Source organism: Pelophylax lessonae (assembly GCF_965119305.1).
Source record: "Pelophylax lessonae genome assembly, chromosome: 2".
Lineage (NCBI taxonomy): Eukaryota > Metazoa > Chordata > Amphibia > Anura > Ranidae > Pelophylax > Pelophylax lessonae.
This window is the reverse complement of record NC_138769.1, coordinates 731,953,723-732,025,811: the sequence shown is the minus strand read 5'-3', so window position 1 is coordinate 732,025,811 and position 72,089 is coordinate 731,953,723. Positions and strand designations below refer to the sequence as shown.

General features: G+C 46.8%; 3 protein-coding genes across 3 annotated transcripts; 2 read left to right on the top strand and 1 right to left on the bottom strand.

Annotated features, from left to right (window-relative positions):
- Positions 1-10,539: 10,539 nt before the first annotated feature.
- Positions 10,540-10,950, top strand: LOC309547600 (histone H3.2; the record flags this gene model as incomplete). Its single annotated transcript, XM_082247473.1, has 1 exon — positions 10,540-10,950. The coding sequence occupies one exon, from the start codon at positions 10,540-10,542 to the stop codon at positions 10,948-10,950; it is 411 nt and encodes a 136-aa protein (XP_082103599.1).
- Positions 10,951-59,640: 48,690 nt separating this feature from the next.
- On the bottom strand, positions 59,641-60,021 carry LOC309548328 (histone H2B 1.1; the record flags this gene model as incomplete). Its single annotated transcript, XM_082248267.1, has 1 exon — positions 59,641-60,021. The coding sequence occupies one exon, from the start codon at positions 60,019-60,021 to the stop codon at positions 59,641-59,643; it is 381 nt and encodes a 126-aa protein (XP_082104393.1).
- Positions 60,022-60,349: 328 nt separating this feature from the next.
- On the top strand, positions 60,350-60,742 carry LOC309548327 (histone H2A type 1-like; the record flags this gene model as incomplete). The annotated part of the gene is made up of 1 exon (XM_082248266.1): positions 60,350-60,742. One exon carries the CDS (start codon positions 60,350-60,352, stop codon positions 60,740-60,742), a length of 393 nt encoding a protein of 130 aa, XP_082104392.1.
- Between the last annotated feature and the right edge of the window lie 11,347 nt (positions 60,743-72,089).

The following is a 72,089-nucleotide window of genomic DNA, read 5'->3' as shown; positions in this document are numbered from 1 at the left end:
AGTCGACGAAATTAACACTGCAGCCCAGGCAGCAGCAGAAGAAGCTGGCAGCGGCGGCAGGTGACACAGGCCAGAGAGGAGAGAGCCAGTGGTGACAGACGCTGCAGGAGGAAAACCTAGGAGGACCTGGAGGAGAAAACCTAGCCTGCTGTGATCGGGTTGGGACAGCCGGTGAAAAAAAAGGTAGGAGTCACGAGGAGTCAGGAGTCAGGACTGACTGGAGTAGTACTGGGCTCAGTGGGCTGGCTGTGTAGTGCTAGTAGTGACTAGACTGACTGACTGAGTGTGTGTGTGAGAAGAAGAACACTGAATAGTATATGTGGACTGTGGACATAAAAGGCACAGAAGAATGTATTTAAATGGAGCCATATGATTATGTGTAGCGCTACTCATAGAGGATCCTCAGAGAGGGGATCTATGTTATGGGGAATCTGGCCTGCTGTAAGGGGGAGATCTAAATGGGGGATGGGACCTCACCTCACCCTCACCTGCATGATCCCCCATATAGATCCCCCCTTACAGTAGGCCAGGGTGAGGTGAGGTCCCCCATATAGATCCCCCTTACAGCAGGCCAGGGTGAGGTAAGGTCACTCTGGGGTCCCCCATATAGATCCCCCCTACAGCAGGCCAGGGTCCGGACCTCACCTCACCCTGGCCTGCTGTAAGGGGGGATCTATATGGAGGACCCCAGAGTGACCTCACCTCACCCTGGCCTGCTGTAAGGGGGAGATCTATATGGGGGACTGGACCTCACCTCACCCTGGCCTGCTGTAAGGGGGATCTATATGGGGGACCTGGGATCTATATGGGGGACCTCACCCTGGGCTGCTGTAAGGGGGGATCTATATGGGGGACCTCACCCTGGCCTGCTGTAAGGGGGGATCTATATGGGGGACCTCACCCTGGCCTGCTGTAAGAGGGGATCTATATGGGGGACCTCACCTCACCCTGGCCTGCTGTAAAGGAGGATCTATGGGGGACCTGCCCAGGCCTGCTCTAAAGGGGGATATATAGGGACCCTGCTCTAAAGGGGATCTATGCCATAGATTCCCCCCTTTAGAGCAGGATCCCCATAGATCCCCTTTAGAGCAGGCCGGGGCCCCCATAGATCCCCTTTAGAGCAGGCCAGGGTCCCCATAGATCCCCTTTTAAAGCAGGGTCCCCATAGATTCCCCGCTTTAGAGAAATATCCCCATAGATTATATGGGGACCATTCTCTAAAGGGGGATCTATGGGGACCCTGCTCTAAAAGGTGATCTATGGGTACCCTGGCCTGTTCTAAAGGGGATCTATGGGGGCCCTGGCCTGCTCTAAAGTGCTTAGGGGGTAAGGGTTTCTTTAACTAATCTAGTGGAAGAGACTCAAGTGCTAAAATCCCGCAGGTTAGGGGGCGCAAATTACTTGCCTTGCCCCGGGTGCTGACAACCCACGCTACGCCACTGGTCATAGGTGTGCGCACAGGGTGTGCCGGGTGTACCTGGGCACACCCTAATCACCTAGGGCACATTAGCATTATCGCTCTGTTTGCCAGTGAGGAGATGGGAAAGATCTCCCTCGGACCTGCTCTGCTCTATTTCACTTTGCCAGCAGGGAGAGTAATGTATCGGGCCATGTACATGTAGGCAAACACATGCATGTGTATTTCAACTTTGGGGTGCACACCCTAATGCAATAGGCTGCGCACACCTATGGGCGGTGTAGGTGGAAGCTGCGGTGGAGGAGGACCAGGGCCGGATTAAGAGCATCATGGGCTTGGTGCTGAGGATTTTGAAGGGCCTTAAGGGCCGTGCCTTGGCATGCACTCAGAGGAGGAAGGGTGCAGCCATGCATGCCTAATTCAACATGGGATGTTGTCTCTGAAGCCCATAAACACATCCATGCATCGGCAATTGTCCCTCCTTGTCCGGCCTTCATGCTGTGTGGGGAGGTTCTGAGGGAGCTGCCTGGGGAAGCGAGCATAGAAGCCAGACTTCTGTGTTTACAAGTGACAGAAGAGCGGTAACAGTGAATATGGCCAACCCGGGGCCTATATTAAGGTAGAGGCCTGGAGCTGCAGCTCCAATAGCCAATAAGTTAATCTGGCCCTGAGGAGGATGAGGTAGCCAACACTGCTTTTTTTCAGAAATTTTAAATGAGGGTATACCCCAAAAGAGTGAGAAAGAGCAAAAATAGAACAATGGCTGGGTAAGGTCGGTATCCATCGCTATTCTGCACAAGGTACGGAAAAGTCCAGTGGGATCCATGCCTGGTTCATTTTAATGAACGTGAGCTTGTCCACATTGTCTCTGAACAGGCTGCTGCGCTTGTCTGTGATAACGCCCCCAGCCGTGCTAAATACCCGTTCAGATAATACACTGGCTGCAGGGCACGCCAGCACCTCCAAGACGTAAAGGGCAAGCTCAGGCCATGTGCCCAACTTGGAGACCCAGAAGTTGAAGGGGGCAGACCCGTCATTCAGTACGTCTAGGCGTGTGCACACATACTGCTCCACCATGTTGGTGAAATGCTGCCTCCTGCTAAGACGTTCCATATGAGCTGCTGGTGCTGCTGTTTGTTGTGGCGTGCTGACAAAGCTTTTCCACATTTCGGCCATGCTAACCCTGCCTTCTGAGGTGCTGGCGGTGCCCTGGTTGCGTTGGCGACCTCCTCCTCCTCCTCCTCCTCCTCTGCCTTGGCCTTGTGCTTCCACTGTGGCCCCGCTGTCAGGTGGGAATGCCAGCAGCATCGCGTCTACCAGCGTGCGCTTGTACTCGCGCATCTTGCGATCGCGCTCCAGTGAGTGAATAAAGGACGGTATGTTGTCCTTGTAACAGGGATCCAGCAGCGTGGCCACCCAGTGCCATCTTAAGACCCTTATAGGCCCCTGGCCAATGCAGTGCACTGGGGCCCCCTGCCTACTCAATCACCCACGAGAATACACATTACAGGTAACACTATATACTACAAGAGAGTACAACTACTACCTGGAGTATATACCTTACTATATACATATTACAGGGACAAATATATACTAGAAGAGACAACTACCTGGAGTATATACCTTACTATATAAATATTACAGGAAACACTATATACTACAAGAGTCTCTTGTAGTATATAGTGTTCCCTGTAATATGTATATAGTAAGGTATATACTCCAGGTTGTTGTACTCTCTTGTAGTATATATTGGTCCCTGTAATATGTATATAGTAAGGTACATACTCCAGGCACTAGTTGTACTCTCTTGTAGTATATAGACTATATACACATTACAGGGAACACTATACAAGAGAGTACTGTACAACTACTACCTGGAGGATATATACCTTACTATATACATACTACAGGGACCAATATATAGTAAGGTATATCCTCCAGGACAGTTAAGAGAGGTACAAAAAGAATATCAAGCAGCCTGGCAGCTGGGCTGGCTGCCTTACCTTTTTCACAACGGCTGCAGTACACATGGGAGGAGGTGGGTGGAGCAGGCGGAGGCGGAGCCAGTCTTCTAGGCGTGGAGACCGACGGAGAGGAGAGGAGGAAGAGCCGAGGATCCTCCTCCGAGTCCTCCGCTGCGGCGCTGTGCATCATGGGTCTGCTCTGCTAACGTCACTGTTTGCTAGATGCCAATCGGGCTGGCCTTAGCAACCAGTGTCTGTGCAGTGCAGACTCGAGCCACCACGGCCACCGCCGGCGGACAACAAGGGGGGATCGGGCCGGCAGACAACGGGGGGCCCTAGACCACCAAGGACAGTAATTGCCAGTTTGCCACCATCCATGTGGGGCCCCTTGGCAAGTGGGGCCGCCGGGCAACCGCCGGGCATGCCCATTGGAAAAGACGGCCCTGTGGCCACCCAGTAATCAGCACAAGTTAGAATGTGGGCAACTCGGCGGTCGTTGTGGAGACACTGCAGCATGTAATCGCTCATGTGTGCCAGGCTGCCCAGAGGCAACGAAAGGCTGTCCTCTGTGGGAGGTGTATCGTCTGTGTCTTCTGTATCCCCCCAGCCACGCACCAGTGATGGCCATGAGCTGGCCTGGGTGCCACCCTGCTGTGAACATGGTTCCATCTCCTCCTCCAGCTCCTCCTCCTCATCCTCCAGAACTGTGCCCCTGCTGGACAATTGTGTCCCTGGCGTTTGTGTGTGCAGGAACCCACCCTCGGAGCCCCTTGTGAATGACTGCCCTGAAAGCCTTGGAAATGTTACCTCTTCATCCTCCTCCTCCTCATCCTGTGCCACATCCTCTTCCATCATCGCCCGAATTGTTTTTTCAAGGAGGCATAGAAGTGGGATAGTTAAGCTGACAACGTCGTCATCGGCACTGGCCATGTTGGTGGAGTACTCAAAACAGCGCAACAAGGCACACAGGTCTCGCATGGAGGCCCAGTTATTGGTGGTGAAGTGGTGCTGTTCCGCAGAGCGACTCACGCGTGCGTGCTGCAGCTGAAACTCCACTATGGCCTGCTGCTGCTCGCACAGTCTTTCCAGCATGTGCAAGGTGGAGTTCCACCTTGTGGGCACGTCACATATGAGGCGGTGAGCGGGAAGGCCGAAGTTACGCTGCAGCGCTGACAGGCGAGCAGCAGCAGGGTGAGAACGCCGAAAGTGCGCACAGACGGCCCGCACTTTCTGCAGCAGCTCTGACATATCGGGGTAGTTTTTAAGGAACCTCTGCACCACCAAATTCAGCACATGCGCCAGGCAAGGGATGTGCGTCAAACCGGCTAGGCCCAGAGCTGCTATGAGATTTTGCCCGTTATCGCACACCACCAGGCCGGGCTTGAGGCTCGCTGGCAGCAACCACTCATTTGTCTGCTGTTCCATGCTCCTCCACAACTCCTGCGCGGTGTGTGGTTTTTCCCCCAAACAGGCAAGTTTTAAAACTGCCTGCTGTCGTTTATCCCTGGCCGTGCTGAAGTTGGTGGTGAAGGTGTTACGCTGTCCGGATGAGGAGGCGGTAGAGGATGAGGAAGCGGAGTAGGAGGAGTTAGGAATAGGAGGCAAACTGAAGCGCCCTGCAATCCTCGGTGGTGGAAGGACATGCGCCAAATTGCTATCCGCCTAAGGCCCATCCGCCACTGCATTTACCCAGTGTGCCATTAGGGAGATATAACGCCCCTGACCGTGCTTACTGGTCCACGTATCGTTAGTTAGGTGGACCTTGCCAGAGATGGCGTTGCGCAGTGCACACCTGATTTTTTCCCCCACTTGGTTGTGCAGGGAAGGGATGGCTTGCCTGGAAAAGTAGTGGCGGCTGGGCACGACGTACTGTGGGACAGCCACCGACATAAGGTTTTTAAAACTGTGCGTCTCCACCAGACGGAATGACAGCATTTCAAAGGCCAATAATTTTTAAATGCTGGCATTCAGGGCCAGGGATCGCGGGTGGGTAGGGGGGTACTTCCTCTTCCTCTCAAGTGTTTGGGAGATGGAAAGCTGAACGCTTCCACGGGACATTGTGGAGATGGTTGGTGACCCAGGTGGTGGTGTTGCTGACAGATCCTCTGTTTGCGGGGTGGCAGGTGCCGGTATCACTACAGATGTGGCTGGAGCGGCCGAGACAGCAGCAGAAGAGGAAGCAGGATGAGCCAGAGACGTTTCTTGGTTTAGAAGGTGTCTACTCCACTGCAGCTCGTGCTTTGCACTTAGATGCCTGATCATGCAGGTTGTGCTCAGGTTGAGAAGGTTTATGCCTCGCTTCAGGCTCTGATTGCACAGGGTGCAAACCACTCGTGTCCTGTCATCAGCACATTTTCCAAAGAACTTCCACGCTAGAGAACTCCTTTGAGCTGACTTTGGTGCGCTCGTTCCCTTGCTGCGTTGGGCAGTAGCAGGCGTAATGTCTAGGGCACGGCCGCTCCGCTTCTGCACCCTGCTCCCTCTTCTGCTGTGCTGGTGGCTGTGTGCGACCACCGCCTCTTCCTCCAAACTACTCAGGTCACCTGCATGACCTTCATTCCATGTGGGGTCGAGGACCTCATCGTCCTCCACATCATCTTCCACCCAGTCTTCACCCCTGCCCTCCTTGTCGGTCTCCACAATTCTGAGCGCCGCAGCAGTTGGCACCTGCGTTTCGTCATCATCGGAGACGTGCTGTGATGGTCCTTCCATGTACTCATCTTAAGAAATAAGTGGTTGGGCATCTTGAGAAATAAGTGGTTGGGCATCGCTGCACTCAATCTCTTCCACTTCTGGGGCAGGGCTAGGTGGATGGCCCTGGGAAACCCTGCTGACAGAGTCATCAAAAAGAAGAGACTGCTGCATGACTTAGGGCTCAGACTGCTTGCCTGATTTGAAAGGGGGTGAGGTGAAAGACGGTTGGACCAGTGGCGGCCCGTGCATAGGGGGCGCCAGGGCACCGCCCCCTACCCCTAAAAAAAAGAAAAAGAAATACAAAACGTACAAATAAAGTTGTACAAAAAAAAAAATTGGGTTCGCCGGCCTCGCCTGTAGGAACTGGTGGCTAGGGGGGGGGGGGGTAGGGTTACGTCCCAGAAGAGGCTCCGATTGGCTGCCTTCTGAAGTTCTGGGGCGTCTAGGCCCAGACTAGGCCCCGATTACTATTTTTTGTACCCTAAAGGCAGGATGAGGAGTAGGAGGAGTTCGGAACAGGCAGGAGGCAAACTGAAGCACCCTGCAACCCTCGGTGGTGTAAGATGTGCCCCAAAAATTGGAAAGGTGTATCTCACACGTACCGATACAGACTATGCCGCAATTCAATTATTTTTACCCCAAGGGTGTAGATTGAATAGCGGAATAGAACATATGATATCAAAGGTGTATCTATCTCACACGTACAGACCCAGACTAGGCCCCGATTACTATTTTTTGTACCCTAAAGGCAGGATGAGGAGTAGGAGGAGTTCGGAACAGGCAGGAGGCAAACTGAAGCACCCTGCAATCCTCGGCGGTGTAAGATGCGCCCCAAAAATTGGAAAGGTGTAGCTCACACGTACCGATACATACTATGCCGCAATTTAATTCTTTTTACCCCAAGGGTGTAGATTGAATAGCGGAATAGAAAATATGATATCAAAAGGTACTGCACTGCACAGCAATACCAAAAAAAATGCAGCCCTTTAAATGACTTTTGTGGACATTAACAGAGCAATTTGTGTCACTGCTGACGATCTCTAACTGCCCCTACAGCACAGACTGGATACCTGCCCCAATACTAAAGAGACTGTAATAGACCCTATACCGACATTGCAGCACTTTAAATGACTTTTGTGGACATTAACAGAGCGATTTGTGTCACTGCAGATAACGATCTCTATCTGCCGCTACAGCATAGACTGGATAACCTGTCCCTATACTGAAGAAAGACTGGACCTTTTACCGATATACCAGCCCTGAAAAGGACTATTGTGGACAATAACATAGCGATCTGTGTGACTGCAGCCGATCTCTAACTGCCCCTAAAGCAACCACTGGATACCTGTCCCTTACCTGAAAAGAGATTGTAGAAGGCCTATACGGAAATACCAGCCCTGAAAAGGACTTTTGTGGATCTTCACAGCGCTATGTGTCTAGAAAACTCTCCCTGATGAGCATAGCAGACCTCTCCCTACACTGGCAAAAAGAGGAACGTGAAATGTCCGCCAGGTAAGGGCTATTTATAGGGTAGGGGGACTGTCCATGTGCTGAAATGTTTCAATTGGCTGTCCTGTTCCACCTGACGGCTGTGTCATGGGTCAAAGTTCTCCCCAATGTAAATGAATATGGCCGCCGCAAACTACGCCATGTGTTCGCAAATTTGGCAGGTAGCGAACAAGCAAAATTTGCTGCGAACCGACTGCCGGGCGAACCACAAGGCCATCTCTATTAAGTGGTTAATGCTAGCAGCAATATACTGTTTGAACCAATAATGTGTTATTTTATAGACATTATTTGAGCAGCAACACCACTTGTTAAAGATTTCATTGTTTGGTGGGTGAACCTGCTCTAAAGGTGCAAACTTGATCTTTGGACGTGTGTGTGTGTGTGTGTGTGTGTGTGTGTGTGTGTGTGTGTGTGTGTGTGTGTGTGTGTGTGTGTGTGTGTGTGTGTGTGTGTGTGTGTGTGTGTGTGTGTGTGTGTGTGTGTGTGTGTGTGTGTGTGTGTGTGTGTGTGTGTGTGTGTGTGTGTGTGTGTGTGTGTGTGTGTGTGTGTGTGTGTGTGTGTGTGTGTGTGTGTGTGTGTGTGTGTGTGTGTGTGTGTGTGTGTGTGTGTGTGTGTGTGTGTGTGTGTGTGTGTGTGTGTGTGTGTGTGTGTGTGTGTGTGTGTGTGTGTGTGTGTGTGTGTGTGTGTGTGCCACCCCAACATTTAGACAATTGTCTTATGAAGAATTATCAGTTTTCCAATATTTTCTAGAAACCCATTTCCTTCCCAATAATTATCACAATCGTTTAGCCGACTTTTTATTACATATTTTGACCAGAGAAGACTTCATAGACCATTAACGCTTCCTGCATATAAAGTTCTCCCCTCAATCCATCCTCCTGTTTATAACAGATGTTCCAACACCTTTCACTGGTGACCTTCCTATCCAGATTACTATATAAAGTCCCCACAATGAACGCTCGGCTCTGGGTTCCTTCAGTTCATAGATAGATTGGGACATCTAGAACCCTTTGCTGATCTCTCACAAGTCATGTTCCCCCCAGAGTCCTGGAACAGATGAGATGTCACACAATGTATTATGTCTCCAGAATCCCGGATCTCTCATCATCTTCTATTAGAATGGGATAGGACCCGGCACAGCTGCTGCACATAACCAGAGGGGTACACACCAATTCCATCCCTCAGTGCTCATACACCAACCAATCTCACCCCATCATTGCACTGTATCAGTTAATGTGTTATTCTGCAGCAATACACCCTGGATCAAACATGCCCTATTCTCAGCAATCACATCTTTTAGCCTACTTGTTTAGTTAGAGGTGTACCACCGTATAGACAAATGGATCATTCATTACAGATCGATCTTAGATCCACATAAGATGATAGATAGATTAGATAGATAGATTAGATAGATTAGATAGATAGATAGATATACCGAAAACCTATCTATCTATGTGTGAAAGGTGCAGTAGCGGCACACCTATTATAATGATTACACAGGGATTTGATTGAAAGGGGAATGGGAATTCAGCAATAGGTGTTAGGGTTTAATACTGATCCACATGGGACATCTAGAAATAATGATCGCACCGAGCGATCCCTCATCTGCCGACTTCTAAAGGTTTTATCTGACACAAAAAAAAACATGCAAAATAATCCGATAAATTTTGCAGTCTGGGTGCCATTTCCTCAGATCTTCAGCTATGAATTGTAATTCTGTTATCAAACTGCACACACTAATCCGTTTTATTCTGTTCCTATGGATTCGGAAAGGAAGCCATGAAATTACATTGTATCTCTTCACAGATCCCCGCACGGAAGTCATTCCTCTTTTTACCAGCAGGTGTCAGTGTTTCTCCTCCATAGAGAATACATTGGAGCAGTTTAGTTCAATTTCATTCAAATGGTTCTGATAGAAAACTTCCTGAGCGCTGATCCATCTGGAAACAATGACACCGACTGATCCCAGATCTGCCCGGAGCAGGGAGGGCAATGCTGGGGGGACGATTCATTGTCTGCTCAGCGATCTGTCCCTCCATGTTAGTACAGAATTGTGCTGGATGGAACAAGCTGTGCAAGTCAACTTTCTACTTGTTATTCAGAACGGAATAATCAGATCAGTGAGATCGGAGGAGGATTTTCTGTCATCTCTTTTACTGTATTATGGAGAAAAACTGTCCAATCTCAGATCTTCTAATTCTTACACCGATTAGGAATCTCCGATCTTTTTTATTTTATATCATATTTCTGATGAATATTTTCTCATTTGGCAGGAAGGAAAACTGATAGAAAGGATCCTCAGCCATTCAATACTCCGAAGAGAATTTCATTTACTTTGTAACTAGAAACAAGCAAAATGTTTACAATGTTTCTAAGAGGGGACAGATCTGCTTCTTCAGACATGAAATATTTGTGTTATTGATTCATTGTACATATCTGGCAGTGTCATGATTTCTACCAGTCCTTTCACTTTTTTCTTATTCTAGTTTTAATATGAGGAAATCTGTAACTGCTACATGTCTGATAGAGGTCAGTTCCATGATCCTACACAGATCTGATAATGAAACATGGAATCCTTTATTTCCCATCATATAGAAAGGTAGAGATCTACCGCCAGTCCATTCTCACAGTCTATAATTCCTAAATCTATAAGGAGTCTCTAATCTTTGAATATAAAGATATTTCTGATGAATGTTTTCTCTTTTTGGTAATAGAGAGCGCTTGTATGATGTAGAGGAACTCCCCTCCCCCATCCCACACAAAGAAGACATCTCTACTTACGAAGATAACGTGCAGATTTTGGCGGGCATTTTAAAAATGCCGCTTTTTTTAAGTAAACCAATCATGAAAAGGGCTGTGCTTTAATTGTCCAATCGGAAGGCAGTGAAGTGTATAAATCGCTCCGCAGAGCGGCAATGAGTCACATTCACTGTTTCAGCAGAGAGTTGAGTAAAGATGGCGAGAACCAAGCAGACCGCCCGGAAGTCCACCGGAGGGAAAGCTCCCCGCAAGCAGCTGGCCACCAAAGCCGCCCGCAAGAGCGCCCCGGCCACCGGCGGAGTCAAGAAGCCTCACCGCTACAGGCCCGGCACCGTGGCTCTCCGAGAGATCCGCCGCTACCAGAAATCCACCGAGCTGCTCATCCGCAAACTGCCCTTCCAGCGCCTCGTCCGAGAGATCGCCCAGGACTTCAAGACCGACCTGCGCTTCCAGAGCTCCGCCGTCATGGCTCTGCAAGAGGCTTCCGAGGCTTATCTCGTCGGACTCTTCGAGGACACCAACCTGTGCGCCATCCACGCCAAGAGGGTCACCATCATGCCCAAAGACATCCAGCTGGCACGCCGCATCCGCGGAGAGAGGGCATAGAGGGGGAGCGGAACCACCACCCCTACTACTACTCCCATCATCCCAACACAAAGGCTCTTTTCAGAGCCACCACATCCTCCTATATACAGAGCTCTATATATCTATTACCCCGACTACAGGGCGAATCCAAACCACTTGCATTACACTTTTATTTATATATATATATATAAAATTATTTTCAGATGAATGTATGGATCGGTTCCTCGTGCTGTAATAGAATTCTAGTGATGAGTTTTTGTACAATGATCACACCGAGCCAATTTACCCCGCCGGGGAGATCTCCGCTTCCCTCTCTTTTCTTCTCCCAACTCCAGTCTGCAAATTCTCATCTTATCCACTGAAGAGAGAAGCTTCGCTGCATTCCTTTCTCCTTTTATCTAGACCCTGTATTACTTTTATATCCGTTCAATGATAATAGTTTTCAACTGATAGAATTGTAGCCGATTTGTCGGAGACATATTTCTAGAAGCAAAATTCGCCTTTAAAAAGTACAAAAGTTCGATGGGGGGTTCGGTATTTATTCATTAGTGCAATTATTTCCATCATCAATCCATCACAAAGTAACAACTCATACCTTTTATGAACAATCTATACTTGGAGAATCTCCTCTGCTTTTCTCTAACCCAATACAATAATTCCCGGATAGAGAGGGGGAGGGGAACACAGCTACACACTGACTTCCCATCCACCATTTCTGTGTCTCATTTTTACACCTAACAATAATTTCATCAGTTTTTCTAGATACTTCTATCGGTTTTCTCTTGGCAAAGATAGAGATGTGGTGATTGATCAGCTGAAGAGAAAATATTGGGGGAATAAACCGGCGTCCACATGGGGGTGTCACTAGGGAAGGGGCAGTCATGTCCTCTACTAGCACTGTGTAATGAGAGGAGATCAGAGCCGGCCGGGGCTGCACACATGGAGAGACTGGAAGGAAGAATATATCCCATATTGTATAGAAAACAAATCATTGCTGGGGAGAATCCGGGGAACTCCCCTGGAACCCCTTTGTTCCCATTATTAGTTTATTTATTCCCAATCTCCCCTCTGGGAGGGAACTGTTACATTAATCAAAGCTGTGAGATTTTGGCGGCCAATTTGAAAATGCTCCGCTGCACCAATCGGTTGCTTGTGCTTCATTTGTCTACCAATGAGAGCTTTTAGAGAAAACTGCCGAATGATCGTTTTCTAGATGTGACACCGGGGATTGCATAACCGATATCGATGCACACACGATGCGTTCGGATCTCCCGCTGTATGAATGTATGATGGAATTGTTCTATAGAGGGGATTGTGTAGGGTTGCGATGTGTGAGGAGGAGGTAGGAGGGTGGCTGTGAGAAGATGAGGTGTAAGTAGTCAGTGTAGAATGTGATGAGGATGTGGAGGTAGGAGGTATAATGAGGCTCCTGGTCGGTGTTCGGTATGTAGAGCTCTGTTAGGAGGAGGTGGGTGGCTCTGAGAAGAGCCTTTGGGGGGTGTAGATGAAGGAGTTCTCCGGCTGCTGCTTGGATTTACTGAAGGAACCCAGAGCCGAGCGTTCATTGTGGGGACTTTATATCGTAATCTGGATAGGAAGGTCACCAGTGAAAGGTGTTGGAACATCTGTTATAAACAGGAGGATGGATTGAGGGGAGAACTTTATATGCAGGAAGCGTTAATGGTCTATGAAGTCTTCTCTGGTCAAAATATGTAATAAAAAGTCGGCTAAACGATTGTGATAATTATTGGGAAGGAAATGGATTTCTAGAAAATATTGGAAAACTGATAATTCTTCATAAGACAATTGTCTAAATGTTGGGGTGGCTAGAAGAATTTTAGTTTCCATATTGATGGAACAAAAAGGGGGAGGGCAGTTGTATGGACATTTGAGTGCGCTCACATCTCTGGTATTCTTCTTTCTTTTTTCCGGTTGGGGTCATTTATCTAGGAGATCTGCACTCTACTAAAAGCTGGGAGGTATTATGTCTCGTTTTGGGTGGGGTGGGGGTGTTACAAATGCTGCATTTTATGGTATTTTTGCGATTTCTATGTACTTCATAATATATTATTTTATATATTCTTTTTTTATATTAGGATACTATTATATTTTATTCACTGAATGTGAATATTCCGATGTCTGTGTATGTAGTGAGGACATTTATTTGGAGGATCCTGGGTGACGTCAGAGACATGACCTCACCAGTAATGATGATCAGGTAACATCCAATGGTCACCCAAAAGGAGTGAAATGTTGTTCTTTCTATTGAACAAAGAGCATCATCGAGCGGGAAATTCAAATCACGGAACTGCTGAAGATTGGATGATTGAGAGCACAGAGAGGCGGACTTATTGTAACATTTCCCTCTAATACAGAACTCTGCTCATCTATAGCTGAGTAGAAGGAGCCTGGAAGAAAAACATCAGCCGGTGACATGAGATCCTTGTGTGATGGGAGAGATTGTTATACATACAAATGTCTCAGCTGATTACACAATGTCATGTTTAATATACAATGTATCATTATCTGCTCACCATGATAAACATGTTTTTATACTCTGAGTATGTTTATTGTCCGATATTGCTGCAAATCTATACTGGCGGCTACTCATGTATAATGTTTGTTTTATATCCTTGTATCTAGAATATCATTTGTTAATTTGGCGTTTAAAGAGCCAATCCATCAACATTTGAATTCACAAAATATTATTTCAGTAATAAGAACTTTGCTGCAAATAATTTTTTTTTTTCCTTTCAAAAACTCCCTCCCACCCCTCCCTCTCAGGCCTTTACCTCCAGACACAAAGTCAGACCTTCACCCTCCCCTTCCCTCTGATCACCTGATTTGGGGGAAAAAAAATAAAAAATAAATCCATCATTAGGAATAATAGGTAAATTATAGATATATATTGAGTTTTGAGTAAAGAAGAGTATAATTGGACATGATGTTACTGCTCTCTGTGCCCAATTACAGACATTTACTTTCTCATCTTTGTTCCATTTATATCAGGTAGAGTGAAAGCAAGGGAATTCTCCAAATGTGGTCACCAGAATATGATCATATAGAGGTTAAGAAGTCACCCCGGTCAAGCTGTTCGCGAAGATTCTGGCTAACAGGCTACTCCCGCTCCTACCCAAAGGGATCCATAGAGACCAGGTTGGCTTTGTCCCGGGCCGCGAGGCTCGGGATAACACCATCAAAGCGCTTAATCTGCACCATGTCCTCTCTACCACTAACCAGAAGGGGTTCCTGCTCTCCCTGGACGCTGAGAAGGCATTCGACAGGGTGTCGTGGGATTTCATGGCGGCGACGCTCTCCGCCTGGGGACTAGGTCCCCGGTACCTTGGATATGTCATGGCAATGTATGCTAAGCCACAGGCACGGGTACGTGTTAACGACACTCTGTCGAGTGCCTTCCATATCTCCAATGGTACTAGACAAGGGTGCCCTTTGTCTCCCTTGATTTTTATCATGACACTGGAACCCCTTCTCCACAAGATTAGACAAACCGACACAGTCCACGGGGTTCGCTTCGCTGACGGAACATACAAGATCGCCGCTTATGCAGACGACCTACTGTTGTTTCTCACTGACCCCATCACGACTCTGCCTGCACTCCTCAAAGTGTTCGACAAGTACGCTTCTCTTTCCAACTTTCGGATTAATTTCTCCAAGTCCTTCGCGCTGAATGTCACCCTACCCCAATCGGAAGTCAAGCGCTGTCATTTGCGTGGAAATCGGACTCCATCACTTACCTGGGCATCAAAATTCCATCTAATCTCCAACACCTATTCGATCGTAACTTTCCACAGCTCATTGCACGAATATCGAAAGATCTCCGGTCCTGGTCCAAGCTGCAGCTGCCCTGGTTCGGCAGGGCGGCTGTCCTAAAGATGAATGTTCTACCCCGCCTCCTCTATGTCCTCCAAACGATCCCCATATTGCTCCCCCCATCCTTCTTCAAAACCTACCGTCGTATCAGCACTGCCTTTTTGTGGGGGGGACAAACAGCCCCGCATCTCTAATAAAATTCTCACGAGGCCAAAATCTAAAGGAGGTATTGGCCTTCCTGACCTGTATAACTATTACGCCGCCTGTCACCTTACTAGAATAGCAGATTGGAACATACATGAGCTTCATAAAGATTGGGTTTCCATAGAGAAGGGCTTTACTTCTCTGGATCTCCACTCATCTCCGTGGCTCCAAGACGCACACATCCCCCCTGCTCTTAAACTTCACCCCCTTATTGGTCCCTCTCTGAAAGTCTTCCGGTCAGTTACCGTGTCTCGCTCTATCTCCACGGTTCCTGGTCCTATGACTCCTGTACGCTTGAATCCCGACTTCCCTCCTGGCATGCAGCGTACTTACCTGACCTCGAACTGGGCTCAAGACCAATTGAGAGTCCACCATCTTTGGGACAACGACGCACCTCTCTCCATATCCTCCATCTCTGAAAAGTCCGGCATGCCCCCCTTACTTCCCTGGTCACACTTGCTCCTCCAGCAGTACCTCAAGTCTCTTTCTCGCATATGCCCCTCCTTGTCCTCCTTGACCCCGTTCGACTCCCTGTGCCAACGGGAAGGTCCGATCCGCAAACTCCTTTCCACCATCCACTCCTTCTTGCTAGATGAGCCCGAGCAGAGGAAGCTCAAGCGCTGCGAGGATTGGGAAGCGGAGCTGGCAGTTACTTTCACCCCAGAAGACTGGGACCTTATCCATACCAACAACCACAAATATTCACTTAATGTCACCACGCAGGAAAGCGGTTACAAACTCGTTAGCCGCTGGTACTACACCCCCACTAGATTACATAAGCTTTTCCCTTCCACCTCACAGATCTGCTGGAGGTGTAACGCTGAACCTGGTACGCTCCTCCACATCTTCTGGACCTGCCCTTGCCTCACTGCCTTCTGGGAGGAAGTTCATAGGATTGTGACGCAAGTGACCACAGCAGACGTCGCCTTCACTCCTGCCCAATACCTTTTGCACCACTCCTCTACTTCCAGCAGGACTTACTCTAAATCCCTGGCGATTCTCATGGTGAACGCCGCCAGGCAGTGCATCCCGGCACTTTGGAAGACCACGCACGTGCCTACCGTCAAGCAGTGGTTCCAGCGCCTCTCAAAGGTAGCGGAGATGGAAGAGCTTATTGCCATCGCAAGAGATGCTCCTTCCAAACATCACAAAAATGGGCATGCTGGATTTACTATACTTCTACACCTGAATACTCCCGACTCTGTCAGTAAAGACCCTGTGGTACTATTCTCGCTGACCCCTCCGGTACACCGTTCTTTATGCTTATCATTATTTCCGCCCCCCCCCTTTATTTATTTATTTTTTTCTTCCTTCCCCTCCCTCTCTTCCCCCCTTCCCCTGTCAACTCTTCCTCCACTCCTTCCTCCCCCCGCCCCCTTCCCCTCCTCGTCCTCCGCTGGAAGCTTCGTTGTCTCTGGGCGGGCCCGGACAACTAGCTCCCCCCCTTCTCTGCACGACTTAGTGGCTTTTTCGTCATTCCCCCTCCCGGACGACTCCCCTGTCTCCCGTCCCTGGGTTTTGATCACCCAGGCTATGGGCCTCGACACGGACCTGCCCGACTTGACTGCTTTGTTCTCCTGATGGTTCGCTTCCCCTTTTGTGTCTAGTTCTTTTACTTCTACTTTCACCACCCGTTTCTTTCCACTTCAGATCCCTGTTCGACTAGATGCGCTTCACAGGGTAGAGTTGTCCCAGTTCCCCTTGGTTGTTAATGATGTTTGTTCTATGCAATTATGTACTGTTACTTTTGCCAACATTGGCTGATTGTACGTTTGTAACTCTGCATTTTTGTGTACAATACTGTACTGTTTCTTTTGCCAACTTTGGCTGATTGTAAGTTTGTAACTTTATATTTTTATGAACCAATAAAATATTTGGAAAAAAAAAAAAAAAAGAAGTCACCCCGGAGGACCTCACCTCTTTGAAAATGTCATCTGCCCCCTCCATTCCAAATAGCACCTCTCTTCTAGTGTTAATGAATTCCACCTAATCCGGAAAATATACAGCGCTAAGAAAAAAAAAAAAAAAAAAACTATTGATGATCCTTATCACATCAAAAGTTCATGTATCTCATAATTCATCAAATCTCCAAATTTACAGTGAAAGGAAAATATATTCAAATAAGTCCTAACACAATAAATCTGAGCGATTAATCTTCTTCATCCGCCTGTGCATAAATATATCAGATTATTATTTTTCTTCTTCCCAAACAAGTGTAACAAACTCCAACTGTACCCCCCCCCCCCCTCCTGTGGACATACACTCACCGATATTTATCGGCATAGAGAAATCCCAGGGACGAGCTCAGCCCATCAGCTGTCAGATCCTCCTGGTGACTATGCTTTGGATGAAATGAAATCCTCCAGCAAGTATCCGAATTCTCCATAAACAGCTACATAGTGTGATTCCATCAAAGGAGGAAATGTATTATAAAGTAGCTATACTGCCATAAACAAATACAAAGTTTGATAAAGGTCCCCCTGACGACCGCCTTATGTGCTCTCCAAAGGAGGAAAGGATCGTCGCCAGAGGAAGCGTTATCCAAAAAATAGTTTTCCAAACATGGAGTTATCTCCTGTGTACAGGATTTTGCAGAAGTTTTGTGTTCATTCTCCAAGTAAAATATTTTTAAATACAACAAATTGTGCCAAATTGTTGAGAAGGGAGTCCCTGTCCCCAGGGGAGAAGGGGTCCCCGTCCCCAGGGGAGAAGGGGTCCCTGTCCCCAGAAAAGAAGGAGTCCCTGTTCCCAGAGGAGAAGGGTCCCTGTCCCCAGAAAAGAAGGGGTCCCTGTCCCAAGGGGAGAAGGGGTCCCTGTCCCCAGAAAATAAGGGGTCCCTGCTACCAGAGGAGAAGGGGTCCCTGTTCCCAGGAAAGAAGGGGTCACTGTCCCCAGAGGAGAAGGGGTCCCTGTTCCCAGGAAAGAAGGGGTCCCTGTCCCCAGGGGAGATAGAGTGGGGTGGGGGATGGGATGGTGTGTGGGGAATATGGGGTCATCTCACTCACCATTACCAAGCTGCAGCACACTCATCCTTGGTCACCTGGGCTCCCTCCAGCAGCAGCACGGATAGGTGATCCCTCAGCATATCTCAGACTCCGACCGAGGGCGACCTGTGTATGACAGGGGGGACAAGGGGGGCCGGCCTTGCAGACAAGCCTGCTGTGTCCTCCGGCTCTCATAGGACTCCTGTACAGCAGCACCTGTATGGATGTATCATTTGCGCGGGAGGCCGGGAGCCGACTCGGGGGTGGGGTCGGGACTCTGGATGGGGAGGAGACATTGCTGAGTGCGCTGAATGGAGAAGCCAGCTGAGCACAGGGGCGGGGAATTTCAAATTGCCGCCTGGATCTCCGGCTTGCACACTGGTTCTGCAAACTTGTTAAATGTTAGTAACAGGTTCCAAAGAACCGGTGCAAACCGGCTGAATCCCACCACTGATTATAGGTTATAAAATTAGGGGCAACTTACGGTTCCGGCGCCGAATGCTGTGACCGCATCCCTCCTCGGCTCCCGCGGTCGGACCACAAAAACGGCATATAAAACCCCCGCATCGCCTCGTACGGGCAGTCCGCTACTTCCCCGACCTCCGGGCACTACATTGGCTCCTATAAATCCATATAATGGACAAATTCCTGGAGAAAGGCGGCCCGCGCGCTCCGCCGGGTCCGCCGCAAATCGAGGCCCCGGCTTCGGCCTGTACCGCTGGAGCGGCGGATGCCGCTCAGATGGACACCCACGTCCCTCAGGCTTCCCCAGTGCCTTCTCTGGGGGACCCCCAGTCGGACCGCATAGCCCAAACGGTGGTGGCTCTCCTATCCCCCACCATATCCGCAGCAGTGCAGTCTGCAGTAGCAGCAGGCATGCAGGAGATTAAGCACAAGCTTACAGAGCATTCCCACAGGCTGCAGGAAGTGGAATCCCGGGTAGCCAGTGTGGAAGAGGAGATATACAGCTCTCACAGCTTTGAGGAGACTCAGGACAAGACTAACCGTTTTATATTACAAAAATTGGAGGACTTGGAAAATCGAGCGCGCAGGAGTAACCTCAGGTTCATAGGGATACCGGAATCGGTGCCACCATCTGCCATTCCTGACCTGTGCTCTAAGAGAATTCCAGAGGCACTGGGCCTACAAGGTACCTGCGTTGTTGAACGAGCCCACCGCATGGGGATTCATTCCTCTGAGCGATCGACACCGCGACCGATTATCGCCAAATATCTGAACTACGCCGATAAGTCAGCGATTCTTCAAAAGTTCAGACAGGCCAAGTCTTTCCAGATCGATGGCACTAAAATACTGATCTTTGCGGATTACTCGGTCGAAGTGGCCAGAAAGAGAAAAGCTTTCCAGACGGTGTGCGCCAAGCTGCATCAAGCCCAGATCAAATTTACGCTGGCATACCCAGCTATCCTTCGACTGCGATCGCCTTCAGGCGAACAACTGGCTTTCCAAGACCCATCGGAAGCGGATTCTTTCATCAGCTCTCTCAACAAAGATGGCTCTAGTAACATGGACGTCAGGCTTCCCCCGGTCCAGCGATCTCTGGTCCCGAGGAGTCCTCGCAAGGAGTCACCCAAAAGACAGAAATATTCCGAAGCGGCCAGTGGTCGCTCTCACCATCATCGCTGACCTACCACAGCCATGGATCACTCCACTCTCCTCTTACCGAGGTGCTGCGTTGAACAGTGAAGTATTCTTCTCTACGTACTTTTTAAGTTAGCACTTTGGTCTACCTATGAGGCAAGGCCTCAGACAAGTAACTAGAGCACTATTGCGCTATTATGCAATTTTTTTTTTTTCTTTCAGTAGTTATGTGACCGCTGGTTATGTTTTACAGTTCGGTTCGTATTATGTTTCATGTGTATTCCGGCGCTGACAATGCTGGCACTGTGGAGGACTTGGGTAAATCTGTCCTGGACCCTCGATAACCGCTCGCTTCCTGGCGCCCTCGGGGCGAGGCGGGGCGAGGTGTTTATAGACCTGTTTTGGGTCTGTACCAAGGACCTTGCCATCTACCACAGTTGCAGCATCCGGAAAAAAGTGAAGTTCACGATGTTTTTCCCTACTTTCACTGCATGTTTTGTTGTTTTGGTCTTTTCACTCCCCACCCTGGCTTATTCCCCCCCCCACGTTTCTAACTAACTCCAAGGTTGGAGCTGGATCCATCAGGCTCCTAGTACCATACACGTTCCTGCCACTGGTAGCACCCATATACTTGACACTACTTCTATTTGCTGCCCCTCAGTATGTCTTGCTTATACCTATTGCACCACACCTAAATCACCTGGACCCTCCATGAAAGTCATTTCATGGAATGTCAGGGGTTTACGTTCCCCCTTTAAACGGATGAAGGTCCTTAGACACCTCAAACGACTTAAGGCTGATATTGCACTGATTCAGGAATCCCACCTGCCCCTAGCAGATTTCCCCCGTATGAAAAAAATGTGGGTGGGCACGGTATACGGTTCGGCGGCGGCGGGTAGAAAAGCGGGCGTGCTGATTTTAATTCACAAAAATTTATCATGCGAACTTCTGTCCCTAGTTACGGATGATAGCGGTCGCTATGTCTCGGCGCACTTGAAACTGAACAACAGGGAAATTCTGCTGACCAACGTTTATGCCCCCAATGTACCCGATCAACCATTTTTAGGGCCCTATCAAACCATCTGCTTAAATTTCCCCACGTCCCGCACCTAATTGGCGGCGATTTTAACTTGATCATGGACCCTACCATAGATAGATCCACGGTGAAGTCTAAGTCCCATCAAACCAATGTCCCAACCCTGAACCCGTTAGCAAGTATCGTGGACTCCCTCCATCTGACAGATGTGTGGCGACTCCATCACCCCACCGACAGAGAGTACACATTCTACTCCCATCCCCATAATGTATTCACTAGAATAGATTATTTTTTCTCCTCTACTTCTGCCGCGCATAGGATCGAAGACCCTGAAATCCATGACATTGTCATCTCTGACCACGCCCCTATTTCCATTACGCTAGATCCCCCGGATAAAAACGCAGACTCCCACCTGTGGAGATTCCCGAGCTATTTACACAACAACTCAGACTTCCAGGTCTTCCTGACCCGGGCCTGGGAGGAATACTCGGCAGACAATGTATCCCACATCTCTCAGCCGACTCTGTTTTGGGAGGCTGGTAAAGCCTTCCTTCGCGGACGAATCATCTCCTACGCTTCTGCCTATAGGAAGAACGCCTCGGCGAGTTTTATCCGTGCGAGTGAGCGCCTTCGTTTGGCCCAAACTACATTGCTGTCCTCTGACTCCCCCCTTCACAGACAGGCGTGGGTCCTTGCGAAACAAGCCTTTGATTCCTGGGCTGATAAATTGGAATCTACTAAGAGAGCACACTTCACGGCCACTATACATAAGTTTGGGAACAAGGCGGGCAAACTACTAGCGCAGCTCTGCAGGGCCCCTTACAAACCCACACATATAGCTTCACTCCGGCGCGCCTCGGGCAGGGTGGAGTCCACTCCCGCGGGAGTGCAGTCCATCATGCGCGACTTTTATAAATCTCTCTATTCCCCTGACCCTTATGATGCCACTCAGGCGGACTTTTTTCTTAACAGCGTAGTACTACCCAAGATATCCCCGACCCAGTTGGAGGCCTTAAACGCCCCGGTGACACTCTCAGAGGTACAAGACACCATAAAACGTCTTGCCCCTAACAAAGCCCCCGGCCCAGACGGCTTTACAGGAGAATTCTATAAGAGTGCTCTTGAGACGTTGGGACCTACCCTGCTGGAGGTCTACTCAGCCGTTTGGTCCGGAGGCCCCTATCCCCCTACAGGTAATCAGGCCATTATAAAGCTCTTGGCAAAAAAAGGTAAAGATCCCTTAGAACCTGGCTCATATAGGCCGATTTCACTTTTAAATTTGGATGTCAAAATCCTATCGAAAATACTCGCGTCCAGGCTTGCCCTGATTATGCCTTCATTGATTCACCCGGCGCAATCCGGTTTTACCAAGGGCAGATCAGCTGCATCTAACATACGTAAGGTCCTTTTGGCCCTGGACCATGCTAGGGTGTACTCGGAGAAAGATCTGGCGATCATCACCTTGGACGCGGAGAAGGCCTGTGACAACGTGAATTTTGCATGGCTCTCCAAGGTTCTGTCCTCTTTTGGCTTCTCGGGACCTTTCATGCACGTTGTCAAGGCGATGTATACCTCCCCCGCGGCCAGGCTTTGGGTGGCCGGCTCTCTCACCGACGAGTTTAGACTCTTCAAGGGAACGAGACAGGGATGCCCCTTGTCCCCACTACTCTTTAATTTGGCTCTAGAACCTCTTTCCAGATACCTGTTGGAGGCCGCGCCACTTCACGGTATCCTGATAGGTGACCATGAACTTCGTGTATCGCTTTTCGCGGATGATGTTCTAATCTTCACTCAAAACCCCTCCTCAGACATGCACACCATTATCTCCACATTTGATAGGTTCAAACTCTGCTCTGGCCTGCGGATTAATTATGCGAAGAGCGAAATACTTCCCTTAGGTACCAGATACAAACCAACTTGGGCCTCCTCTGCCCCCTTCACCCTGGCCACCTCACACATTACATACTTGGGTATTAAGATAGGCAAAATTCCGTCTTCAATATACTCCCTAAACTACCCTCCGCTGTTTCAGAAGCTCAAACAGGAATTGGATAGTTGGATGGATATGCCTCTCTCGCTCCTGGGTAGATGTCATTTGGTCAAAATGGTCAGCTTCGCCCGACTTTTGTATCCATTGCAAACGATCCCTCTGTTAATCAAACACACAGACACCAAACTTATTAATAAGGCTATCTCCAGGTTTGTCTGGCGGGGCAAGCGACCACGCATCTCTTTCAGTAAAATTTGTCTTCCCAGGGGCGAGGGGGGTGCTAGCCTGCCTGACGTTAGAATGTACAACCTATCATGCCTTCTTAGGATATCCTTAGATTGGCTCTCTCAGTCTTCCTGCTATTCAAACTACGACCTGGAAACGCAAATGTCTGCTCCCTACTCGCTGGCGGCGTTACTACACGCCAAATGGAAAAGTATGCCACCCAGGCTTCAACACAATGTTCTTCTGAGAGACACGGTGATTGCCTGGAGAGAGACTAGAAAGCGCTTAAAGCTTCCACTTTCCATATCCAAATACCTCCCCATTACCTCCTGCCTTCCTCCCGGGACTACATTCACGTAATTTTGACATTTGGCAGCGCAAAGGCCTCAAATACTTTTCGGATCTCTGTGACCCCGTTTCAGGAAAGCCAAGGTCTATGAGTGATATCCTGGAATCCTACCAGCTACCGGCCTCACATACCTTCTCGGTTATACAATGCCTCAGTTTTCTTCAGTCAACTAACAGAGGCCCACACAAAGGCTTTCTTGATCCTCTACTGGACCCTTTACTGGCGGCGGGGAAGTATTGCATCTCAGATATATACAAACCTTTCCAAAAGCTCTCCTCTTTCCACCATGCCAGTTCCTCGGCGGCTAACTGGGCGAAAGACTTTCCTATTGAGGACATAGTTGCCAAACTCTTTCAGGGATACAACAGAACTTTGCGCATAACCCCTAGTGAAACCTGGAGAGAAACGCAGCTGAAAATTTTACATAGGGCTTATATACCATTCACTTGTAACAAAGACGATCCTTCTACCAGCCTCTGTCCTTACTGCAAGGTCGTCAGGCCGAACCTACTCCATAGGTTCTGGTCGTGCTCGTTCATATCCACGTTCTGGGACCAAGTACTTTTACTCATTAAAAGGATCACCCTTCTTCATTTGCCTAAGGATCCCCTTCTACTAATCTTTGGACATTGGGACAAACAGCTCCAGATTTGGTCCAGCCGCCCGCCACCATACCCTCGGGTATGGACTCTAACGTGTTTGCTGATAGCCCGCAGGGTAATACTGGCAAACTGGATAACGACAGTAGTTCCTTCAGTCTCGCAGGTTCATAAGGAATTGCTAACCCTTATGACCAAGGATCGACTTAATACGGACTTTCATCTTCCATCGTCCGCTAACCGTTACTATCTCACTTGGCAGGACTTTATGGATTCGCTACCCCAGGATGTCACTACCACTCTGCAAGAAGATACGTTCTCATACCATCTCCCTGGGTAAGACTCGGGTGCAATGGTTCTGGAGTTAGCCCCCCCCCTTCTCTTTCAAAGTCTGCCCTCACTAACTTGCTCTCCGCTCCTCCATCTCCCCCCCCCCCCCTCTATGTTTGTTTAGTCAGTTATGATAAATGCGAGAGATCCATCCAACTAGGTTTCTAGTGTATTTGATGATTGTATCTTGTTTAATGCACAATACCCTTACTTTTAGAGTCAGCTGCGAGCTTCTGCTATTGCTCGGCCTCTGACTCCCATAAAAATGTAAAATGTGTTGGTTAATGTTGTACTTACATTTTCATTTACCGTAACTTTGCTTCAATAAAGTTTATTAAAAAAAAAAAAATAAAAAATAAAATTAGGGGCACAGTGATCATAAAGATCTCAGGAGAGGGAGAGGGGTGAAAGAGACAAGAAAAAGTGTGTGAAGGCTACCTGAACCCAGCCCCCCGTGACCCCCCGTCCCTCAGCCAGGTTGAACAATTTCCCGTAGGTAGTCATCAGGAAGGGTAAAGTATTTGCATGGTCCCCATTTGTCATGGAAGAGGCCCTCATGCAGGGCCGGCCTTAGGTGTTCAGGCGCCCTGTGCAAGCTAATCCTGTGGCGCCCCCGCTGGCACATTTTTTGCACCTTTTTTGCACTTTATTTGACTTTTCTTTTCTATGATCACTAATAACTTAGCCCCCCTTGCATCAGAGACCCTCAGAGAGGCCTGCCTACATTAGAGCCCCCCACAGAGCCCCCCTTAAATCAGAGACCCCCATAGAGCCCCCCCTTAAATCAGAGCCCCCCCTTACATCAGAGACCCCCCACACAGAGCTCCCATTAAACGTCAGAGCCTCCCACACAGAGATCCCCTTACATCAGAGACCCCCCACACAGAGCTCCCATTAAACATCAGAGCCCCCCACACAGAGCTCCCCTTACATCAGAGCCCCACACACAGAGATCCCCTTACATCAGAGACCCCCCACACACAGAGCCCCCCTCACATCAGAGAGCCCCCCACACAGAGACCCCCCTTACATTATTGCAGGAGAGAGACCTCACTTACCTCACGCTGTCTGCAGCTTCTTTCCTGTCCACACATCTCCGAGGAGTGTGGGTGGGAGGGGGAGGAGAAGGGGAGGGAGGGAGGAGGAGCTGACAATCTCTCTCCTCTGGCGTTCCTGCAGAGGAGGAGGAGGGATCAGTCAGCGGCAGCATCTCTTTTACGGCTTTCCTCTGGAATAAGAGGAGACCCCAGATATCCATTGACAAACTTCACCTTCCGAAGAGCGAGGGGGGGGAGCTGGCTTGCCCAATATTAGGTTGTATAATCTGTCTTGCCTCCTACGTTATGGCCTGGATTGGATCACCGAATCCTCAACCTACTCCAACTACCACATTGAGCCTCAACTAGCCCACCCATTGTGCCTACTGGAGTGCTACACAGCACCTTTACAGCTCTGCCCGTGCACCTTCAACAACATGTTCTCTTTCCGAGACACTATGATAGCATGGAGGGAAGTAAGAAAACATCTGGGAGTTCCCTCAGCAATGTCCAAGCATCTGCCCCTCCAAGGCAATCCATTATTTCCGCAATTTATGGACTATGCATCGTACCAACTCTATAGTTACATAGTAGGTGAGGTTGAATATAGACAATAGTCCATCCAGTTCAACCTGTGTAGGTGTGTGTAGCTGTAATCATCTCACATAGCCCTGAATGTTCTGATCCTTGAGATATACGTCTGGGAGCAGAATGGTCTGAAATTGGCTCATTGGCCTACTGTACCTCTAGCCATCATATACTACATTCTTTGCTGTCAGTTCAACCCATGTGAGCTCCTGTTTGCGGCCTAAACAGCCCGCCACAAACTTGTGTATACTGTGAAAGCCTACTGTACCTCTAGCCATCATATACTACGTTCTTTGCTGTCAGTTCAACCCATGTGAGCTCATTTTTGCGGCCTATAGAGGCCGCCACCTACTTGTGTATACTGTGAACGCCTACTGTACCTCTAGCCATCATATACTACGTTCTTTGCTGTCAGTTCAACCCATGTGAGCTCATGTTTGCGGCCTATAGAGGCCGCCACCTACTTGTGTATACTGTGAACGCCTACTGTACCTCTAGTCATCACATACTACGTTCTTTGCTGTCAGTTCAACCCATGTGAGCTCATGTTTGCGGCCTAAACAGCCCGCCACCAACTTGTGTATACAGTGAATGCCTACTGTACCTCTAGCAATCATATACTACGTTTTTTGCTGTCAGTACAACCCATGTGAGCTCATGTTTGTGGCCTAAACTGCCCGCCACCAACTTGTGTATACTGTGAACGCCTACTGTACCTCTAGCCATCATATACTACATTCTTTACTGTCAGTTCAACCCATGTGAGCTCATGTTTGCGGCCTAAACAGCCTGCCACCAACTTGCGTATACAGTGAACGCATACTGAACCTCTAAAAATCATATACTACGTTCTTTGCTGTCAGTTCAACCAATGTGAGCTCATGTTAGCGGCCTATTGAGGCTGCCACCTACTTGTGTATACAGTGAACGCCTACTGTACCTCTAGCAATTATATACTACGTTCTTTGCTGTCAGTTCAACCCACGTGAGGTCATGTTTGCAACCTAAACAGCCCGCCACCAACTTGTGTATACAGTGAACGCCTACTGTACCTCTAGAAATCATATACTGTTATTTTCTGTCAGTTCAACCTATGTGAGCTCATGTTTGTGGACTAAACAGACCGCCACCAACTTGTGTATACTGTGAATGCCTACTGTACCTCTAGCCATCATATACTACCTTCTTTACTGTCAGTTCAACCCATGTGAGCTCATGTTTGCGGCCTATAGAGGCCACCACCTACTTGTGTATACTGTGAACGCCTACTGTACCTCTTGCCATCACATACTACGTTCTTTGCTGTCATTTCAACCCATGTGAGCCCATGTCTGCGGCCTAAACAGCCCGCCTCCAACTTGTGTATACAGTGAACACCTACTGTACCTCTAGCAATCATATACTACGTTATTTGCTATCAGTACAACCCACGTGAGCTCATGTTTGCGGCCTAAACAGCCTGCCACCAACTTGTGTATACAGTGAACGCATACTGTACCTCTAGACATCATATACTACGTTATTTGCTGTCAGTTCAACCCATGTGAGCTCATGTTTGCGGCCTATAGAGGCTGCCACCTACTTGTGTATACAGTGAACTCCTACTGTACCTCTAGCAATCATATACTATGTTCTTTGCTGCCAGTTCAACCCATGTGAGGTCAAGTTTGCGGCCTAAACAGTCCGCCACCAACTTGTGTATACAGTGAACACCTACTTTACCTCTAGCAATCATATACTACGTTCTTTGCTGTCAGTACAATCCATGTGAGCTCATGATTGTGGCCTAAACAGCCCGCCACCAACTTGTGTATACGGTGAGCGCCTACAGTACCTCTAGCCATCATATACTACATTCTTTACTGTCAGTTCAACCCATGTGAGCTCATGTTTGTGGCCTAAACAGCCTGCCACCAACTTCCGTATACAGTGAACGCATACTGTGCCTCTAGAAATCATATACTACGTTCTTTGCTGTCAGTTCAACCCATGTGAGGTCATGTTTGCGGCCTAAACAGCCCGCCACCAACTTGTGTATACAGTGACCGCCTACTGTACCTCTAGCAATCATATACTACAGTATGTTATTTTCTGTCAGTTCAACCCATGTGAGCTCATGTTTGCGGCCTAAACAGCCCGCCACCAACTTGTGTATACTGTGAACGCCTACTGTACCTCTAGTCATCATATACTACCTTCTTTACTGTCAGTTCAACCCATGTAAGCTCATATTTGCGGCCTAAACAGCCCGCCACCAACTTGTGTATACTGTGAACGCCTACTGTACCTCTAGCCATCATATACTACGTTCTTTGCTGTCAGTTCAACCCATGTGAGCTCATTTTTGCGGCCTATAGAGGCCGCCACCTACTTGTGTATACTGTGAACGCCTACTGTACCTCTAGCCATCATATACTACGTTCTTTGCTGTCAGTTCAACCCATGTGAGCTCATGTTTGTGGCCTAAACAGCCCGTCACCAACTTGTGTATACAGTGAATGCTTACTGTACCTCTAGCAATCATATACTAAATTCAAAAGTTAAATTTAGTGCAGTCATTTGGCAGACAACAAAAACACAACAACTTGCCAGTCTCAGTGTATGAGGAGGAAGTCACTGAGAGGAGAAATAATGCTCCAGATGTGAAATTGGTATGAAAGTCATCCGAAGATGATCTGGGAGGCTTGCTATCCTTGGAGCGCTTGAAGTTCGACTTGTGCCACAAGGAGCAATAGGACTAGATAGATTAGGGCGTTTGGAGGATCCAGAGCTCGAGGAGGAGGGGATTGGGTCCGGTGCTTGAGGGAGAAAATGCAGGTGATGAAGCATTTTTTCCCCTTCTGAGAAGCTTGAAGAGGAATAGGTCTTGTTCTTGTATGTGAACTTAAGAGCAAATGGGAATGCCCACCAGTATTTCAGTTCTTTCTGAGATAGAATGGACAATAACGGTTTCAGAGATCTCCTGCGTTGGATCGTGGACGGTTCCAGGTTGGTAAATATTTGAACTGGGTGACCTTGACAGGTAAGTTGCGTAGCACTTCTAGCTCTGCTAAGGATTTCTTCTTTAACTGAGAAGAAGTGAGGCTTGACCATAATATCTTTAGGATTGCCATCTCTCCTGGGAGGCCCCAGTGCTCTGTGGGCCCGGTCTAGCTCTAGTTTATGCGTGGGGATGTCCGGGATGAGGTCCTTAATAAACCCTTGAATAGCTGTCGGAATGTCCGTGACAGAGTCAGGCAGGCCCTGCAGCCGAAAGTTGTATCTGCGGGACCTGTTCTCTAGATTCTCAACTTTAAGTAGAGCAGAGTCCAATTGTTCCTGCAGAGACTGTATGAGCCCTGTGTGCTGATTTGTTTTAGCCACTGTCACATCTAGTTTACTCTCTATGCAAACTAGATGTGAAAAACTACCCTCTGGGGGTAATCCCATCTCTGAAGCCACAATGAGGGACATGTTATACTCCCTGCGGACCTCAATGCAGGCAGACATGCAGCTGCAGAAATCTCAGCACTGGGGTCTCGCATTGATCATGTTGAACACTCTGTTTAGAACCATGCTGAAACTATCAATTCAGTGATTGACAAGCTAAACTCCCATACTGAAAAAATCGCACGTCTGCAAAACAAAGTGGCAGATCTGGAAGAACGCTCCAGACGTAATAATGTCAAACTGCGGGGCATTTCTGAGGCGATCTCTCCTGACCACCTGTTACAACATGTCACCTCACTCTTCAAACTGCTAGTACCTTCCCTGTCGGATGCGGATCTGCTTATCGACAGAATCCACAGGCTGCCCAAACCTGCCTTCCTGGACTCAAATGTGCCTAGAGATGTCCTGCTTAGGGTCAACTTTTACACAGTGAAAGACAAAATTATGTTGGTGTCCAGGCAGTGGGGTGCACTTCTGGATCCCTATTGCGATGTACAACTTTTGCCTGACCTTTCCAGACACATGCTGCAAGCCAGACGTAACCTGTCTACCGTTACAAAGGCATTGCGCAATCATCAAATCCAGCACAAATGGAGATATCCGGCGACACTCCTAGTGACCCATGGAGGTTCCACTATCACGATAAGGTCCCTGGATGAAGGCCTTACAATGCTTCGGAGATGTAACATTCTCCCACCGGACCCTGCCAGTGCATCAGACCACTCGCCTCTATGACCACTGGAAGCCGAATGGCATGTAGCCTCTCGCAAACGGCCCTCCAGGCCCTCATCTACCCAACCTAGCCCTAGTCGCACTTGATCTTACGACCAGTGTCTCAGGCCTTGGAAGATGCTTCTCCCTCTGGCCCTCCCCCGGTCATGTTGTGAGATTTCTCGCTCCCGGGCTGCTGAGACGGCCCTATTTTTAGGCCTTGTCCTTTTTTCTTCTTTTTTTTGGTCCGTTTATTTTTCTTTCTTTCTTACCCATTTCTCAACGTACCACGTTGTGCCCAAATGTCCACCACGGGTGATGCCCTCTCTACCATGAACCTACCACAAGTGTCATGACCATCAAGCTAGTGACAATTAATGCCAACGGATTGAACCATCCTGCCAAGAGACGTTCGCTTTGGAAGGAAGCCACCTCTCTCCACGCCGATGTGTTGGCGGTTCAAGAAACTTACTTTGACATTAATGCAACACCTCACATATGGATCCGGGAGAGCAGGATGTTGTTGTGAGAAGCGCATTAACTGATCCTTTACATGAAAGAAATGTAAGCGGGCAATTACATCCCTGGGAACAGCTTCAGGGATATGAGACGGCTTTGGCAATCTGTGAGCCCTGTCAATAAGGAGGTCTGCAGGAGTAAGTGTGTGTAGAGCAGCCTGCATAAGCTGTTGGAGGAAGGAGGAGAGCTCCGCCAGCTTCACTGATTCTGGGATCCCCCGGAACTTAATGTTATTTCTGCGGGCTCTATCCTCTAGGTCTGCTACTTTCAGCTTAAGGTGTTTGAGCTCTTCTTCCAATTCAAAATGAGCATCCACTAAATCATTGTGCGCTCCAGTAAATTCACTCAGCTTGTTCTCTGTATGGTTCACTCTGTCACCAAGTGAATCAATTTCTCTGTTGGTAGATTTCATGAAAGCTACCATATCTTGCTGTAATGCCCCTCTCAGTGTCCTCATCATATCTTTCATTGCAGTATCTGTAATAGCCTGTCCAGTAGTGGGGTAGGCATCTAGCTGCTGGCCATAGGAAACTGTCTGCTCCATGGACTCCCCCTCCTCCATATCAGGGCCATCCAGCTCCCTGTCCTCACTATCCCGTCAGTCTTCTCTTTTGCTTAAGGGGGCTTGAGAAAGGTGAGATTGGCTGTGGATTGGGGTTGTCAGAAGACTCACCAGGCTCCAGGAGCGATGCTGTGGAGTGGCTTGATCCTCCTCTGTGCATTCCAAACCAACTGTTTGGAACATCCTTAAAAAGAAAGAACGCACCGGTGAGCTCAGCAACACCAAAAGACCTTTAAGACCATGGAAAACAACTGTGGTGGATGACTGAAGAATTCTTTCCCTGGTGAAGAAAACACCCTTCACAACAGTTGGCCAGATCAAAAAAAAAACTCTCCAGGAGGTAGGTGTATGTGTGTCAAAGTCAACAATCAAGAGAAGACTTCACCAGAGTCAGTGCCATCTTAAGAGCCTTATAGGCCCCTGGGCAATGCAGTGCACTGGGGCCCCCTGCCTACACAATCACCCATGAGAATATACTACAAGAGAGTACAACTACCTGGAGTATATACCTTACTATATACATATTACAGGGAACACTATATACTACAAGAGACTCTTGTAGTATATAGTGTTCCCTGTAATATGTATATAGTAAGGTATATACTCCAGCCTAGTTGTACTCTCTTGTACTATATATTGGTCCCTGTAATATGTATATAGACTATATACTACAAGAGAGTACAACTACTACCTGGAGGATATATACCTTACTATATACAGTGGGTACGGAAAGTATTCAGACCCCCTTAAATTTTTCACTCTATGTTATATTGCAGCCATTTGCTAAAATCATTTAAGTTCATTCTTCTTCCTCATGAATGTACACATAGCACCCCATACTGACAGAAAAACACAGAATTGTTGACATTGTTGCAGATTTATTAAAAAAGAAAAACTGAAATATCACATGGTCCTAAGTATTCAGACCCTTTGCTGTGACACTCATATATTTAACTCAGGTGCTTTCCATTTCTTCTGATCATCCTTGAGATGGTTCTGCACCTTCATTTGAGTCCAGCTGTGTTTGATTATACTGATTGGACTTGATTAGGAAAGCCACACACCTGTCTATATAAGACCTTCCAGATCACAATGCATGTCAGAGCAAATGAGAATTATGAGGTCAAAGGAACTGCCTGAAGAGCTTAGAGACAGAATTGTGGCAAGGCACAGATCTGGCCAAGGTTACAAAAAGATTTCTTCTGCACTTAAGGTTCCTAAGAGCACAGTGGCCTCCATAATCCTCAAATGGAAGACGTTTGGGACGACCAGAACCCTTCCTAGAGCTGGCTGTCCGGCCAAACTGAGCTATCGGGGGAGAAGAGCCTTGGTGAGAGAGGTAAAGAATAACCCAAAGATCACTGTGGCTGAGCTCCAGAGATGCAGTCAGGAGATGGGAGAAAGTTGTAGAAAGTCAACCATCACTACAGCCCTCCACCAGTCGGGGCTTTATGGCAGAGTGACCCGACGGAAGCCTCTCCTCAGTGTAAGACACATGAAAGCCTGCATGAAGTTTGCTAAAAAAACACCTGAAGGACTCCAAGATGGTGAGAAATAAGATTCTCTGGTCTGATGAGACCAAAATAGAACGTTTTGGCCTTAATTCTAAGCGGTATGTGTGGAGAAAACCAGGCACTGCTCATCACCTGTCCAATACAGTCCCAACAGTGAAGCATGGTGGTGGCAGCATCATGCTGTGGGGGTGTTTTTCAGCTGCAGGGACAGGACGACTGGTTGCAATCGAGGTAAAGATGAATGCGGCCAAGTACAGGGATATCCTGGACAAAAACCTTCTCCAGAGTGCTCTGGACCTCAGACTGGGCCGAAGGTTTACCTTCCAACAAGACAATGACCCTAAGCACACAGCTAGCCCAGGGAGAATCGCGCATCGACCGACACCAACGGCAGCCTCACACGCCCAGGTACCTTCCCCTAGTGCGGGAGCTCCTCCACGACGCCCAGAGATGCAGGGGAACGGGCGCGGGTCCGCACAAATAAAGAAATTGCCGGCATACTTTCCTCCTGTGTGGCCGGCGGGACTCCCTAGCGGTGGACACGCCGCATACTGACTCGGCACAGATGGAGGACACAGATAATGCCTCCCACCGCTCCAGATCGCCACGCACGGACTCGGGGGACAGCACACCCTCACTAAGTAGCCCTGTAAAGTCCAAGCCTCACATGGAGTCAAATAGCAGGAGAGGGATGGAGGACCCAGGACCCCTGGATCCTACACAGGTACACCCTTCTACTTCTTCCCCTCCACACGACCCTATAGCACAGTTTCCCACAACAGGCCAACTAATCTCTGATGTAACTCTAAAAGAGATGATGATGCTGTTGAAATCTTAATTGCATGCGGACTTGTTCTCAGCGGTTCGGCAATGTCGAGCAGAGGTGCACGACCTGGGCCAAAGGGTGCACGCTAATGAAAATAAGCTATCTGAAGTTGCAACCTCATACAATGTGTTGGTGGACTCCCACAACTCCCATTCGGACGACCTGCTAATGATCAAAAACAAGCTGGCAGACTTGGAGGACAGGTCACGCCGGAACAACATAAAGATAAGGGGGGTCCCCGAATCGGTCACTCAACAACAACTGCCCCATTATGTGCACTCCTTGTTCAAAGATTTGGTTCCATCCCTGACCTCTGCTGACCTGACAGTTGATAGGGTCCATCGAGTTCCGAAACCCTCCTTCCTCCCACAGGAGGTCCCAAGGGACGTAATCCTCAGAGTGCACTTTTTTCAGGTCAAGGAGTGTATATTGGAAGCGTTCAGACACAAGGACTCTGTTCCACCTCACGCACAGTCCCTACAGCTACTTCCTGACTACTCCAAGCATACCCTACAGCAAAGGAGGGACCTATCCACTGTAACTAAAGCTCTCCGTAACCATAATGTGGCATATAAGTGGAAGTACCCCGCTAAGTTGCAAGTGACATACAATGGCTCGTCACACCTGATAACATCTCTGGACCAAGGCATCAGAGCTCTGAGGGATTGGGGTATTGTGCCCCAAGACGGCCATCGTCCTCCACCGGAAGACCATCACCGCCCCCCTACTGAACCCAAGCATGTTACCCACGACTGGCAAGTAGTTCTACCTCGGCGTAATACCAAGCATAAATAACGACTGTAAGTGTCACACGCTGCAATCAACAATTCATCTCCCTGGGCACCCTTTCTGGTACTCTCCACCGTACCGGCCCCTGCTGGAAAAGGCAGCATGAGCTGCACGGACTTTAAACGGTCCACACTTTTTATCTTTCTAGTTTTGTTTTTGTTTTGTTCTATGTTTTTTGCTCTTGCCCAGTGGTCAAGATCTCCGCCGTTTAGGGATTTACAAACCCTCAGGTACTACTCTTCAAGGAATATGGTACTCTGGACACCCTTGTGGACACATACCCCACTGACTTTGACTGCCTGCTGCTTCTGCCTTTTGTTTGCTTCAGCCGCACTTCCTTGCACCCTCTGGATGCCCCCTACTAGGATTGTCTCAAGTCCTGCCTCTACCTATTGCCAACTCCACCGGACGCCTGCTACGCTCACCCCGAGGCTCCTAACTTCGTCCCTCGCACTGAATCTCATGACCCATGTTGATTAAATTTATGTCCATCAACCCGCGGGGTCTGAACCACCCCGCAAAGAGGAGGTCGCTTTGGTCAGATGCCCAGAAACATAATGCGGATATTGTGGCAGTGCAGGAAACCCACTTTCACAAAGACAAGCCCCCCTTCTGCTCCCACAGGAACTTCCCTCACCTCTTTCTTGCCTCCAGATCTGAGAAAAAAGGGGGAGTGTTGCTGGCCATTAATGCCAATGTTCCCTTTGAACTGCAAGAATCACATTTGGACACAAACGGACGGTACATCATCCTAGTGTGTAAGCTCTACAATGTGTTATATACAGTAATTAATGTTTACGCACCTAACTCGCACCAACCGAGATTCTTGAAGCGTCTTTTTCGCTTGATCTCCAGGGTGCGACAAGGTAATGTCGTTTTATGTGGTGACTTGAACATGGTACTTGACCCCGCCCTGGATTCATCTGGCTCTGGCAGGAGGGGGCCCACGATCCTGCGTGGACTTCTCCTTGCGGAGGGGCTATACGATGCATGGCGATGCCAACATGCGGAGGAACGCTCTTACACCTTTTACTCCCCAAGACACAACTCATACTCAAGGATTGACTATGCACTAGTGGATAGACTATCGCTACAAAGGGTGACAAATTCAGATATCCATGACATTTTGTGGTCAGACCACGCTGCAATTACACTGTCCCTCTCCGGGAGTCCCAGGGTTGCCTCCTCCCGTGTTTGGAGGTGCGACAACTCTGTGCTCCAGGATGCGGAGTGTAAGAATAGAGTGACCCGAGAATCGGAGCACTATTTTGAATTAAATAGGCCTTCCGACACAAACCCGTTTATCAACTGGAATGCCCATAAGGCATTCGTGAGGGGACTGCTGCTGCAGGCTGCGGCCCGAAAGAAAAAAGCCTGCTCTGCTCAATTTGATACTCTACTTGCTGAAATCAGAGACACTGACAAGGAAAACCAATCCCGCCCCACTTCAGCTCTTGCCTCCAAGCTTTCTAAACTAAGACACCGACTCAGGGAATTGTTTTGTGTAGACCATGATCATTACATGAGACGTCTTAAACTGAGATACTACGCTAACCACAACAGGGCGGGAAAATTCTTAGCACAGAAACTTAAAACACGGCGGACCAAAGCTACCATACCCCATGTATTCCACCACACCACAAAACAAAAAGTAGAAAACCCCCAATCTATTGCAGACACGTTTGCGGAATACTACTGGTCGCTATACAACCTCCAAGACGACCCCCAAACCCCCCAGCCCACTGAATCTTTCATTAGGGAATTCCTAGACTCCCTCAACCTTCCTCAACTGTCCCGACAAGACTTAGACTTTCTCAACGGTGACTTCACGCCAGACCAAATCCTCCAGACGATACGATCGCTCCCATCAGACAAATCTCCGGGCCCTGATGGCCTCACGAATGAATATTATAAAATATGTCAATCCATCCTCCTTCCCCACCTACATTGCCTATTCACCACGGCCGCCTCCACTGGATAATTTCCCTCGGAAATGCTTACTGCTCACATTGTGACTTTGCCCAAACCAGGTAAATCCCCAGACTCACCGCCCAACTTCCGCCCTATCTCATTGTTAAACTCAGACGTAAAGATATATGCCAAAATCTTAGCCAAACTACTATTTGAGGTCCTCCCATCTATAGTTCGACCCGACCAAACAGGCTTCACTAAAGGTAGGCAAGCACCGGATGCCACCAGGCATATTATTAATATTATCCACCAGGTACGTAGCAACAAATCCCCAACTATATTACTTTCGATCGACGCAGAAAAAGCGTTCGATAGGATACATTGGGGATATATGAAAGCCACCCTAGCTAAATTTGGTCTCCAAGGACCTATAGCCTCTGCAATATCAGCTCTATATTCCAGACCCTCGGCGAGAGTTTTCACATCTGGTTTTCTGTCAAAGGAGTTTGCTATCCACAACGGAACCAGACAGGGGTACCCTCTGTCCCCGGCCATCTTCTTTTCAATAGTTTTTATTAAAGTTTCAAAACATCAAACATAAAATACAGTACAGGTAAACGTAATGGTTGTATAACAGTGAACAAATATAGTAAACACACTAGAGTACACCATACAAAACCGTGACGGATACATTTTTGGATTCCCCAGTACTCAATATCCGGGCCCCCCCCCGGAGACCAGGCCCCAGTCCAACTTCCCCCGCGCTGAGCCGAAGGTTCGGGCCGCCGGACCACCCCCAAGGGGATCAATACTGTGGTCCCACGCCCTCCCCCCCCACCCCCGCAGGAGCTGGGACCCAGCCCCCGGCGTACACCCAGAGCTTCCCGAAGCTAACAGGAGGTGCGTCCACAAAGAACCTTAACTCTAGCATGCTATAGAACATTACGTTTGCAATATCCACACAAATGAACACAGAGACCATCAACCGGACGGTCTAAACATCAGCCTCAGATAGAAATATATGTCATCATTAATAATGTGATCAAGTAAAGATCAAGCCCGAGCAAGAGGAAAACCCCTCAGCTCGGGTACTTTAGCAACCAAGGACTCCATTCACGGTCAAACAGCAGGCTTCTATCGCTGGAGTTGGCAAAGAACTGTTCATAGGAGTAGTGGGTTCTAACCCTGTTTATGACATCTGTCACCATGGGTGCATCAACAGACCTCCACGCCGCGGTGACAGACATCCTTGCAGCTGTGAGAATGTGAGAGGTCACACAACGAAACGGTCGTGGAACCTTGTCAATACCCAAGTTCAATAGAGCTAGGGCTGGGGACATGGACAGCGAAATTCCCGTTATAGAGATAAGTAGTGCAAACACCGCTGCCCAATATCCTCTCAGCTTCCTACACTGCCACAATAGATGGAATAGTGTACCTCTACCCCCACACCCCCTCCAGCATAGGACTGGTGCATCTTTGAACATCTTAGCCATCTTCACAGGTGTCAGATAACTACGGTGGAGAAATTTGAGAGCCACCTCCCAGTGGTTAGTACAATGCGTAAATGTGTAAAAGGAGCGAATAGCCAGCCGCCATTCCAGCTCCGAAAATGCCACTGAAAGGTCGCCCTCCCAGGCCACCATACTAGCCGACTTGACCCATCCACGCTGGAAGCGCAGACGATGGTAGAACCACGACAACCCCCTCGTTTTACGATACTCCTTGTGCAAATAGTCCCAGATCTCAGAGGGCACCTCAATAATCGGGTTGGGAAACTTAATGTGGTAATGGTGTAGCTGTGCATGAAAGAAGGAGGACGGGGTTCCGACCTGCCCACGGACATCATGGTATGTGAAGGTATCCGGGAACAATGTCCTCGGAATTTTCAGGGAGGGAAGCAGGAACTGATAGGCTGCCAGTGTTAATTCTCTCTTAGCTATCGGGGTTCCCTCCATCCTCTGTACCTCCCCCCAAGCTCCCAGTGTGGCCCGCAGTGAGGACAGGCTGGGAATGTGCACCTCCCTTTTCGTCAATGCGGCCTGAAGCAGAGATGGTAGATCTCGCTGCGCCACCATTGCCCTCTCTAACAGCACCCATAGTTTGTCCGAAATTGGATCGAACCAAGCTTTCGCTTGGTCCAACAGGGCAGCAGAGTGGTAGGACTTAAGATGAGGGAAACCCACCCCCCCCAGCCGATCTAGATTTAAGTAACGTGGAGTATGACAATTTAGGTACCCTGCCCTCCCATAGGAACTTCCGGAAGAGCTTATCCATACCTCTAAAGAAGGATTCGGGTAACAATATAGGGAGCGTCCTAAAATAGTACAATATTTTGGGGAGCGCTATCATTTTAAGGGCAGCTATGCGGCCCATCCAGGAAAGATCGTAGGACGCAATGTGCTGCAAGTCCCCCGTAACAATGGACTGTAATTTAGCAAAGTTGGTCTGGTACGTTAAGGATGTCGGCGCCACTAGGGAGATACCCAGATACGTAAGGGACTTGTTAGTCCATTGAAAAGGATATTTTGACTTCAGGAACTTCAAGATCGGAGGGTTCAGGGAGAGTGGTAAGCACACGGACTTAGTGACATTGAGTTTGTAGTAAGAGACTGTCCCAAACCTGTCTAGCTGTTGCTGTACGTAGTGCAATGACTTTACAGGGGAAGTTAAGGTCAGGATCACATCATCCGCAAAAAGCCCGATTTTGTGATCCCTACCTCCCACCGAAATCCCAGATATATTAGGGTCGCTCCTAATCGCCTCAGCCAGAGGTTCCATAACCAGAGTGAAAATCAAGGGGGAAAGGGGGCACCCCTGACGGGTCCCATTTGTAATGTTGAAATTAGATGATAAAGCACTTGATGTAAATACCCTAGCTGAGGGCTTGGTGTACAATGCTGAGATAGCCGAGAAGATGTTCCCCCTCAACCCGAATTTAGTGAGTGTCGCTCTAAGGTACCCCCAGTGAACCCTATCGAACGCTTTTTCAGCATCTAATGTCAGGAACACCGAGGGCACCTTCCGGGTTTCAGCTATCTGCACCAGGTCCAGCATCCTCCTGGTACCATCAGGCGCCTGTCTCCCTTTCACAAAACCCACTTGGTCAGCCTTGACCAGGTGAGGAGTCACCTCAGCCAGTCTGACCGCTAATATTTTGGCATACAACTTGAGATCGGTGTTTAAAAGGGAAATGGGGCGAAAATTCTGGGGAGCATCTGGCGCCTTCCCAGGTTTTGGAAGTGCCACGATAACCGCCTGGAGCATCTCCTCGGGGAAGGAGGAGCGCTGAACAGCGGCGTTGAACATCCTACTTAGATATGGAGACAGAACCTGACTAAAGGCCTTATAGTATTCTGAGGAGAAGCCATCCGCTCCCGGTGATTTATTGGAGGGCAAAGAAGCTATGGCTAGTCGGATCTCCTCTTCGGTTATGGGGGCATTAAGGGATTGCAACATATGGTCCGTAACCCCTGGGAGATGAAGGGTATCCAGGAAGTCAGCTATGAGAGAATCTGTAGGCTGTGGGGTAATCACATCATCCTGGAGATTATACAACGAGGTATAGTAACTCGAGAAAGCATTAGCGATCTCATTAGGGTGTCGCACCTGATTACCAGAAACGGGATCAGTGATAGAGGCCAGCTTAGTTTTTTGTTGTCTTTTCCTTAAGTAGTTAGCTAACATTTTCCCCGACTTATTTCCTTGAGAATAATGCCGCGCTTTAGTGCGAAAGAGGAGGTATTGATGTTCCTCCATAAGCTTAGCTCTAACCTGCAGTCTACAGTTTGTGAGGTCTCGCAACAAGAGCTGGGACGGATTCAGTTTATGCGCTGATTCTAGTGCTTTAAGTTTCTCCATTAGGGCCCTAAACGCCTCCGTTCTTGCTCTTTTAGCCCTAGAAGCCTGCTGGATGAGCAACCCTCTCGAGAACGCCTTATGAGCGCACCACAAATGAAACACATCAATCCCAGGGGTATCGTTGTACCCAAAATAGTCCCTTATCTGACCACCCAGTCGGTCCCTATGAGCGGGGTCCCGGAGCAAAGAGACATTGTTGCGCCACAAATGCACCGGCGTTGTCACGTGAGACTCCGAGACCGCCACCGAAACCGGCGCGTGGTCAGACCATGATATAGAATGTATCACAGAATTCTCCACTGCCCTCAAAAATTGCAAATCGGCCACAAACAAATCCAGCCGCGAATAAGATTTGTGAGGGGCCGAAAAGTAGGTAAAATCCCTTTCCGTGGAGTTAAAGCATCGCCACACATCATACAGGTCAGAGGCATGCAAGAACCTCTGCAGAGTAGCCCTTGCACGTCCCTGAGCCGGAGAACAATCCAGCTCCTGGTCCACCACACAGTTGAAATCCCCACAATACACCGTGAGACCTTTCTTCACGCGATCCACCTTCTTGACTAATGCTTTAAAGAATTTGATCTGGCCCTTGTTCGGGGCATAAAGATTTACGATTGTATATGTAGTGTTGTTGATGTCGCAGATCAATATCACGTATCGACCTGCCTCATCTGACACCACTTCATGCAGCTGAAATGCCACAGAATGTTTAACTGCAGTGAGCACCCCCTTTTTTTTGGATTCCCCAGAAGAGACAAATATATGTGGATAAGCCTTATCCGTGCATTTAGGTGGGTTGGATCGCGCAAAGTGGGTCTCCTGTACACATACAATATCACCCTTGAGGGTGCGAGCCTCTCTCCAAAGGGACCTACGTTTGAACGGGCTGTTCAGTCCATGGGCGTTAATAGAGACAATTTGAATAACCATTTAAAATGGTACCGTAATGATCATTGCAGTCCAATCTATATGCAGAGACAAGGACTCTGTAAGATATGGTTGGGGACCATGAATAGCCTCCAGCATCAGCGACTAGACCTAAATTGGAGGGTAACACTAGGCCGTGGCCGTCACAGTACCTGCAGTCCATGTAGAATAAGGTCAGAACTGAGCAACTTGTCCTCGCTGGTGTAATGGAACCGTGGGAGTCCTTGGTTACAGGATGAGTGGTTTCCAGGTGTAAGTAGCTTGCAAAGAGGCTGAAGAAATGAAAGAAACAAAATAAAACAAAACATGGAAGTAACAAAGGTAACAAACCAAAAGCTTGGGGTAAACCCCATCATGCGATTCAATCGCAGGTAGTGGTAAGGGGGGTAATAGCACCGGCCTCCCGGATACCCCTTGAACTCCAGCATGTCGGTCAGGGAGAGAAAAAAAAAAGGGAAACAGACAGACCCCCTAAAACCTCTCTGGATCTGCTGAAGAGACCTCCAGGGAAAAGGGACAGGCCATTAGAACCATCGGGGCCAACGGGAAGGGACCCAAATTTCATTTGTTGACTCGGCGCCATTCAGGTTCAAGTCGAGCTGGCGGATCTGTACTCGGCGGTGAGCTCTGCTGATCCGGGATAATTCCCCACTGCTTAGTCAGCGCAAAGCCCTCATGCACCGAGCGAATAACATGTGTGCGGCCCTCCTTGATTATGAGCAGCTTGGTAGGGAATCCCCAGGAATAAGCAATGTTGTTGTTCCGTAGTAGCTTGGTCAAGGGAACTAGTTTCCTCCTCGCCGCCATTGTGAACCGAGACAGGTCTGCGTAGACATATATATCATGATACGGGTCCGGCAGCTGTGAATGCTTCCGTGCGAACCTCATGAGATCGTCTTTGACATGAAAAAAATGGATGCGGGCTATGACATCCCGTGGCACCTTGTCTGGAATATGTTGCGGCTTTGGCAAGCGGTGGGCCCGATCTACCACTACTTCCGTCACAGGTGTGTCAGGCATCAGAGCCAAAAGCATGGCTTGGACATACGGCCTCAGGTCTGACGGGGGAATAGACTCCGGGACCCCCCGAAGTTTAACATTGTTTCGGCGGGCCCTGTCCTCCAGGTCCGCCATCTTGCTCTTTAGGGCCTCCAGGTCATCGTCCTGCCCGTTATGAGAGTCAACTAGTTCGTTATGCGCTAGCGTGAACTCCTCCATTTTGGATTCCAAATGGTCCACCCTGCCCCCGAGTTCAACTACATCGGTTTTAATTCCATTGACACAGGCCACAATTTCCCTGTGAAAAGCGCCATTAATAGTGAGGAGCATTTCCTTCATAGTGGCATCTGTGAGAGGCTGCCCTGTAGTAGGAAAGTCTTTAAAGTTCTCATAGAACTCCAGCGTGCTGTTCAGGGACCCCTCCCCCGCCCGCTCATCTCCTGCCCATCTGTGGCTTTCAGACCTCTTGGGCGCCGATTTGTGGGGGCTGTGGGCAGGTGAGGTCCCCTGGGATGATTTGCTGCTCGCGGCGGGGGAGATAGAGCCGGAGGTCCGCTCGTGAGTTCGCCGCGCCTCTCCGGAGGCTCCGGCGCCTCGGGCCTGCAAGGAGGACTCGGCGCCATCTTGTGAGCGCGGGGTGCTGGAGGTGGCGAAAAAGTCCGTCAGTTTACGGGGCGCCCCGCGGTCTTTACGCTTCCTCATGGTGGTCTAGAGGTTCCTGAGGGGTGTATGAGGGGATTAGGAGCCGGAGGTGCTTACCCACGTCGCTTGGCTGTCGGTGGAGATACCGGGAGAGACGGAGCTCGGATCCTAAGCGGCCATCTCCTTCGGCTGCCGGCCACGCCCCCGTCCCCGGCCATCTTCAACCTAATGATGGAACCTCTTGCTGAGGCTATCAGATCACATCCCCTTATCAAAGGTATGGTGGAGGATAGAGTATCCCATGTGATCAATTTATTTGCGGACAACGTAGTTTTGATTATCAATAACCCCCTGATCTCCCTTCCAATTATTCACAAATTGTTAACGCATTTCAGCAGGCTATCATATTATAAAGTGAATTTTAGTAAGTCCTTGATACTGGATTTAGGTCTCAATGCCCACACCAAACGGCACCTGCATCAGCGGTTCCCTTACACTTGGGCAAAGGATACGATTCCCTATCTAGGTATCCACCTTTCGGCTGATCTTACGAAAATCATTGATATACATTTCAAACCCCTTATTGAAAAGATTCGTCAGAACTTGACACGCATGTCTAAAGTGGAAATGTCATGGATAGGCAGCATTGCCTCGTTTAAAATGATGGAGTTACCCAAAATCCTATACCTCTTTAGGACGATCCCAGTCACTGTACACCACAAATACTTTATGGAATTGAGGCGTATTCTCCGCAATTATGTATGGATGGGGAAGAAACCCAGATGCTCGCAGACACACCTAGTGAAACACAAATCGGTGGGGGGGGATGGGATGGCCAATACTGGAGGACTACTACACGGCATCACTACTGACGCAAGCCAAGCGGTGGTTTCATGGGTCCACGGAAGCTCTCTGGGTCAGACTTGAAGCAGCCTTAGCGCTCACTCCTTCATTACATCTGCTTCTTCTGGCGGACTCATGAAGGCCACTGCCCCTCCATCCACTCCCTCCCACCACACAGGCCACACTGCTATCATGGCGAAGGCTTGTTGCCTCCTCAGCTCATAGCACATGTCCAGCCAACCCCCGCATACCGATTCAAACCCTTGAACTCTTAATACCATATCTAAAAACTGACAAGTGGCGAGATCATGGTATTTTCTGGGTTGACGAACTCGTGTCGGGCCCTACTATCAAAACCTGGCAAGAGCTGGTCGAGACATATAAATTACCCACTACGGTCCACCATACATTTATGCAGATTAGTCACTTCCTCCGCAAACATCCCCCCCCCCCCCCCGACTGTCCAGATAACAATTAACGCCTGGGACTTCCTCACAACCCCGGCTACGAAATCAAAGGGCATATCGTTGTTCTATGACCTCCTAGGGGATAAATCTAAATTCTCTAAGACCCCACCCATGACACGTTGGGAAAGGGACTTAGGAACCACGTACCCGCAAGCCTCGTGGGTTAAATCGTTTAAAGCAGTAGCAGCGGCAACTCATTGCACTAATCACTGGGATCTCTCCCAAATCATAGTGGCGCGTTGGTACAAGACTCCAGTCATCCTGGCAAAGTTTATTCCGTCCTACTCGCCATTATGTTGGAGAGGTTGTGGCCACCCAGCTAATATTTTCCACATATTTTGGTCATGTGTAGGCATTTCCAGCTTTTGGAAAAAAATATTTCAAATAATGGCTGAGGTGTCTGGGATACTGAAAAAACCCGACCCGGCTTTAGCGGTCCTCCATCTAGGGGTGCAGGACTATCCGTGGGAATTCCAAACCATTATGGTCCACCTACTTCTAGCGGCTAAGTTATGCATAGCTAGGCACTGGAAGGACAGCTTAGCCCCTAGCCACAGTGAAGTATTAGCGCAAGTTAACCTGACCTACCAATATGAGCGTCTGCTTGCAGCTAGGACTAGGGACACTGTCACGCCCTTTGACAAGCAATGGGCAGCCTGGGTTTATTGGTATCCCTCTCATTAATGTACCTGCAATGATACGGAAGTTTCATGTTCTGTGTTGTGCTCTGTTTTATTTATTTGCATTGTTTACTCCTACCCACAGGATGTGTTCCCACACGGGTGACTGTATTTTCTGATCATATTGTGTAACTGTATTTGGTCTGAAATTGAACAATGTCACTGATCAATGCTATTAGCTACACCTCGTCTTGAGCGAGAGTTTGCTTGTTTTTTTTTTTTTTTGTTCCTTGTTGTATGTGTATATGTTTTCTTGTAATTTGAAAACTCAATAAAAACCATTGTTAAAAAAAAAAAAAACTTGCATATCCTTGGATGACGGATGCGACCTGCACCAGGTCTTGATATTTGCACCTGAGCGGCTTTCCCTTCTTTCTCAAATATCACTTATACTGCCCACTGGGTGAACCTTCTGATGGTCGTTAAGCATGCAACCCGTGGCACCCGTGAAAATGTAGTTGTACCACCACAGATTGCAAGCAGGCCTGCCTCTTCTTCTCCTCCTCCTCCATCCTCCCTCTCCTCCTCGGCTGACTCCTCCTCTTCCGCTGCTACAGTCTCTTCTCCTGTGCCGCCCAAGATCCCCAGAACCTATTCCACATGCCAGGTGAGATGTTGCCATGCTGTGCTGTGTCTGTTGTGCCTGGAAGCCAAGAGCCACACTGGTCATGCACTCCTTTCAGCTTTGCGTTCACAGGCAGATCAGTGGCTGACACTGCTGAATTTGTCAGTTGGTAAAGTGGTGTGCGACAACTGTGCCAATCTGCTGAGCACGCTGAAACAGGCCAAAATAAAAAAAACATCCTGAACTTGGTGGTGAAGTGATTTGTTGTTAAATACCCTGGGGTCAAGGACGTCTTGCGGCAGGCCAGGAAAATCTCGGGCCATTTCCGAAGATCTTACACAGCCATGGCTCGCCTTGCTGAGATTCAGTGGCGACACAACCTGCCCCTCAGGCGTCTTATTTGTGACTGCCCGACACAATGGAACTCAACGTTGCATATGCTCGATAGGCTGCTCCAGCAGAAACTTATAATTAATGACTATCTGTTCGAACTCGGCGGCAAGACAGGTTTTGGGGAGCTTGGGTTTTTTCTCACCTCGCCAGTGGCTGCTCATGCGGGACGCATGCAGACTTCTGTGGCCATTCAATGAGATCACCAAACTGATCAGTCATGGCCAGGGCACCATAAGTGACATAATACCTTACGCCTTCTTTCTGGAGCGTGCACTGTGTTGTGTCATTGATCAAGCCGTCGAGGAGCAGGGGCAGGAAGATCAGGAAGTCGCAATGTTGAATGAATTCCCAGGGGGTGCTACTCCATCTGAGACAAATCAACAGCAGGAGTCTGAAAAGGAGTCAGAGGAGGAGGATGGTGCTGGGGGGGATGAGGAGGAGCAAGAAGAGCATGCTTTAAACCTTTCTGGGTTCCCTGGTGTTATCCGTGGATGGGGGGAGGAGAACGAGGATGACATTATCCTGGATGATGAGCTGGAAGCAGGCCACTATACCACTTCCAGTTTAGTGGGAATGGGGGCCTACATGCTGCAGCGTTTTAAGGGGGACCCCCGTATAAAATGCAAAAAAGGTCAGGGACCATGTACTGGGTGTCAACGTACTTAGACCCCCGGTACAAACACAAAATGGCGGAAATGTTACCACATTCACAGAGGGCGGTCAGAATGCAGCACTTCCAGGCCTTGCTGCGGGAAATGCTGCATTCTGCTTTTCCGTGCGCTGGCAGAGGAATTTCCAGTCACAGAGAGACAGTTGCGGGTAACAATCCAACAGCGCCTGCAAGAAGAGGGCAGTTGGAAGATGTCTTGGTCACTTCAGATATGAGATCCTTCTTTCAGCCGAACCATTGACAGCTGTACTCCCGATTCAGCATGAGGGAACGCCTAGACCGACAGGTGTCCGACTACATCGGGTTAACGGCCGATGTGGACGCTCTGAGGAGTGATGAACCCCTGGACTACTGGGTGGGCAGGCTTGACCTCTGGCCAGAGCTTGCACAATTTGCAATGGAAATGTTGGCTTGCCCCCCATCCAGTGTCCTGTCCGAAAGGACGTTCAGCGCAGCAGGGGGGATCGGGACCGATAAGCGCACTCGCCTAGCTCATGACAGTGTAGACTACCTTACATTTATAAAAATGAATGAGGCATGGATCTCTGAGGAATTCAACACATGTGACCAGTAGACCAGGTTACATCGAAATTTCTCCACCCACAACAATTCCTGGTCCTTGGCTTCGCTACATACAGCGGCATTAAAAGGCATTTCATGTCCATTGAATGGCTATTTTGGGGGCCTTTCAGGGCCAGCAATTATTTTTTTCTTTGAATGCCTAATGTACCTCCAGCCACCAAATACTAAGTTCTTTGCTGTCAGTTCAAACCATGTGAGCTAATTTTTGGAGCCTATAACGGCCGACACTTACGGTTCTGTGTACTGTGAAGGGTGGGTAGGTGGGTATTTCCTCCTTCTCTCCAATGTTTGGGAGATTGACAGCTGAATGCTGCCGTGTGACATGTTGGAGATGCTTGGTGATGGTGTCGTATGTGGTGGTGTTAGTGGAACATCCTCTGTTTGCTGGTCGCCAGGTGTCACGGTGACGCCAGAGGTGGAGGGAGAGGACGGGGCAGCAGCAGAAGAGGGAGCAGGAGGAGCATGAGAGAGTTCCTTGTTTTTAAGGTGTTTACTCCAATGCAGTTCATGATTTGCATGTAGATGCCTGGTCATTGAGGTTGTGCTCAGGTTAAGAACGTTTATGCCTCGCTTCAGGCTCTGATGGCACAACATGCAAACCACTCATCTCTTGTCGTCAGGGCATTGTGTGAAGAACTGCCATGCCAATGAACTCCTTGGAGCAGGCCTTGGTGTACTTGGTGCCTGGGTGCGGTGGACAGTAGCAGGCGTACTGTCTCTGGAATGCCCGCTGCACTTTTGCACCCTGCTCCCTCTTTTGCCGTGCTGTTGCCTCTGTGCGACCACTGCCTCTTCCTCATAACTGCACGCCTCACTACCACGACCTTCAGTCCAGTCTGGGTCTAGGACTTCATCATCCTCCACATCATCTTCCACCCATTCATGACCCCTCCCCTTCTCGTCGGTCTGCACATTGCAGAAAGCCTCAGCAGTTGGCACCTGTGTTTCGTCATCATCAGAGGCGTTTTGTGAAGATATTCCCATGTCCTTATCATGCAACAAAAGTGGTTCAGCAAAAACCCTGGCAACAGAGTCATCAAAAAGCATACGACTTTCCTGCATGATTTGGGGCTCTGACTGCTTGGCTGATTTGCAAGGGAGTGAGGTGGAAGACTGATGGGCATGAGCTGCAGGTGCCAACTCTGAGCTTTCTGCAGATGACTGGGTGTTAGATACTGTGAAGGAACTGGAGGCACTGTCAGCTACTAGGGTTGAGCGGACACCTAGATGTCCGTGTTCGACGGGTTCGGCCGAACTTTAAAAAAAAAAAGTCCGGGTCCGTGTCCCGGACTTTTACCAAACTTTTCCCGGACACCGAACCCCATTGAAGTCAATGGGGACCCGAACTTTAAGGCACTAAAATGGCTCTAAAACACCAATGGAAAGGGCTAGAGTGCTGCAAATGGCAGCAAAACGTAGTTAAGAGCATGGCAAGTGCTCTGCAAACAAATGTGGATAGGGAAATAACTTAAAACAACAACAAAAAAAACAGAAAAATAAAACAATGTTCTTCATCTCTGAAGGACGAGGCCCATAAGGAGTAGGAGGGAGGTTGAGGTGGTGGTGGATGTGGCGGTGTCATAGGCGTGCGCACAGGGTGTGCCTGGTGTACCTGGGCACACCCTAATCACCTAGGGCACATAGCATTATCGCTCTGTTTGCCAGTGAGGAGATGGGAAAGATCTCCCTCGCACCTGCTCTGCTCTATTTCTCTTTGCCAGCAGGGAGAGTAATGTATCGGGGCCATGTACATGTAGGCAAACACATGCATGTGTATTTCAACTTTGGGGTGCACACCCTAATGCAATAGGCTGCGCACACCTATGGGTGGTGTAGGTGGAAGCGGCGGTGGAGGAGGACCAGGGCCGGATTAAGAGCATCATGGTCTTGGTGCTGAGGATTTTGAAGGGCCTTAAGGGCCGTGCCTTGGCATGCACCCAGAGGAGGAAGGGTGCAGCCATGCATGCCTAATTCAACATGGGATGCTGTCTCTGAAGCCCATAAACACATCCATGCATCGGCAACTGTCCCTCCTTGTCCGGCCTTCGCGCTGTGTGGGGAGGTTCTGAGGGTGCTGCCTGGGGAAGCGAGCATAGAAGCCAGACTTCTGTGTTTACAAGTGACAGAAGAGCGGTCACAGTGAATATGGCCAACCCGGGGCCTATATAAAAGGTAGGGGCCTGCATGGAGCTGCAGCTCCAATAGCCCCTACGTTAATCTGGCCCTGAGGAGGAGGACGAGGTAGCCAACACTGCTTCTTTTCACAAATTTTAAATGAGGGTACACCCCAAAAGAGTGAGAAAGAGCAAAAATTGAACAATGGCTGGGTAAGGTCGGTATCCATTGCTATTCTGCATAAGGTACGGAAAAGTCCCGTGGGATCCATGCCTGGTTCATTTTAATGAACATGAGCTTGTCCACATTGTCTCTGGACAGGCGGCTGCGCTTGTCTGTTATAACACCCCCAGCCGTGCTAAATACCCGTTCAGATAATACACTGGCTGCAGGGCATGCCAGCACCTCCAAGGCGTAAAGGGCAAGCTCAGGCCATGTGCCCAATTTGGAGACCCAGAAGTTGAAGGGGGCAGACCCCTCATTCACTACATGTAGGCGTGTGCACACATACTGCTCCACCATGTTGGTAAAATGCTGCCTCCTGCTAAGACGTTCCATCTGAGCTGCTGGTGCTGCTGTTTGTTGTGGCGTGCTGACAAAGCTTTTCCACATTTCGGCCATGCTAAACCTGCCTTCTGAGGTGCTGGCGGTGCCCTGGTTGAGTTGGCGACCTCCTCCTCCTCCTCCTCTGCCTTGTGCTTCCACTGTGGCCCCGCTGTCAGATGGGAATGCCAGCAGCATCGCATCTACCAGTGTGCGCTTGTACTCGCGCATCTTGCGATCGCGCTCCAGTGAGTGAATTAAGGACGGTACGTTGTCCTTGTAACGGGGATCCAGCAGCGTGGCCACCCAGTAATCAGCACAAGTTAGAATGTGGGCAACTCGGCGGTCATTGTGGAGACACTGCAGCATGTAATCGCTCATGTGTGCCAGGCTGCCCAGAGGCGACGAAAGGCTGTCCTCTGTGGGAGGTGTATCGTCCGTGTCCTCTGTATCCCCCCAGCCACGCACCAGTGATGGCCATGAGCTGGCCTGGGTGCCACCCTGCTGTGAACATGGTTCCATCTCCTCCTCCAGCTCCTCCTCCTCCTCATCCTCCTCATCCTCCAGAACTGTGCCCCTGCTGGACAATTGTGTCCCTGGCGTTTGTGTGTGCAGGAACCCACCCTCGGAGCCCCTTGCGAATGACTGCCCTAAAAGCCTTTGAAATGTTACCTCTTCATCCTCCTCCTCCTCCTCCTCATCCTGTGCCACATCCTCTTCCATCATCGCCCGAATTGTTTTTTCAAGGAGGCATAGAAGTGGGATAGTTAAGCTGAGAACGGCGTCATTGCCACTGGCCATGTTGGTGGAGTACTCAAAACAGCGCAACAAGGCACAATATATGCAAATGTCAAATATGCAAACTATGCCGCAATTTAATGTTTTTTTACACCAAAAGGGTGTGTATTGAATAGCGGAATAGGATAAAAAACTGTGTATCTCACACGTACAAACACAGACTAGGCCCGATTAAATTTTTTCCTACCCTAAAGGGAGGATGAGGAAGAGGAGTATGGAACAGGCAGCACCCTCAAATCTTCAGAAGTATGAGATGAACCCCAAAAACTTGGAAAGGTGGATCTCACACGTACCGACACAGACTATTCCGCAATTTAATTGAGCCACAAAGGTTTTTATTGAATAGCGGAATAGGAAATATGATCAAAAAAAAGTGTATGTTTTTCACACGTACAGAAGCACACTAGGCCCCAATTACTATTGTTTGTACACCTAAAAGGATGGATGAGGAGGAGGAGGAGGAGGAGTATAGAACAGGCAGCACCCTCAAAGCTTCAGAAGTATGAGATGAACCCCAAAAACTTGGAAAAGTGGATCTCACACGTACCGACACAGACTATTCCGCAATTTAATTGAGCCCCAAAGGTTTTTATTGAATAGCGGAATAGGAAATATGATCAAAAAAAAGTGTATGTTTTTCACACGTACAGAAGCACACTAGGCCCCAATTACTATTGTTTGTACACCTAAAAGGATGGATGAGGAGGAGGAGGAGGAGGAGGAGGAGTATAGAACAGGCAGCACCCTCAAAGCTTCAGAAGTATGAGATGAATCCCAAAAACTTGGAAAGGTGGATCTCACACGTACCGACACAGACTATTCCGCAATTTAATTGAGCCCCAAAGGTTTTTATTGAATAGCGGAATAGGAAATATGATCAAAAAAAAGTGTATGTTTTTCACACGTACAGAAGCACACTAGGCCCCAATTACTATTGTTTGTACACCTAAAAGGATGGATGAGGAAGAGGAGGAGGAGGAGTATAGAACAGGCAGCACCCTCAAAGCTTCAGAAGTATGAGATGAACCCCAAAAACGTGGATCTCACACGTACCGACACAGACTATTCCACAATTTAATTGAGCCCCAAAGGTTTTTATTGAATAGCGGAATAGGAAATATGATCAAAAAAAAGTGTATGTTTTTCACACGTACAGAAGCACACTAGGCCCCAATTACTATTGTTTGTACACCTAAAAGGATGGATGAGGAGGAGGAGGAGGAGGAGTATAGAACAGGCAGCACCCTCAAAGCTTCAGAAGTATGAGATGAACCCCAAAAACTTGGAAAGGTGGATCTCACACGTACCGACACAGACTATTCCGCAATTTAATTGAGCCCCAAAGGTTTTTATTGAATAGCGGAATAGGAAATATGATAAAAAAAAAGTGTATGTTTTTCACACGTACAGAAGCACACTAGGCCCCAATTACTATTGTTTGTACACCTAAAAGGATGGATGAGGAGGAGGAGGAGGAGGAGTATAGAACAGGCAGCACCCTCAAAGCTTTAGAAGTATGAGATGAACCCCAAAAACTTGGAAAGGTGGATCTCACACGTACCGACACAGACTATTCCGCAATTTAATTGAGCCCCAAAGGTTTTTATTGAATAGCGGAATAGGAAATATGATAAAAAAAAAGTGTATGTTTTTCACACGTACAGAAGCACACTAGGCCCCAATTACTATTGTTTGTACACCTAAAAGGATGGATGAGGAGGAGGAGGAGGAGGAGTATAGAACAGGCAGCACCCTCAAAGCTTCAGAAGTATGAGATGAACCCCAAAAACTTGGAAAGGTGGATCTCACACGTACCGACACAGACTATTCCGCAATTTAATTGAGCCCCAAAGGTTTTTATAGAATAGCGGAATAGGAAATATGATCAAAAAAAAGTGTATGTTTTTCACACGTACAGAAGCACACTAGGCCCCAATTACTATTGTTTGTACACCTAAAAGGATGGATGAGGAGGAGGAGGAGGAGTATAGAACAGGCAGCACCCTCAAAGCTTCAGAAGTATGAGATTGTGTTCACTGTACCCCACAAAGATTGTGTTCACTGTACCCCACAAAGATTGTGTTCACTGTACCCCACAAAGGTTTTGTTCACTGCACCCCACAAAGATTGTGTTCACTGCACTCCAAAAGGATTGTCTTCACTGCACCCCAAAAAGGTTGTGTTCACTGTACCCCACAAAGGTTTTGTTCACTGCACCCCACAAATATTGTGTTCACTGTACCCCACAAAGGTTTTGTTCACTGCACCCCACAAAAATTGTGTTCACTGTACCCCCCAAAGATTTTGTTCACTGTACCCCACAAAGGTTTTGTTCACTGCACCCCACAAAGATTGTATTCACTGTACCCCACAAAGGTTTTGTTCACTGCACCCCACAAAGATTGTGTTCACTGCACCCCACAAAGATTGTGTTCACTGTACCCCACAAAGGTTTTGTTCACTGCACCCCACAAAGATTGTGTTCACTGTACCCCACAAAGATTGTGTTCACTGTACCCCACAAAGGTTTTGTTCACTGCACCCCACAAAGATTGTGTTCACTGTACCCCACAAAGGTTGTGTTCACTGCACCCCACAAAGGTTTTGTTCACTGCACCCCACAAAGATTGTGTTCACTGCACCCCACAAAGATTGTGTTCACTGTACCCCACAAAGGTTTTGTTCACTGCACCCCACAAAGATTGTGTTCACTGTACCCCACAAAGATTGTGTTCACTGCACTTAAAAAAAAGGATTGGTTTCACTGCACCCCACAAAGATTGTGTTCACTGTACCCCACAAAGGTTTTGTTCACTGCACCCCACAAAGATTGTGTTCACTGTACCCCACAAAGGTTTTGTTCACTGCACCCCACAAAGATTTTGTTCACTGTACCCCCCAAAGATTTTGTTCACTGCACCCCACAAGGATTGTCTTCACTGCACCCCACAAGGATTGTCTTCACTGCACCCCACAAAGATTGTGTTCACTGCACCCCACAAAGGTTTTGTTCACTGCACCCCACAAAGATTGTGTTCACTGTACCCCCCCAAAGATTTTGTTCACTGCACCCCACAAGGATTGTCTTCTCTGCACCCCACAAAGATTGTGTTCACTGTACCCCCCAAAGATTTTGTTCACTGCACCCCACAAGGATTGTCTTCACTGCACCCCACAAGGATTGTCTTCACTGCACCCCACAAAGATTGTGTTCACTGTACCCCCACAAAGGTTTTGTTCACTGCACCCCACAAAGATTTTGTTCACTGCACTCCAAAAGGATTGTGTTCACTGCACCCCAAAAAGATTGTGTTCACTGCAGCCCACACACAGAAAAATGGATGTGGATCACTGACACCTGCCTATCTCCTATCCCACACCACACAGCAATATCGATTGTAGTTTGTAGAACACAGTTTCCCTAAAATTCAGCAGACTCTGTCCCTAACAGGATTGAGAAGAGATCGTAGATCAGGAGAACTAAGTGCAGACCCCACCCCACACAGCAATATCGATTGTAGTTTGTAGAACACTCTGACCCTAAAATTCAGCAGCAGCCTCTCCCTAACAGGATTGAGAAGAGATCGTAGATCAGGATTGAGTGCAGACCCCACCCCCCACACAGCAATATCGATTGTAGTTTGCAGAAGACACTGACCCTATAATTCAGCAGACTCTATCCCTAAAATGCCTACAACTCGCCCTGCCTAAACACTCCGACCTGTCCCTCAATTCTATTCGGACACAAATGTTTTTTTCCTGCCTATCTTTCCCTAATCAGCAGCCAGCACGTTGATGTGTGCTCTGTCCCTGATCTAAGCAGCATAATGACGCCGCTGCGGCTGCCTCGAACTTATAAAGACTTGGTCACATGCTTCAGACGGCCAATCACAGCTACTGAGACATTTGCAGGCATGGCTGGGATGGCTTAAGGCACACCAGTTAAACAATTGTTGATTGGCTGTTGAAAGCCCGCCATGAAAAGAGCGCCAAAGCATGCAAAACCCGGAAATAAAACGACCGAACACGGATTTTTACCCGAATATACAGTAAAGTGTCCGTGTTCGTGTTCGGGTAACAAAAATCCAATTATTCGGTACGAACACGAATAATACAGTCCGTGTTCGCTCAACACTATCAGCTACCCAATCTACTATCGGGTGTACATGTTCTGGCTTCACCATCCATAGAGCGGCATTTGGGCCTATCAAATAACGCTGCAGATTCTGTCGCCTACTCTCACTAGAGGAAGGTGTTTGACTTGGAGCGGTAGTTGGCACTGAACGGCCACGTCCTCTACCAGAAACAGGAGTTCCACCAACACCACCACGACCATACCCACGTCCCTTATTTGATGTTCTCCTCATTATTTGCATTCACCCACCAAGCTGAAAGATTGGTCTCTCTCCGGTGTCAATTTACCTGGCAGTAGTCAACAATTATGTTCACTAAGGCAGTGCCCGTGTCATAAAAATGCTCTGTGGACCCAGCCTAATGTTTTTAGAGCCCAAAATACAATGATTCTCAATTTCTATGCAGAAATGTAAAAAATAATAATAATAATAATTGTACGCTGTATGCACAAGTGGTTTGTGGAACAAGAACAAGTATTTCTGTAATTAAATACAGAAAATGTGTATTTCACTGCTGTAAAATTGAAATTAATTATTTATATGCCGGGTGCACAACTGTTTTTTCGGCCTAAAACACGACTTTTTTTAATAACACCCCAAAATGCAGCTTTTAACTGCTGTACATTAACAGTATATATTTATGCTATGTATGGACACCAGATTTGGGGACCCAGAACACAGATTTGGTCACCAAAATCCACAAATGCATTGGTAAACTGCTATATATTGGAAATAATTATTTAACCGCCGGATGCACCACTGTTTTTTTCGGCCTAAAACACGTCTTTTTTCAATTTAAAAAAAAAAAAAAACTTGCAAGATGTGTGTAAGAAATTCTTCAGCTTTGTGCATGAGTGATCCTGAAAAATCCAGGCCTTACAGATTAGACATCACAAAGATAGTTGTTGGCCCATTTAAGAAAAATCTGAGAGAAATGGTCAAGCTGAGGAGATGCTTAAAACCAGAGGAGCTTACAGACCAGATGAACCTAATAGATCTGAAAACAGGGCATGAACAGTTTGAGAAGGGCTATCAAGAGCTGTTAACTGAGTACAGAAGGACAGTGGAAAGGTATGTCTAAGTATAGACCTCATCAGTGCTGTCTCAACTACTTTACAGCCTGATGTTTCCAGTCAGTGTATTCTATACAAAGCCCACTGAGTACTATTAGAGTACTGTCACTTTATTGTGGACTTTAAATTCTGACATGTGAAATTTGGATCAGTGCCATCTTAAGAGCATTAAAGGGCCTCAGGCAATGCAGCGCACTGGGGCACCGCCTACACAATCACCCACGAGAATAAAAATGCAAATTATCGATAAGGCAATATTTAGTGGTACAGTAGTGCCAGGCTAATGACAGCTTCCAAGTTCAGCGGCTGGGTCTGGTGAACACAAACAGTTCCAGTGGAGGTAGACAGGCATTCCTGCAGTTGTGGGCTCCCTCTCCACGGCCCAAGTGGCCTAACAGCAGTGCAGGGACGACAGGCGCTTGCCACCTGTTAAGGTTGGCGGTGGGATGCACATGGGAATTGGGACTAGTGCTGGGCAAGTGGGGCCCCTTGGCAACTGCCCAGCATGCCCATTCAGTGAGATGGCCCTGATTCAGATGTAACCTATTAATGTTAGCAGCAATATATTGTTTGCTGCTTAAATAGTGTCTATAAACTAACACATTATTGGTTCAAACACCACTTGTTGAAGATTCCATTACTTGGTGGGTGCACCTGCTTTAAATGTGCAAAATTGATGCATTTGTGTTTTTTTTTTTTTTTTGTGATTTTGTAAAATTTTGAGGATATTAACCTTTTTTTTTTTTTTGTTTGTTTTTTCTTTGGGGGGGGGGGGGGGGTGTTCAGCGGTTTTATTTTTCTAGTTGACTAAATTCAAACATTCATTTTTATTCTGAAGCACTTAAAAATCTAAATACAAAAATAACAAATAAATAATTATACATTTAAAAAGGGCACTTTTTAATTTTCCAGCCTTGGTCCAAGAGCATTTAATGAGGTTTGTTGTTTAGCTCCGAGGTTATGTGATGTTCGGGAGTTATGGAGCGAAGGAGGGGGGTCCAGGATTGGAGATTATATGTAACTTCACCAATAAATGCACTAAACATTTCCGTGGAACAATTTTCTACTTCTAACTTCTATAAAGGACTGTTATCCGAGGTGATATTATTGTAATCAGATTTGTATGTAGCAGATACTTTGTACATATTTTTGTCATTTACCTATCAGGCAGCTCATGGATTTAGCTATGTACATTGATCTGTTGCTGATTCTTTAAATAGATACAAATAGACAAAGATTTGACTGGGCTGACCGAGTAGATACAATGTTTCGTTTTTCTTGCTTCTATCCCCATTGTATTGCGAGTTAAGAGCTCCACGATCTTCCCAAATACAAAGTAACAATTTTATGGCGGGAGATTGTGGAGAATCTGTTATTGTAGCAATGCTTGAGTGAGGCATGAGAGTTTAGTAAGCTCTGCCACCTTGCGGTCATTCTAGGTACAACACTTCGGTGTGTGCAGTACCAGGAGATGAATAGGAAATGGCCAGAAAGTGGAGATGATCTCCGCAAAAAATAAAGAATATATAGAAATAAATTATTATGACTATTATATATTTATTGAAGCCTCACAAACGTGTCACCCACATCTCTGTACAAAGAGCCGGACATACGCAGTATTTATTCCTATTCTTAAATAAGGATATCTTTTATTAATGTGATAAATTGTATTATTACTGTCAGGTAAATGGCACTCTAAAGGCAAACACTTTGTCTTCTTATTATTAACACTCAGACTTGTAATACAGGTGAATAGTAATGAGGGGAAATGTGATCACAGGACATCATTCTCTCATCTCTCCAATCTTTCTCACCGCTAAACTCCTCCAACCAAAACCACGCACACCTACATAGAGCTCCAATGTCAGAACACATTGTACTCCATATTTCCAGAAATTATTTCCCCTCTTTGCTATTAATAGACCACGCCTATGATGGCTCCGAGTTGCTATATTTAAATCTCCCGCCATAATTCTACTGGCCGTTAGGAAGATTCAGCCGCATTATACCGCTAAAGCCGACATTGTAGAAGTTCTATTCATAGATCTGTTCATCTTCCTCCAAAATGACGTCACTTGGGTCGGTTTTCAGCTTCCAAATATTTACTCCAAAGCGGTAAAATCCTCGAATATTACTGCCACAAGCCCGCCAAGTAAACCCAATCATTTTTATTTTATATTACCAAACCCGACGGATCTTCTCAGAGTCACCCACTTCTTTTTAAGATGGAGTCAGACATACATGTTTGGGAGATCTGATTGTATAATTAGACACCGAAAATTGTGATCCGGGTGGGGGGACAATGTGCTATAATGACACCTGTCCGTCCTAACAGCAATTACGTTTTTTTTATATGATTTTAAAGTCTAATATAACACATTGAATTGATGTGAGTTTAGATAAGCAGGTGATCTCCTTGGTGTCCATTGCCCTCCATCCTTTAGATTAGACACATTGTTGGGATATGGGACCCATAATCCAATGATAAGGCGCAGAGAAACGTTTGATGGATCAGTAGATGACTCCGGGGTGACAGAGTCGGAGCTCAGCACTAACTGCAATACAATATGCCGTTTTTAAACATATTTGTGATGATCTGATGGAGACAACATTGATTGATTTTCTTTCCACCTATTCTGGAGCTGTTGTAGGGTCAGTAAAATTCGCATTACCCTAATTGTATTTTTCACATTATATGGGGGAGGGGGTGGGACTACAACAATAAATAGAAGAAGACTTTACTTGCACAAGTAACAGAAATGAAGGAAACAGTGAATTGTACAGAAATCCTCTCTTCATCCATTCCCTGTTCATATTTGGCGCTATTCTTCCTTGGAGATTACACAGAAAACGTTCGTCTGTCACACATCATAACAATTTCATATTTATACAATATTACTGTAAAAAAAAGGCCTGCATTCTTGCTTATAAGAAAAAGCTGACCTGATGGAAGACTGATGGAAGGGGCGGGGTCACAGCCATTCAATACTCTGCAGAACATGTCATTTACTTAGACACATTGTTAAAATTTTTTTGATTTCTAGTTACAAAGAATGGACTGAAATTAAACAACTGTGTTTATTGATTCGTTGTCTATATTTATCTGGCAGTGTCATGATTACTACAGATTTCTGCCAGTCCTTTCACTTTTCGTTTATTTTAGGATGTAGGGGGGAAATCCGAAACGGCTACATGTCATGTCTGAAAGATGAAACGTTAATTATCGGCCAGTTCCCCGATCATATACAGATCTGATAATGAAACATGTAATACTTTATTTCCCATCATAGAAAGGTAGAGATCTATGAGAGAAGTAATCTCACTATCATGTTCTGTATGTAGCAGTGTGGGGGGGGGGGGGGGGATTCTGCATTCTGAGAACATATGGAAATATTTTACATTATTTAATAATCTTTCATTTCTATTTCTGTTTATTCCGTACTAATCGATGAATCTGCCTGAAAATAACGTGGTAAAGATATTTCTCGGATAAATATCTCATCTGATGATCTCAGTGTGGGATTTGGTGTTATATTGGGACTGATTGTCTGTAACGTTTTCACAATTCAGGCGGGAAATTTGAAAATAGCTATTTCAGATCTGAGCCAATCAGAACTGTGAGATGTTTCATTATCAGCCTTCATTGGTCAGCGATGTCTTTAAGAGGAATCAAAAGAATTTCATTCGGAGATTTATCTCCGTTTTCAGCCCAGAAAAGATTTGTTCCGTAGACTTTTCATAGATCTCTATAGCAAACATCCAATAACAGTGCAAATTCTGTATTCTGATGTGCAAAATCAAACCTTAAAACAGAATAATATTTCTACATATTTCCTGGAAGTTAAGGGACCGTCCCGGAAAGAGTGATATTTTCTATGAATAATATTCAGTGTCGGATTAGCCGATCTGAGATGACTGAGCAGATACAATGTTTCACTTTTCTTGCTTCTATCCCCCATTGTGTTGCGGAATAAAAGCTCCACGATCTCCCCAGATAAAGGAACAATGTAAGGCGGGAGATTGCGGAGAATCTTTCATTGTAACAATGTAGCAGAAGTGATTAGAGCAGTTGGGTGTGTGCAGTACAAGGCGAGGAATAGGAAATGTATAGAGCCAGAGAGGGGAGACGATCTCTGCAATAAAGAAGGATGAGATTAGAAGGAAGGTTTTATTCATTCCCCTTCCAGTCTGACCGACCTACTTCTCATCTCAAGATTATTAATGATGTTATTTTGAGTTCATTTTCTGTTATCCGGACAGCTAAAACTTGTAAAGGTAATACATTGTACGATACATGAAGATTGTATGACAGCTCGGTTGTGTAGTATGTGGGTGGCTCTTAGAAGAGCCTTTGTGTGTTGTTGGGGTGATGGGTGGGGGAGGGGTATTACTTGGCGCTGGTGTACTTGGTGACGGCCTTGGTGCCCTCGGAGACGGCGTGCTTGGCCAGCTCTCCGGGCAGGAGGAGGCGGACGGCGGTCTGTATCTCCCGGGAGGTGATGGTGGAGCGCTTGTTGTAATGAGCCAGGCGGGAAGCTTCGCCGGCGATGCGCTCGAAGATGTCATTGACGAAGGAGTTCATGATGCTCATGGCCTTGGAGGAGATGCCGGTGTCGGGGTGGACCTGCTTGAGCACCTTGTAGACGTAGATGGCATAACTCTCCTTCCTGCTCTTCCTCCGCTTCTTGCCGTCCTTCTTCTGGCTCTTGGTCACGGCTTTCTTGGAGCCCTTCTTGGGCGCCGGGGCGGACTTGGCTGGTTCAGGCATGATAAGGGATAAGAAGAATGTTTCCTCTGCTCTGAGAGGAGAAAAGTGTGCTGGAGCCACCCTCATGTGCTGCCTATATAGGCTGTCCTATGCAAATGAGCCTCTATCCTCCTCACTCTTCTATTGGAGGACTCAGTCATGTGATGAGGAGTGACGTCATGATTTCTTTCCTCATTTACTGATTGGTTTAGATACAAACCTAGAGAGCATTGGCTGACTTCAAACATGGCCAATCATAGGGCGAGACGTCATATCATTCAGAGTATAACAGGAAAGGGAGCGGCTCCAGCCATTCACATCTCTTTGAGAACTCCAATATCACAGAATCATGTCTGGCCGCGGCAAACAAGGAGGAAAGGTTCGGGCTAAGGCCAAGACCCGATCATCCCGGGCTGGTCTGCAGTTCCCAGTCGGTCGTGTTCACCGCCTGCTCAGGAAGGGTAACTATGCCGAGCGGGTCGGGGCCGGAGCTCCCGTCTATCTGGCCGCCGTCCTCGAGTATCTCACCGCTGAGATCCTCGAGCTGGCCGGTAACGCCGCCCGCGACAACAAGAAGACCCGCATCATCCCCCGACACCTCCAGCTGGCTGTCCGCAACGACGAGGAGCTCAACAAGCTGCTCGGGGGCGTCACCATCGCCCAGGGAGGAGTCCTGCCCAACATCCAGGCCGTGCTGCTGCCCAAGAAGACCGAGAGCCACAAGGCCGCCAAGACCAAGTAATCCCCACCGGTTCAACCACATCACCCAACACAACAAAGGCTCTTCTCAGAGCCACCCACATCTACATACAAAGAGCCTCATACCTCATTCTGTGTCTTACAACAAATCACATCTATCACTCAGCAGGAAAGAAGTTTTTCATTCCTACAAATACCTCTGACAGCAAACAACTTGCTTATTAACCCTTCTAATACCGGGGACTTGTAGTGAGAACATTTCCTACATCTAAAGAACTCATTATTGGAGAATCTCCTTTCTAAAGTTTTCTCCTCTCCCTCCAGGAACTCCTCGTCATTCCCCATCCTTTATTCCTGCTGAATGGATTCTACAAATCAGCAATTACCAAACAATCATCTTCCCAAGAAACTCCGATATCATTCAAGTCAGGATTCTCCTGTAAAGGAAGAAAAAAGGTTCAGAACTGTGATTGGCTCAATTTTCCCGCCGGAATAGTATGGAAAGTTACAACCCTCCCTGATTGGCTGATCTGGCACTGAATGATATAAAATCTCCCTTCTGTGGAACATTCATCAACGGTCCCTCTGATTCCAGGCAGTTTAAAAATCATTGAAATGTTACATTGTTTTAGGATTTGATTTTACTACAGAATCCTCAGATCACATTTACTGTGAAATATTCAAAGACATCACTGGCGGATGTAAGGAACGCCCACAGCTCTGATTGGCTCAGATTTTAAATTTGTCCGCCTGAATTGTGAAGAACGTTACAGAGAAATAATCAGCCCCATTATACCGCCAAATCCGACATTTATCCGAGAAATATCAACGCTTCATAGTTCTATTTTCACCGCTTAGTGAGGAATCTGAAGACTAAATAATGTAAAACATTTACATATGTTCTCTTTTAAGTCCTCAGAATGCAGAATCCCCACAACATGATAGTGAGATGACTTCTCTCATAGATCTCTACCTTTCTATATGATGGGAAATAAAGGATTCCATGTTTCATTATCAGATCTGTGTAGAACTATATCTCCTCTCTTCCTGATATATAATTTGTACATATAGCAGATGCACAGATTTCTTCTTCCTGTATCACAATCGGAATGTTCACAAACATTCCATCTTTGAAACATTCTATTTCTAGAATCATCTCAGTATGAGTGAGCTCCATTCTTTTCATAATCAAATATTAACTTTTAGGTTCAGTTCCAGCATAAACTATTTATTCTCCTCACTCAGATTATCACCCTGAGTGCTGACTGTACAATCTCCTATAGATCTACTGACCGCCCAATAAGATTCCACATATAATATTGTCCGGTTCTTACATCTCTGATTGTTCAATCTGCTTTATGTTTAGCAGAGTGTATGGGCAGCTAGACATCGCACCATTCCATTTCTTACTGAAACAATTAGCGGAAGTTCTTATTGTTACACGATAAATATCTAGAAATGACATGTCTGAGTTGTGAATCATCAGCCCTTTGTATGAGAAGGTGGGTGGCCCTGAGAAGGGCCTTTGTTGGGGTGAAGTGGGTAAGCGGTGGATGTTGGGGTTTAGCCTCCGAATCCGTAGAGAGTGCGGCCCTGGCGTTTGAGCGCATAGACGACATCCATGGCGGTGACGGTCTTCCTCTTGGCGTGCTCGGTGTAGGTGACGGCATCGCGGATGACATTCTCCAGGAAAACCTTGAGCACTCCGCGGGTCTCCTCATAGATGAGTCCGGAGATGCGCTTAACACCCCCTCTGCGGGCCAAACGTCGGATGGCGGGTTTGGTGATGCCCTGGATGTTGTCCCGGAGCACCTTCCTGTGGCGCTTAGCGCCTCCTTTCCCCAGACCCTTTCCTCCTTTACCGCGACCAGACATCTCCAAGTTCTTTGTGTCTCAGACGAATATGAAGGAAAAGCACCCAGCCTCGCTTTATATGCAGCATAAGCGGACCTGATGGAGAATAAGGGGGAGGGGTTGGAGGAGGGCGCGTCCAGACGTCACAATAAGTCCGCCCCTCTGTGCTCTCAATCATCCAATCCACAGCAGTTCCTTGATTTAAATTTCCCGCTCGATTATGCTCTTTATTCATCAGAAAGAGCAACTTTTCACTTCTTTTGGGTGACCATTGGATTTCATTTCATCATCATTACTGGTGAGGTCATGTCTCTGACGTCACCCAGGATCCTCCAAATAAATGTCCTCACTACATACACAGACATCGGGATATTCACATTTGGTGAATTAAATATGAAAGTATCCTAATATAAATAAGAATATATAAAATAATAGATTTATAAAGTAAATAAAAATCGTAAAAATACCGTAAAATGCAGCATTTCAAACCCCCACCCAAAACGAGACGTAATACCTCCCAGCTTTTAGTAGAGTGCAGATCTCCTCAATAAATGACCCCAACCAGAAAAAAAGAATACCAGAGATATGAGCGCACTCAAATGTCCATACAACTTGTTTGATGAACAACAATTCTTCTAGCCACCCCAAAATATAGACAATTGTCTTCTGAAGAATTATCAGTTTTCCAATATTATCTAGAAAGCCATTTCTTTCCCAATAATTATCACAATCGTTTAACCGACTTTTTATTACATCTGACCAGAGAAGGCTTCCTAGACCATTAACACTTCCTGGATATAAAGTTCTCCTTTCAATCGATCCTGTTTATAAGAGATGTTCCGACACCGCACCTTCCACTGGTGACCTTACTATCCAGATTACTATATAAAGTCCCCACAATGAACGCTCGGCTCTGGGATCCTTCAGGTCATACACTGCACGGATGGATTGGGACATCTAGAACCCTTTGCTGATCTCTCACAAGTCATGTTCCCCCAGAGTCCTGGAACAGATGAGAGGTCACACATTGTATTATGTGTCCAGAATCCCGGATCTCTCATCATCTTCTATTAGAATGGGATAGGACCCGGCACAGCTGCTACACATAACCAGAGTACAAACCAATTCCATCCCTCAGTCTACATACACCAACCAATCTCACCCCATCATTGCACTATATCGTTTCATGTGTTATTCTGCAGCAATACACACTGGATCAAACATGTCCCCTTCTCAGCAATCAAATCTTTTAGGCCTACTTGTTTAATTAGAGGTGTATAGACAAATGGATCAGTCCCTACAGATCGATCTTAGATCCACATAAGATGACTGACTGACTGACTGACTGACTGACTGACTGACTGACAGACAGACAGACAGACAGACAGACAGATTTACGTGTGAAAGGTGCAGTAGTGGCACACCTATTATAATGATTACACAGGGATTTGATTGAAAGGGGAATGCGAATCCAGCGATAGGTGTTCAGGATCTAATGCTGATCCACGTGGAACATCTAGAAATACTGATCGCACTGAGTGATCCCTCATCTGCCCAACTTCTAAAGGTTTTATCTGACACAAAAGAAAAAAAAAAAAACATGTAAAATAATCCGATGAATTCTGCAGTCTAGATGCCATTTCCTCAGATCCCCAGCTATGAATTTTTATTTTGTTATCAAACTGCACACACGAATCCGTTTTATTCTGTTCCTTGTAAGAGGGATTCGGAAAGGAAGCCATGAAATCGCATTTGTATCTTATCCCAGATCCCTGCATGGAAGTCATTCCTCTTATCACCAGCAGGTGTCAGGGTTTCTCCTCCATAGAGAATACATTGGAGCAGTTTAGTTCAATTTCATTCAAATGGTTCTGATAGAAAACTTCCTGAGCGCTGATCCATCTGGAAACAATGACACCGACTGATCCCAGATCTACCCGGAGCAGGGAGGGCAATGCTGGGGGGGACGATTCATTGTCTGCTCAGCGATCTGTCCCTCCATGTTAGTACAGAATTGTGCTGGATCGAACAAGCTGTGCAAGTTAACTTTCTACTTGTTATTCACTAATAACGGACTAATCAGATCAGTGAGATCGGAGGAAGATTTTATGTCCTCTCATTTACTGCATTATGGAGAAAAAATGTCCAATCTCAGAGCTTCTAATTCTTACACCGATTAGGAATTTCCGACCTTTTGATTTTTAAAGATATTTCTGATGAATATTTGGCAGAAAGGAAAACTGATAGAAAGGATCCTCAGCCATTCAATACTCTGAAGAGAATTTAATTTATTTTGTAACTAGAAACCAGCAAAATGTTTACAATATTTCTAAGAGGGGACAGATTTGCTTCTTCAGACATGAAATATTTGTGTTATTGATTCATTGTACATATCTGGCAGTGTCATGATTTCTACCAGTCCTTTCACGTTTTTCTTATTCTAGTTTTAATATGGGGAAATCTGTAACCGCTACATGTCTGATAGAGGTCAGTTCCATGATCCTACACAGATCTGATAATTACATTTTTAATTTTTAGCAAGGGTTCCCCGAGACCAGAAGTTTATTTCAAGGGTTCCTCAGTGTCTCAAAAGGTTGAGAAAAGCTGCTCTTACACCCTTCAGTATTTTGCGGTAATACACATCTATCAGCACTATGCACCCAGTAATACTGCATAATAGATCTACATGTGTGATTGCCCACGGGGTTCCAATTATTATTTGAATTTTAAACAAGAATTAATATAGGTTCTGCATTGCTTTGCCTAATAGCCATCATATATACAGACCAATAACTTACATACCTGTACTTTTTGAAATGTATATTTGTTTGCTCTCTGAGCTATCCAATTTGAATACATGCTATACTTTGAGAATGTATTTTCTCATTTCCTTTGGTGTTTCCTTTACGTCTTTAAAAAAAAAAAAAAAAAAAACAAATACAGAATTAAAGTAATAATAGTAAAAAGATCACTAAAGACACATTTTTTTCTTTATTTTGGGTGGAGTGGAGAGGGATAGGACCCCCTGACAGATTTGTATTGCTGCTTGTGTCCTCGTTGGGGATTTCCCCCTTTCTATCTGTCCTGTTTACCATTTTCACTGAGCTTGAAAGTAAAATAAAATCCCAAATATTGAGTTATCACCTGAACAGTAGTAGAGTGGAATTCTTTCACTGTGGACACTAGTTCTGATGTGAATCAGGGATCCCCTCACTTTGGAGGGATTTATTTTCACTCTTCGTTTGGCTATGGGACCAAAGATGGTAAAAAAAAATACATTTTACAGGGGGTTATTATAACCCTCCCTTATCTTATATATTTAAAAAATGGAAAAAAAAATATCAATAATTTAAAAAGATGATTGACACCAACCTCTGCCTTACTGACATCGTCCTTTTGCCCCGTGTGAAAGAATGTCTAGATTTTACCTCTGATTGTAGATACAAGGAAACATTCTACCTGAGTAGTCTATATAGCTGTGTAGTAATATGTGGCAATAAAGTTACTCAGAATATTCAGATGACAATATATTTGTAATGATGAGCAGAATGTGATACAAAGTACATTAAATATGACATGCTCCCATCATCTAACACCTTTGTATCTCTAACAATCTCTCCCAACCCATCGCACAAGGATCTGATGTCACTGGCTGGTGTTTTTGTTCCAGGCTCCTTCTACTCAGCTATAGATGAGCAGATTTGTGTATTAGAGGAATATGTTTCCTGATTTTCACTCTTCACTCATGTAATGCGAAAATGATTGTAGTGGGAGATGTGAGAAGATTGTTTTCTGATGGGAATGTGTGTAGAAAAGTAGGTAGAAGGAGGAATGGGACACACACTCAGGAGGTTGGAGGTGTTTGCAGCCTCTGTGTTCAGCCTCCTGAGCAGATCATGAGAGCGGACAGTGCGAGATCGATAAGTGACAGTCCAGTGAGCAGATCGGGTCCCCGATAAAGATCGCTCATCCTTCCATTTCATATTAAAATCGTTTTTCTCTCTGCCAGGGAAACACAAGAAGAGAGAGAAGATTCTCCAACACTGGAATGAGAGTCAATGGGCGTGTCTAAGGTGTAACCAATAGCAGTGCAGAAGGCAAGTTCGATATCAACCAATAGCAGCGCAGAACGTCTGTATATAAGGCAGAGCGCCACCCAGAAAGATATTTCTATTCTCTATTTTAGAAACTCGCTGAGAATCATGACTGAGACTGAGTCATGTTTTTTAATTACCCTGTGACAAAAGTCTCTAGAGAATTGCATTATATCTGGAAAAAGGTAGATAACACCCCACTTCAATATGTGGTATTGGGGGTATTGGGGTATCTATCACACCAGTTCTACAAATAATTGGCCAGTAACTGTTGTCACCGTGTGTAGCACAGTCAACACAGCAAGAGAGGCCAATTTTTTTCAGGACTAAAATACACTCTTAAATAACACCCCACTTTAATATGTGGTATTGTGGGGCCACTGGTCTATCACAACAGTTGTTGAAAAAAAATGTCCAGGGAGTTTATTGCTGTGTGTATCAGACTTAACTCAGCAAAAGAGGCAATATTGTTTGCAGGACACAAATACACTTGTAAAAGTATACTCAGATAACACCCCACTTCAATAGGTGGTATTGGGGGGCCACTGGTCTATCACACCAGCTCTAAAAATAATTGGCCAGAGAGTTTGTCACTGTGTGTAGTATTGCTGCAGCAATGCTCAGTCAGCACACCTGTCACAATGCTGCACAGTGCACAACAATACTACTAATCCACTATAATATGCTTTATACAAAGTATATTATACTGTGGATTAACCCCCTCCCCCACCCCCCTTTTTAGTGCACTGCACAGCAATACCAAAAAAAATTGCAGCCCTTTAAATGACTTTTTTGGACATTAACAGAGCAATTTGTGTCACTGCTGACAATCTCTAACTGCCCCTACAGCACAGACTGGATACCTGCCCCAATACTAAAGAGACTGTAATAGACCCTATACCGACATTGCAGCACTTTAAATGACTTTTGTGGAAAATAACAGAGCGATTTGTGTCATTGCAGATGACGATCTCTATCTGCCCCTACAGCACAGACTGGATAACCTGTCCCTATACTGAAGAAAGATTGGACCTTTTACCGATATACCAGCCCTGAAAAGAACTATTGTGGACATTAACATAGCAATTTGTGTGACTGCAGCCGATGTCTAACTGCCCCTAAAGCAACCACTGGATACATGTCCCTAACCTGAAAAGAGACTGTAGAAGGCCTATACGGAAATACCAGCCCTGAAAAGGACTTTTGTGGATCTTCACAGCGCTATGTGTCTAGAAAACTCTCCCTGATGAGCACAGCAGACCTCTCCCTACACTGGCAAAAAGAGGAACGTGAAATGGCCGCCAGGTAAGGGCTATTTATAGGGTAGGGGGACTGTCCATGTGCTGAAATGTTTCAATTGGCTGTCCTGTTCCACCTGACGGCTGTGTCATGGGTCAAAGTTTTCCCCAATGTAAACTAATATGGCCGCCGCAAACTACGCCATGTGTTCGCAAATTTGGCGGGTAGCGAACAAGCAAAATTTGCCGTGAACCGACCGCCGGGCGAACCACAAGGCCATCTCTATTAAGTGGTTAATGCTAGCAGCAATATATTGTTTGAACCAATAATGTGTTAGTTTATAGACATTATTTGAGCAGCAAACACGACTTGTTGAAGATTTCATTGTTTGGTGGGTGAACCTGCTCTAAAGGTGTAAACTTGATCTTTGGACACGTGTGTGTGTGTGTGTGTGTGTGTGGGGGGGGGGGGGGGATTTTTGTATGATTTTCAGGTCATTAATCTCTTTTCTTGTGCTTTTCAGGGGATTTATTGCTCTAGTTGACTAAATTCAAATGTTAATATTTACTCTGTAGCACATAAAACCCTAACAAAAAAAACATAAATAATAATACTTTTAAAAAAGAGCACTTTTTATTTGTCCAGCCTTGTTCCCAGAGACTTTAATGACGTTCGTTGTCCAGCTCCGAGGTTATGTGATGTTTGGAAGTTATGGAGCGAAGGGGGGTGCAGGATTGTAGATTGTATGTAACTTCACCAATAAATGAGCTAAACATTTCCGTGAAACAATTTTCTACTTCTAACTTATATAAAGGACTGTTATCCGAGGGGATATTATTGTAATCAGATTTGTATGTAGCAGATACTTTGTACATATTTTTGTCATTTACCTATCAGACAGCTCATGGATTTAGCTATGTCCATTGATCTGTTGCTGATTCTTTAAATAGATACAAATAGACAAAGATTTGACTGGGCTGACCGAGTAGATACAATGTTTTGTTTTTCTTGCTTCTATTTCCCATTGTGTTGCGAGTTAAGAGCTCCACGATCTTCCCAAATACAAAGTAACAATTTTATGGCGGGAGATTGTTGAGAATCTGTTATTGTAACAATGTTTGAGTGAGGCATAAAAGTTTAGTAAACTCTGCCACCTTGTGGTCATTCCAGGTACAACACTTCGGTGTGTGCACTACAATGAGATGAATAGGAAATGGCCAGAAAGTGGAGATGATCTCTGCAAAAAAATATAGCATATATAGAAATTATTCTGACTATATATATATATATATATATATATATTAATCGTAGCATCACAAACGTGTCACCCACGTCTCTGTACAAGGAGCCGGACATACGCAGTTTGTATTCCTATTCTTCAATAAGGATATATTTTATCAATGTGATAAATTGTATTATTACTGTCAGGTAAAGGGCACTCTAAAGGAAAACACTTTGTCTTCTTATCGCACTCAGACTTGTAATGCAGGTGAATAGTAATGAGGGGAAATGTGATCACAGGACATCATTCTCTCATCTCTTTTCATTCCAATCTTTTCTATGCTGATCGTCTACTCACCGCTAAACTCCTCCAACCAAAACCATGCACACCTACATAGAGCTCCAATGTCAGAACACATTGTATTCCACATTTCCCCTCTTTGCTATTAATAGACCACGCCTATGATGGCTCCGAGTTGCTATATTTAAATCTCCCGCCATAATTTAACTGGCCGTTAGGAAGATTCAGCCGCATTATACCGCTAAAGCCGACATTGTAGAAGTTCTATTCATAGATCTGTTCATCTTCCTCCAAATGACGTCACTTGTGTCGGTTTTCAGCTTCCAAATATTTCCACCAAAGCGGTAAAATCCTCGAATATTACTGCCACAAGCCCGCCAAGTAAACCCAATCTTTTTTATTTATTTATTTATTTTATTTTTTTTTTCTGTTACCAAACCCAACGGATCTTCTCAGAGTCACCCACTTATATCTAAGAAGGAGCCGGACATACATGTTTGGGAGATCTGATTGTATATTTAGACACCGAAGATTGTGATCCGGGTTGGGGGGGACAATGTGCTATAATGACACCTGTCCGTCCTAACAGCAATATAGTTTTTATATGATTTTAAAGTTTAATATAACATGTTGAATTGATGTGAGTTTAGATAAGCAGGTGATCTCCTTACAGGGATTGGTTTCCATTGCCCTCCATCCTTTAGTTTAGACGCATTGCTATGTATGGATATGGGACCCAAATCCAGTGATAAGGTGCAGAGAACCGTTTGATGGATCAGTAGATGACTCCGGGGTGAAATAATCAGAGCTCAGCACTAGTGATGTCGCGAACCTAAAATTCGCCGTTCGCGAACGGCGAACGCGAACATCGGCAAATGTTCGCGAACCGGCGAACCGGGCGAACCGCCATAGACTTCAATAGGCAGGCGAATTTTAAAACACACAGGGACTCTTTCTGGCCACAATAGTGATGGAAAAGTTGTTTCAAGGGGACTAACACCTGGTCTGTGGCATGCCGGAGAGGGATCACGCAAAAAAAAGTTCTTAAAAATTATAATTTTTTGATAGAGAGCCAATTATTGGAAAAATTAAAAAAAAAATAAAAATAAAAAATTTCTTTGGATTTAGCATCTGGGGGGTCTAAAAAGTGTACCTGTCAATTTTCAGCTCTGTAGCATGTCCAGAACCCCTAAAAAACAGCATTTTTCTTATATTTTCAGGAATATGGCTTCTCTGCGGCTGGCTTTTTCTCTTGCAGGCATTTAGCGGGCATTTTTTTAGGCAGGCATGTCATTTTTTGTATTTAGTGTCTGGGGGGTCTAAAAAGTGTACCTGTCAAGTTTCAGCTCTGTAGCATGTCCAGAACCCCTAAAAAACAGCATTTTTCTTATATTTTCAGTAATACGGCTTCTCTGCGGCTGTCTTTTTCTCTTGCAGGCATTTATCGGGCATTTTTTTAGGCAGGCATGTCATTTTTTGTATTTAGGGTCTGGGGGGTCTAAAAAGTGTACCTGTCAATTTTCAGCTCTGTAGCATGTCCAGAACCCCTAAAAAACAGCATTTTTCTTATATTTTCAGGAATATGGCTTCTCTGCGCCTGGCTTTTTCTCTTGCAGGCATTTAGCGGGCATTTTTTTAGGCAGGCATGTCATTTTTTGTATTTAGTGTCTGGGGGGTCTAAAAAGTGTACCTGTCAAGTTTCAGCTCTGTAGCATGTCCAGAACCCCTAAAAAACAGCATTTTTCTTATATTTTCAGGAATACGGCTTCTCTGCGGCTGTCTTTTTCTCTTGCAGGCATTTATCGGGCATTTTTTTAGGCAGGCATGTCATTTTTTGTATTTAGTGTCTGGGGGGTCTAAAAAGTGTACCTGTCAAGTTTCAGCTCTGTAGCATGTCCAGAACCCCTAAAAAACAGCATTTTTCTTATATTTTCAGGAATACGGCTTCTCTGCGGCTGTCTTTTTCTCTTGCAGGCATTTATCGGGCATTTTTTTAGGCAGGCATGTCATTTTTTGTATTTAGTGTCTGGGGGGTCTAAAAAGTGTACCTGTCAAGTTTCAGCTCTGTAGCATGTCCAGAACCCCTAAAAAAAGCATTTTTCTTATATTTTCAGGAATACGGCTTCTCTGCGGCTGGCTTTTTCTCTTGCAGGCATATATATCAGTGGTGGGTGGGCAGTGGCACAGTACACTCTCTGTGGACCTGGCAGCAGTCACTGGCACCCAGGCAACTGCAATTTAAAAAATATATATATATATTTTTTACTTTGCAAGCTGCTGTGCCACTTTATATATCAGTGGTGGGTGGGCAGTGGCACAGTACACTCTCTGTGGACCTGACAGCAGTCACTGGCACCCAGGCAACTGCAATTTAAAAAAATATATATTTTTTTTTACTTTGCAAGCTGCTGTGCCACCTTATATATCAGTGGTGGGTGGGCAGTGGCACAGTACACTCTCTGTGGACCTGACAGCAGTCACTGGCACCCAGGCAACTGCAATTTTAAAAAAATATATTTTATTTTACTTTGCAAGCTGCTGTGCCACCTTATATATCAGTGGTGGGTGGGCAGTGGCACAGTACACTCTCTGTGGACCTGACAGCAGTCACTGGCACCCAGGCAACTGCAATTTAAAAAAATATATTTTATTTTACTTTGCAAGCTGCTGTGCCACCTTAT